The following is a 72089-nucleotide window of genomic DNA, read 5'->3' as shown; positions in this document are numbered from 1 at the left end:
CCTTTTCCTTTATTTGAACTAAGCATATCATAATCCGACTGCTCTTTTCTCAGGTAAAGCTGAGAGTGGATGGCCTCTGGGGCCCCTTCAGGTAGAAACAAGAAGAGGTAAATGACGCCAAACGGAGGGCCCTTGAAAACCTCAATTCTGTTGAATATGCTAATTATATGTGTGATTTAAAGATTAAAGCAATAAAGTTAAAACAGGAGGAGCTGATCCGGAGCTTGACGGCTGCGAACGACGAAGCTAACAGGCGGGCTGATGGCCTTGAGCAAAAACTGAAGGATGCCAAATCTGAGCTCAAGGCATTAGAAGATGCTGATCAAGAAAACACTAAACTCTGAGCAGACGTTTCCCGCCTGGGGGCTGAGCTTGTCAATCTGCGAAACAAGCAGTCGGACGAGCTAGCCCAAGAGCAAAAGCGGCTGACGGAGGAGAATGAGCGTGATAATCTAGCCCGGCTGAAGATCACTTGGAGCCTCCTCTACCTAGATATAGACTTTGAGGTCTATAAACTAAGGTATGATTACGCCACTGAGGTGTATGATGCCCAAATACTGGGTGAGGCTCCTCCGCCTCGCTTCAAAGATTGGGCTGCTGAGCAGGGATATGAAGTCTCTGATAACGAGGAGCCGGCGGCGGATGAGCAAAATGAAGGCCAAACCAGCAAAAATCAGCAGGAGCAGCAGTATCCACCTCAGCCTTAGGCGGGCCTCCCCACTTTCTGCGGCAGTATGCCAACCATTTTCTTTGCCGGCTTGTATGCCGTGTAATATTGTATCTTTACCAACCATGGGGTTGGGTTAACAATTAATTTTTTGTTTCTTCACCGGATGTGATTCCGGTTAACACTTATTCTGGCCTTTGTGCCATTATTAATATTAATGAAGTATTCCGACTCAATCGGTGTTGATATATGTTTGTGTTTGAATTTTTCAATTTGAATTTTGCATATGTTTACAATTCTTTAATATTTTGCCTAACTTAAAAAAGCACGCAGCAATTTGCAATCCGAGTGCTCTTGCCCCTGGACGGCTGTGTGGTTGGTTTTGCTTCAAATTGATTGACTGGATTGAAAACACTTGATACTAGGAGAAGTATGGAGCATTTTTAGGCCAATCAATCACAATGGTGATTGCCCCAAACCAAGTGCACAGCCGGCCATTAGAGCGGGTGCTTTGAGCTTCTAACCCAGGCGGTTATATTCCGTCTGGGGTTATCACATAGCCATTACACAAAATCTTTTGCCCTAATAGGGAGAGAGAGTGCAACTTTGGAATAAATAACCTAAGTGAGAACTTCAGCCGGTGACCGACTGATGCCTCAGGGCATCCGGTATTCGGTAACTTAATCGTTTTTCATAGATTATTCTGGTCAGAAAGCTATGAGTTGACCAATCCAGTCATTCAATTTTTGCCGTGTGTATGGGTACGTAGAACCGACGAATAGTCTGTTCTCTGCGACGATTGCACCCGGAGGGATGTCGCCGGACGCCTTTGTCCATGTTGGGACAGGCGGTTTTATAAAATAAGCAACCATCCGGTTATTTTGGCCTTTGGTCTTGTTTGAGACCGGTTGTATAGCCACTAAGCGTTTTTGTGCTCAGTTTTTAATCAGACCATTGGCCGAGCGTTATTACAACATTGATTTTACACTAAATGTTGAACTTAGTTGGTTGAACGAATAGTCCGTCTGAGTATTACCCAGGCGGACAAGAAATTATTAAATTACACTAAGTATCAAACTTAGTTAGTTAAACAAAGAGTCCGTCCTAGTATTACCCAGGCGGACAAGCAATTATAACATTAAATTACAATAAGTATCAAACTTAGTTAGTTAAACAAAGAGTCCGTCTGAGTATTACCCAGGCGGATAAGCAATAAAAAAATAGCAAAATAATTCTGCAAACAAAGTCTGAAATCTCATTAATTGACTTACTGTTTGCAAAAATTTACATTTCTCAGAAGTAGTACTTTTTTAAGTTATCTACATTCCAAGTTCTAGGCAGACGTCGGCCGTCTAGGGTTTCCAGACGGTAGGTGTCATCCCTGACTTCTTCATAAATCCGGTAGGGGCCTTCCCAATTAGGGGTTAGCTTTCCAGCCTCATTAGCCCTACCGGTTGCCTCCATTTTTCGTAACACAAAGTCGTCAACTTTCAAAGGACGCTTGTGCACTTTCTTGTTGTAGGCTCTGGTCATTATCAGACGGTATATCTCATGACGCAGGGCAGCGTTGCCCCTGCGTTCCGGGAGGGAGTCCAATTCCAGCCGCATGGCCTCCCAATTTGTCTCTTCATCATAGAGCATGACTCTGAGAGTCGGCTCGTAGTGTTCAATGGGAAAGATGGCTTCAGCACCGTATACCATAAAAAATGGGGTTTCTCCGGTTGCCCCTTTGGCAGTAGTCCGGATGGCCCATAGGACATGAATTAGCTCTTCTGCTCATAAGCCACCGGCTCTTTCAATTTTCTTTTTTATGCTGTCTGAGATAAGTTTGTTAAAGGCTTCAACTTGGCCGTTTGCTTGGGGTTGGCCGATTGACAAAACAATATGAGATACCCTGATCTCCCAACCAAGTCTTGAGATGAGGGGTTTCAAACTGAGGACCATTATCAAACACCATAGACATAAGTACCCCAAACCGGGTGATGATGTTCTTCCAGATGAAAGAGATGACATCCTTTGTCTTGATGTTCTTAACCGGCTCAGCTTCTACCCATTTGGTGAAATAATCCACAGCCACCAAAATGTAGCGCTTTTTGCCTGGAGCAGGCGTATAAGGACCCAAGATATGCATGCCCCATTTAGCAAACGGAACTGGGTTGTGGATTGCCGTCAGGTCAGTAGCCGGACGGTGAATAAGTTTGCCAAACCTCTGGCATTTGTCACATCTCTTCACCAACTCTTTAGCGTCTGCTTCAAGAGTAGGCCAAAAATAATGCTGCCTGGCTCTGACGGCTAGGGACTTGCCGCCTATATGAGAGGCACAGTTTCCAGCATGCAATTCTTCGAGAACTTCTTTCCCCTTTTCTAGGGTAACACACTTCAATAGAGGTTTAAGGAAACCCGCCTTAAAGAGCTCTCCATTTCTCAACTCGAAGTTTGCTGCTCGCTTCTTCATGACGGCTGCTTCCTGTGGTGAATCAGGGAGTATGCCGTCTACTAAATATGCCCGGATGCCATCCATCCAGGTAGAGCTTCGGTCAAGAATTCCAATGGGCTCTTCATATATGCTTCTCTTTTCAAGAACTTCCCAAAAGACCGACTGAGGCGTATCACAGCAGGCGGATGAAGCCAATTTGGACAACGCATCCGCCTGATTATTATCCGACCTGGGCACTTGATTCAAACGGAATTCCTCAAGTGCCCCAGCCTCTTCTTTGACTGCTTGAAGGTATTTGATCATAGCCGGATGAGTTGCCTCATATTTTCCCTCATACTGGCTAACGACCAACTGTGAATCAAAGTAGGCGTCAATTTTAGTTGCCCTTGCTGCCTTACACATGTGGATTCCGGCTAGCAGGGTTTCATACTCCGCCTCGTTATTTGAGGCTTGAAATTTAAACCGCAGTGCATATTCAAATATGTCCCCCAAGGAGGACTCATATATAATTTCTGCACCGCAACCGTTCTTCGTTGAGCTCCCGTCTACATACACTTTCCAAACCTGGTCAATGTTATCCGGTTGCACCAATCGTGTCATTTCAACAATGAAGTCGGCAAACGCCTGACCTTTCACTGCCTTTCTAGGTTCAAAAGTGATTTCAAGACTTTGCATTTCAATAGCCCATTTCAACATTCTGCCGGATGATTCCAAGGTAGACATTGGCCGCTTGAGGGGCTGGTCGGTGTAAATTACCACCGGATGGGCCAGAAAATACGGCTTCAATTTCTTGAAGGCCATATACAGAGCAAGGCCAAATTTTTCAACCATGGGATACCGAAGCTCGGCATTTTTTAGAACATGGCTAATGAAATAGACCGGGAGTTGAACGCCGTCTCTCTCAGCAAGGAGAACAGCACTGAGGGCATGATCTGAAACGGCTAGGTACATGTATAACACCTCTTTAGGCAGTGGACTAACAAGCCTTGGCAAAGAGTGCAAGTGTTCTTTCAGCCGTTGAAAGGCCGCCTCAACATCATCCCCCCATTCAAATCTGGTCTTCTTCCTGATTGCTTGGAAGAAGTAAAGGCATTTTTCACCTGACCGGCTGAGGAACCTCCCCAATGCCGCCAGGCAACCAGTTAGTCTTTGCGCTTCCTTGACAGTGCGGGGTGACTTCATGTCAATTACCGCATGTATCTTCTAGCTCGGGGTTAGCCTCTATCCCCCTTTGATCAATCAAGAATCCGAGAAACTTCCCAGACTCAACACCAAATACGCATTTCTTAGGATTTAACATAACCTTATGCCGCCTGAGTGTGGTGAAGGTTTCTCGGAGATCAGCAAGGTGATCCGCCTGCTGCTTGGATTTAACTATCATGTCATCTATGTACGCCTCCACATTCCTCCCAATTTGATTAATGAAGACCGTATTAATCATCCGTTGGAATGTAGCCGGCGCATTTTTCAAGCCAAACGGCATCACAGTGTAACAAAATAACCCCTGATCAGTGACGAAGGTCGTCTTCTCTTGATCTTTCTTCCACAGGGGTATCTGATGGAAGCCAGAGTAGGCATCCATGAAACTCATCAAGGCATGCTCGGCTGTCGAATCAACCAGACTGTCGATCTTAGGAAGCAGATAACTGTCTTTGGGATATGCCTTGTTGAGGTCTGTGTAATCAACACACATACGCCAGGTACCATTCGGCTTCTTCACAAGCACAACATTCGCCACCCAGTCGGGGAAATTACATGGCCGAATGAACCCAGCATCCAACAGCTTTTAAACTTCGGCAGCTGCCGCCTGACTTCTTTCCTCGCCGTGATTTCTTTTCTTTTGCCGGATGGGCTTCTTTTTAGGATCCACGGCGAGTTTGTGGACAGCAAGATCCAGGCTGACGCCAGTGCCTTTCTTTTCTTTCCGGCTGCAGGTAGGGCTGGGGCTGGGTCGGCATCCTTGACATTGTCAAGGTCTATTGGTTCCTGGCCATCTGGGGCCACAGTATCTTTGACGGCTGAGAGATAGCACTCCCGGGCCGTCTTCTAATCCCCATTCAAGGAACCAATAGAGCCGTCATCCCTCTCATACTTGATGAGCATGAGGGAAGGGATGTACAGCCTTGGCTTCGTTGAGGGTTGGCCGGCCCAGAATAATGTTGTAGGCGGTCAGCTCCTCAACGACCAAAAACTTGACGACCAGATGTCGCCTTTTCCTTTCTTACCCAGCCAAATTGGTAAATCAACCCTTCCAACTGGGTAAACCATTCCACCCCCAAAACCAACTAAGGGGTGGGTAACCGGATGCATGTTGTTGACATTGTATTTCAGCTTTTGCAGGCACCGGAGGCTGATGATGTCTGATAAGCTGCCGGTGTCAATAAGGATCCGTCCAACCAGCTGGTTGGCAACCTTACATTCAATGACGATCGGGTCGTCATGCGGACGGCTGACGCTGCCCCTGTCCTTCTCAGTGATCAGGACGTCTGGGAAGGAGGAGCTAGCAGACGCCTGCTGTAACACCCTAGAAATTCCTTTCTTGAAATACTTATTCTACTCTTTTAAAAATACGATTTAGGAATAACTAAGACATTACCGCCACCGTGAAAACGGCTAAGGCAATTATCAAAGATACACAGCGGAAGACTCAAAATTTAAAACCGATTGAACAAGTCAACCCAAAGTCAACCAAACGAAAATAAAGTTTAAAACCAAACGAAGAAGTCAAATAAATTCAAATTACAACTTGGAACCATTAAAGGCCCTTATTAAAAAAAACCGTTCCCAAATCCAACATTTATGTTAGTCCACACATAATATATCATAAATAAATAAAGCATAAAACACATTGTAATCTAATGAAAACTAATAGGATTCACTCTTCACTTATGCCCCATCATGATCATGCTTCAAAACCTGAAAAGTTTATCTCTACTTGCTTCCACTACTCTCCATTAAAAATGGGTCATCATAGGGCAAGGTAAAGACATGGCCAAAAACACAAACACACACAATCAGCAAAGCTGAGTACATAAGCGTAAAGTAGCCACACTAACATGCTTTCACCTATCAACACACACTTACCTCATTGCACCTGTTCACAAATACCATTCAACACAATACAATGACTAGACCCTAATTAATTCATTTTGCATTGATTACGCATCGAACGGGTTTCCACCTATTAACCTCCCCCAAATAAATTTGAGGTTAACTAGCACGGGAGCTAACCGTGCCAGCGACAAACCACACAAAGGTGGCGGAATTCCTACACATAATAAATAATAAAAAGGAATATACAGCGTCCTGTACTCCATTGGAAGTTATGGTTAAATATAAAACCCCATAACCCCCCCCCCCCATTGTTCATACTCAAGGTATATACGTTCCAAGAGTTTTGGTGCGTTATTTACATATTATTAGACTTGGTGATGACTCTCAAAGCATAATAAATCAATCAACAATAATTACTCAATCACACAAACATACCAATTTAATTCTTGAATAATTAGTGGCCACATATAATTTAATGTTGAACCCTTTTTAATTCTACCTCAGTGTCAGACACCTTAAACGCATAATGCGCCAAAAATCCTATCCCTCGATGTTAAAAACACCTTAAGTGCACAAAGGCACCAACATACAATTTATTCCTTGTGTACCTAGACACTTATATAGCTCCTTCCTCATGCTTAAAGCATTAATAAAAATTATTTGATCCATAATAAAATTCCTTTTCAATATTCCAAACATAATTAAACATGTAGTTTAATTAATCATGCCTTCTAACATGCCATAAATAAAAATGTGGTTCAAACACAACATGCAAAAAGTACAATTTTTCAATCCATAAACCATCACAAATAATTCATGCTTGACCATTCATTCACAAACACCATAAACTCACAATTGCATATATAAACCTTAGCATGATTCTACTTATAATTAATTACAACCAAGCCTAGCATGATTCTACATCACCAAATTATGCTAAGTACGCGTACGTACCTTGAGTGCGTTATTAAAACTGCCACGACTAGTAGAAATCGCTTACTTCAAAGTCTCCTACACATTAAATCCATAATAGAGTATTAATATCCACTCTAAACAAATTTCCAGCAATATATACTATTTTAAAACCCTTCATAAATTAATTAGAATAAGCTGAAATTATATTTAAAACACCATAAATTAAGTCCCAATTAATAGGTAATTAAAATTTCTTCAAGAAACCTAATATCAAGTGTTCTACATAAAATTCCAGCACTTTATTATACTTAAAACTTGCTGTAATTTGGTTTTAAAACACTTTAAAAAAAAGGCCTACCTTATAATACATCATAATCATTCAATAAATCATGAAACAAGAACCTAGGGTTTCAAAAATTGGGGCTTTTTAATTAAAAACCAAATCTGAAAATTAATTCACACAAATACAATAACCAAACATCAAAATTAAACCTCCAAACTCATAATTTATAATTAGACTAAATCATAAATTAGTTTTAGGCAATAAAGATTTGATTTTTAAACAAGAAAACCCTTTTTCGAAAAGAGGCTACCGACAGCAGGGAGCCGGCGCCACCTGTCGGTGGTCGCCACTGCTGCCGGCTAGTGCTGGTGGCCGGTGGTGGTGGTGGCTGCCGGTGGTGGTGTGCACGCAAGGGGGAAAGGGAAGGAGAGAGAAAGAAGAAAAAAGAGAGAGAAAAATAAAGAGAAAAGGGAGAGAAGTTTACCTTGGGTTTTCTCCACTCTGGGCAACGTTGAATTGCCTCATAAGAGGGATATTTATACCCCTTCTCTATCTCCCCTTTTACCCTAACTTTCCTCCTTTAGTTTTTCCTAATCCCTTCCCTACCAAAACTTGTTAAAAAATCATAATTTCCTAAAATAAAACCCCAACTTATATTAATTAATTAATTAAATGACTTTTCCTTTTGTAAAATATTCCAAATTTACATGGGATAAATAATTAAAACATCATAATTAAAATGCTAAAGTTATTTAAATACCCTTATAAAATATATATATTAAATAAAATACGTATAAAATGTATATACATTAAATAAAATACGTATAAAAATACGAGGTATTACAGTCTACCCCCCTTAAAACAAGTTTCGTCCCGAAACTTGGGGAAACGAAACTCAAAACTTTTCCTTTTTGTGTATATTATTGTTGTACTTTTTGTCATTTATCACTCCTTTGTGTCTCTTTGGGAGCACTAATACCTAAAACACTTGATAGAATTTGTGCAAAAAGCACCAGAAGTATGTAAAACATAGGGAAAAAGCGCGAAATTCTATCGCATTCCACCCCCCTTAAAGAAAACGAGTTATGCCCCCGTAACTCAACATACCTGAAACAGTTCTGGGTATTTCTTTTTCATTTCATCTTCTGCCTCCCAAGTGGCTTCCTCATATTCTTGGTTAGACCAAAGTACCTTTACAATGTTCACGTTCTTATTGCGTGTACTACGCACTTTACTGTCGAGAATCTTGACAGGTCTCTCTTCATAAGTTAAGTTTTGATCTAACTCAATGGTTTCGGGTTGTAGCACATGGGATTTATCAGGGATGTACGTTATTAGTTGAGACACATGAAATACATCATGTACTTTACTAAGCTCCATAGGTAATGTTAACCTATAAGCTACCTTGCCTATTCTTTGTAGTATTTCATATGGACCAATGTATTTTGGACTGAGCTTTCCTTTCTTTCCAAATCTCATCACCCCCTTCATTGGTGACACCTTTAACAACACCTTATCACCAATTTCGAACTCTTCTTCCCTTCGCTTCGAGTCTGCATAGCTCTTTTGGCGATCTTGAGCTGCTTGAATTTTAGCTTGAATTTCCCTTACTTGTTTAACTGTGTCTTCAATCATTTGAGGCCCTAGGATCATAGTCTCACTAATGTCATTCCAACAAATTGGACTTCTACATTTTCTCCCATACAAAGCCTCAAATGGTGCCATTCCTATGCTTGCGTGGTAACTATTATTATAGGAAAATTCAATTAAATCCCTAACCTCCCTGGAAGTCTATTACACAAGCTCTCAACATGTCCTCCAAGGTTTGAATAGTTCTTTCAGTTTGCCCATCTGTGGCAGGGTGAAACGCTGTACTCATCTAAAGTATTGTTCCAAAATTTTCTTATACACTTTTCCAGAATTTTGATAGAAATCTGGAATCCCTGTCAGATACAATATCTTTTGGAACTCCATGTAACCTCACCACATGTTTGATGTAAGCTTTCGCCAGTTGCTCCATCTTCCAAGTTTCTTTCATTGGTATAAACACTGCTGATTTCGTAAGTCTATCCACCACTACCCAAATGGTATCATTTCCACTCCTTGACTTAGGTAAGCAAGTCACGAAATCCATTGAAATGCAATTTCACTTCCATCTTGGAATTTCTAGTGAATGTACCGTTCCCTGAGGCCTTCTGTGCTCTATCTTCACCTTTTGACATGTTAAACACTTTGCCACAAACTCAGCAACCTCATTTTTCATTCTTGGCCACCAAAACATCTTCTTCAAATCCTTATATAGTTTGTCTCCTCCCGGGTGTACAGAGTAAGGTGTATTGTGGCCTTCTTCCATCAACTTCCTCTTCACCTCCTCACATTTCTGTGGTACGCACCATCTATTTTTGTACCTCAAACTCCCATCTTCGTGGATTTTGAAATCTGTAGTCTTTCCCTGCTTAATTTTCTCGCGAATCCTATCTAACTTTACATCCCCCTCTTGGTTGACTCGAATCTCGTCAAAGATAGTTGGTTGGATGCTTAGATTTGCAAGAATACCCGTTGGTACTCCCCATTCTACGAACTCCAGATTCAATTTCATCATTTCTCTATATAGTTCATTAGCCACTACCAACGAGTTGATTCCATGACTAGTCTTACGACTTAGAGCGTCCGCAACCACATTCGCTTTCCCTTCGTGGTATTGTATGTCTAAATCATAATCTGTCGTATACTCTAACCATCTTCGCTGACGGGAGTTTAAGTCCTTTTGGGTGAAAATGTATTTTAAGCTTTTGTGGTCCGTGTAAATTCTACATTTCACCCCATACAAATAATGGCGCCAAATTTTTAGCGCAAAAATGATTGCAGCTAATTCCAGATCATGAGTGGGATAGTTTACTTCATGCTTCTTTAACTGTCTCGATGCATATGCAATCACCTTCCCATTTTGCATAAGCACGCATCCTAATCCATTCTTTGATGCATTACTGTACACATCATATAGTCCACTATCATCCGGGAGTGTAAGTACTGGTGCTGTGATTAGTTTCTGTTTCAAGATTTGGAACGCTTCTTCACATTTATCGTCCCACTCAAACTTTTTGTCCTTCTTCATCAAGGTGGTCATGGGTTTAGCAATTTTGGAAAAATCTTTAACAAAACGTCTATAATACCCTGTTAAGCCTAAGAAACTTCTCACGTCAGATATTGTCTTGGGTGTCGGCCAACCCTTAACTACTTCTATTTTGGTTGGATCTACCTACACTCCGTCTTTGGACACGTAATGTCCCAAGAAGGCTACCTTTTCCAACCAAAACTCACACTTAGAGAATTTTGCGTAGAGATGGTTTTCTCTTAGTGTTTGCAAAATTGCCCTTAGGTGTTCTGCGTGCTCTTCCTTACTCTTCGAGTACACCAGTATGTCATCTATGAACACAACTACAAACTTATCCATAAATTGATGAAACACTCTATTCATCAAATCCATAAAGATTGTTGGGGCATTGGTCAATCCAAAAGGCATAACTGTAAATTCGTAATGCCCATATCTTGTCCTAAATGCAGTTTTTGGAATGTCCTCGTCGGCAATCCTTAGTTGGTGATACCCAGATCTCAAGTCGATCTTTGAAAACACAGTGGCACCCTTCAGCTGGTCAAACAGGTCATCTATTCTTGGCAAGGGATACTTATTCTTTATGGTTACTTTATTTAGTTCCCTGTAGTCAATGCACAACCTCACACTTCCATCCTTCTTTTTCACAAACAGAACAGGTGCTCCCCAAGGAGAAGCACTTGGTCTAATGTACCCTTTGTCCAACAGATCTTGTAAATGCTCCTTTAATTCACTCATTTCTGCAGGTGTCATTCGATATGGTGCCTTGGATATTGGGGTTGTTCCGGGAACTAAATCTATGGTAAAGTCGATTGCCCACTTAGGTGGCATTCCAGGGATCTCTTCCGGAAACACTTCCAGAAATTCGTTGACCACTTCTATATATTTTGGATTTTCCACTTGTTCATGGTTCATATCCCTAACGCTGCAGAAATATACTGGATGTCCCTTCTTCATGTACTTTGCTAATTTCAGCACTGATATTACCCTTGGGCACTTGGTTTTACCATTCATCCAGTAAGTCACTGATTCATTTCCACTTGTGACCATCTTCACTTTCTGTGATCTACAACTAATCTCAGCATTATACTTACTCAGCCAGTCCATCCCCAAGATAAGGTCAAAGTCGCTCAGCCCGAACTCAATGAGTTCAGACGGAAATATCTTTCCCTCTATTTCTAAAGGCACATTTCTAAAAGTTTTGGTAAAATTTACTACCCCACCTAACGGAATGGTTATTGGTAAATCTACTACCCCTATTGTCTTTAAACAGTCTTTAAGTTTTGCAACAACAGCCTTAGAAATAAAAGAAAAAGTTGCACCAGAATCAAACAATACTTTAACAGGGATAGAGTTAATAGAAAAAGTACCAGTGATAACATCCTTCGTGGCATCCGCCTCATGCTTACTCAGAACATTCAGTTTCCCTGTAGTTCCGTTCTTCTGCTGGTTATTCCCACTGGTAGTGGTACTGTTCCTTGCCCCATTTTGTTGTACTCCCTTGTTTCCAGCAAAGTTGTTGTTGTTTCGTTGGAAATTCCTCTGGTTTCCCCCTGAATTATTACTGTTTTGCCTGTTCCCATTGCTATTCTTGGAGAAACACTCATATTCTCTATGCCCGAGCTTATTACAGAAACGACAAGTGACCGCATTGCCCTCACAATCCTTTCCAGGGTGGTTATTCTTGCACCTTTTGCAAAAATAAACTTTTCCATTCTTGTTGTTTCCCTGGTTATTGTTTCTAGCCCCTCCATTGTTGTTACGGTTCCCTTGACGGTTATTACCATGGAAGTTGTTATTGTTGTGGAAGTTATTGTTATGGTGATACTTCTGTTTCTTAAAACCATTCTGGTTTCCCTGTTGGTTTCCAGAAACTTGTCCCACTTCCTTCCTCTTCTCTCTTCCTTCTATTTCAGCTAACTCTTTCTTCTTCTTTTCCTCCAGAGCATAAAGGTGTGCGGCCCTTCCATATACTTCATCCAGGGTCTCCAATACCTACCCGCACAGCTTTAACTACAAATCAGTAGTTAACCCACTCTCAAACTTCCTAGCTTTTGCTTTCTCCATAGAGACAGATCCTTCAACAAAACGGGATAACTCAATAAACTTGGTGTAGTATTCCGTAACTGTCATCTTGTCCATCCTAAGGTTTGAAAATTCCTCAGCCTTCTGCTTCTGCAAAAAGCTAGGATAAAACTTGTCTCTCACTTTTTCTTGGAATTTGGTCCAGTTGAACCCATGTAATGCTCTAATGGTAGCCTCGTTTTGTTGCCACCAAAGGTCAGCTTCACCCCTCAGATAGTAGGTAGCACAACTCACTTTTGAGTTTTTAGGGCATCCCACAGCTCCAAACAGTTTCTCAAATTCCCTTAACCAGTTTTCCAACACAACAGGGTCAGGCTCGCCCTGATAGGTTGGTGGCTTGCTTTGCGCCACCTTTTTAAAGAGCTCCCCTTGAGCATCCCCATTACCAGTTGAATTCCTTGCCAACTGTTGGGCAACTGCTGCCAATTGCCTCACTACTTCATTCAAATCGTTTCCACTACTACCTGAACTTCTTCACCCTGCCATTTTGTTTCTCCTGAATATAGGACAAGGATAACTATTAGAAATGGCTAGGTTTAGCTCTCAAGACGTACACTAGTCTATTACCTAACGACTTTTAAACATTTACAGTAGAATTTGAAGCTAACAATTTGGGATAGCAGTTGCTAAAAATTCCCTTAATGTAGCTTTATCAATTAATATTGATTGCTAACCAACCATGCATTTAATAAAGCATCACAAAAAAAAATATAAAAAAAATAATTCCCATAGACGTTCGCAGCTTATAATTGTTTGTTGGAGATAAATTGCTTGGAATGGTGATCACTGGAATAATGGTGTGAAATGGAAGATTTGTAAAACAAAAGAATTTATTAATAAAAATTTATCAAAGAAATAAATAAGGTTTTATTAATTAAAATAGACTGAAGATATTAAAATAAAAAGTGTGTTCCAAGAATTGATGTGGTCATGCCACTTATTAGCTAAAACTGAAATAATAAATAAATTTTAAAATAAAGAATATGAATTCGTGGCGAGGAAAGTCATAAGATCTAATCCTTTCGAACGGTGTCCCTTTTGTCGGTGGATTTCTTGTAGCTTGAAGGATCGAAGTTAGAATCATTTTACTCTTCCATTGGTTCAGGTGACTCAGGTTCAGGTTCTACTTGTACAAACTCCCCTTCTTCTTCCTCGTCTGATGAAACATCTATAATTATTGGAGTTGGAGGTGGATTTGGATCAGAAATGTCCATAAGTGAACTATTACCCTCTTGTTGTTCTCCATTCTCTGCTTGATTACCCCCTGACGAAGAAGAAGAAGAAGAAGCAGAATTTTCTGGCTGTTGATTAGGAGGAGGATTGTTCCCTACTGGGTTATCATAGTAGTAGTCAGGTTAGGGAAGGTTTAAGCGCTGACAATAAGCTTTCTCCACCCTTACGAGATATTTAGTTAAGAAAATATAGTCTGGATACCACTGGCCATACTAGTCTCTGTATTTATGGTAATTTGGGACGTCTCCTGGAAGATAAAAATCAGAAAATCTTTGTTTGACAGCAAAGTAAGGGGGCTCCTCTGGAAGACAATGGACAATCATTGCCGAAATACGATCAGGGGTGTCATAAACTTTCCGTAGGACATTGCTCATGTAGGAACAAAAGTATCTGATCTTTTCTACAAAGTCATAGGGGTGTTCATTATTTTTCTTTACAAGAGATCCCATTTGGGTAAATTTGCTAGGAAAGATTGGCATCCTGTAGAGAAAAAGGCTTAGAAAAGATTTCCCTTCCCCAAAGAAATAAAATAAAATAAAATAAATAATACAAAGTTCAATGTTCAATCATACAATCTTTAGGGTTCACAAAGAATAATACATATTTTCATGCCTTCATCAACAAACACGTAGTCAAATCACATGCTTGATACTCAAAATAAAATTATGCATATAGGGAGAATTTTAAATCTTAGCCTATATGCCCTTTCTTTCTCCTACCCAAGCTCACCAACATGTTAATAAAAGCTTTTAACACATAATAATTACCTTAATCCTTGCTTCCTGCAATACATAAAAATAAAGTATACATATTTCCCCCAAAAAAAAAAATCAAAATTTCGGCCCAAAAAAAATATTTTAAAAAAAAAATCGGACCATAAATAAATAAATAATTTTTTAAAAAAAATTCGGCCCTTATAAAAAAAATATAAATACATATATGTATATATAAAAAAAAAAAAAAATTAGAACAATCATCGTTAAATAATTAAATTAACACTTGGCCAAGTTTAAATCAAGTAAGAAAATGTTTTCCGGTTAGTGGTAATTTAAAATCTCAGCCTAAGCTCCCAGATACCACTTTGTAACACCCTAGAAATTCCTTTCTTGAAATACTCATTATACTCTTTTAAAAATACGATTTTGGAATAACTAAGACATTACCGTCACCGTGAAAACGGCTAAGGCAATTATCAAAGAAACACAGCGGAAGACTCAAAATTTAAAACCGATTAAACAAGTCAACCAAACGAAAATAAAGTTTAAAACCAAACGAACAAGTCAAATAAATTCAAATTACAACTTGGAACCATTAAAGGCCCTTATTAAAAAAAAAAAAACCGTTCCCAAATCCAACATTTATGTTAGTCCACACATAATATATCATAAATAAATAAAGCATAAAACACATTGTAATCTAATGAAAACTAATAGGATTCACTCTTCACTCATGCCCCATCATGATCATGCTTCAAAACCTGAAAAGTTTATCTCTACTTGTTTCCACTACTCTCCATTAAAAATGGGTCATCATAGGGCCAAGGTAAAGACATGGCCAAAAACACAAACACACACAATCAGCAAAGCTGAGTACATAAGCGTAAAGTAGCCACACTAACATGCTTTCACCTATCAACACACACTTACCTCATTGCACCTGTTCACAAATACCATTCAACACAATACAATGACTAGACCCTAATTAATTCATTTTGCATTGATTACGCATCGAACGGGTTTCCACCTATTAACCTCCCCCAAATAAATTTGAGGTTAACTGGCACGGGAGCTAACCGTGCCAGCGACAAACCACACAAAGGTGGCGGAATTCCTGCGCATAATAAATAATAAAAAGGAATATACAGCGTCCTGTACTCCATTGGAAGTTATGGTTAAATATAAAACCCCATAACCCCCCCCCCCATTGTTCATACTCAAGGTATATACGTTCCAAGAGTTTTGGTGTGTAATCTCCTTCACTTTACGTTATTTACATATTATTAGACTTGGTGATGACTCTCAAAGCATAATAAATCAATCAACAATAATTACTCAATCACACAAACATACCAATTTAATTCTTGAATAATTAGTGACCACATATTATTTAAAGTTGAACCCTTTTTAATTCTACCTCAGTGTCAAAGACACCTTAAACGCATAATGCGCCAAAAATCCTATCCCTCGATGTTAAAAACACCTTAAGTGCACAAAGGCACCAACATACAATTTATTCCTTGTGTACCTAGACACTTATATAGCTCCTTCCTCATGCTTAAAGCATCAATAAAAATTATTTGATCCATAATAAAATTCCGTTTCAATATTCCAAACATAATTAAACATGTAGTTTAATTAATCATGCCTTCTAACATGCCATAAATAAAAATGTGGTTCAAACACAACATGCCAAAAGTACAATTTTTCAATCCATAAACCATCACAAATAATTCATGCTTCACCATTCATTCACAAACACCATAAACTCACAATTCCATACATAAACCTTAGCATGATTCTACTTATAATTAATTACAACCAAAGCCTAGCATGATTCTACATCACCAAATTATGCTAAGTACGCGTACGTACCTTGAGTACGTTATTAAAACTGCCACGACTAGTAGAAATCGCTTACTTCAAAGTCTCCTACACATTAAATCCATAATAGAGTATTAATATCCACTCTAAACAAATTTCCAGCAATATATACTATTTTAAAACCCTTCATAAATTAATTAGAATAAGCTGAAATTATATTTAAAACACCATAAATTAAGTCCCAATTAATGGGTAATTAAAATTTCTTCAAGAAACCTAATATCAAGTGTTCTACATAAAATTCCAGCACTTTATTATACTTAAAACTTGCTGTAATTTGGTTTTAAAACACTTAAAAAAAAGGCCTACCCTATAATACATCATAATCTTTCAATAAATCATGAAACAAGAACCTAGGGTTTCAAAAATTGGGGCTTTTTAATTAAAAACCAAATCTGAAAATTAATTCACACAAATACAATAACCAAACATCAAAATTAAACCTCCAAACTCATAATTTATAATTAGACTAAATCATAGATTAGTTTTAGGCAATAAAGATTTGATTTTTAAACAAGAAGACCCTTTTTTTTCGAAAAGAGGCTGCCGACAGCAGGGGGTCGGCGCCACCTGCCGGTGGTCGCCGCTGCTGCCGGCTGGTGCTGGTGGTCGGCGGCCCACCGGTGGTGGTGGTGGCTGCCAGTGGTGGTGTGCACGCAAGGGGGAAAGGGAAGGAGAGAGAAAGAAGAAAAAAAAGAGAGAAAAATAAAGAGAAAAGTTTACCTTGGGTTTTCTCCACTCCGGGGCAACGTTGAATTGCCTCATAAGAGGGATATTTATACCCCTTCTCTATCTCCCCTTTTACCCTAACTTTTCTCCTTTAGTTTTTCCTAATCCCTTCCCTACTAAAACTTGTTAAAAAAATCATAATTTCCTAAAATAAAACCCCAACTTCTATTAATTAATTAATTAAACGACTTTTCCTTTTGTAAAATATTCCAAATTTACATAGGATAAATAATTAAAACATCATAATTAAAATGCTAGAGTTATTTAAATACCCTTATAAAATATATATATTAAATAAAATACGTATAAAATGTATATACATTAAATAAAATATGTATAAAAATACGGGGTATTACACCTGCTCATCATCATCTTTGTCCATCTTTCGAAGATGGCTCTTGGTGCCCCGGATGGTAAGGCCACCGCATGAGAACCCGCATGCTATTGTGTAGACCGGCTCCTTGTCAGTGTCCGAACTACTAGCAGGCTGGGGTGTCTTGGACGACTGCCCCGGATTCTTCTTATTAGTCCCCTTGGACTTAGAAATGTAGGACTTTAACATCCCCTTGTCAGCCAGACGGTCCAACGCCCGTTGAAGGCTGAAGCAGTCGTTGGTGTCATGGCCAACTTCCTCATGGTATTGGTAGAATTTGTTTTTGTTCCTTGATTGAATGGAACTTTTCATTAGATTCGGCTTCTCTAGGAGCCGGTCCTTAATTTCCATGAGGATGGAGTTGCAGTCCTTATTAAACTCGTACTTAGGAACGTACGGTTTAAATTCTTTCTTCTTCTTCTGAGACGGCTGATCAGAATCACTAACCGTCCAGACTTCTTTTCTTTTCTTGCTCTCTTCTTTCTTCTTGGCCGGCTGACAGGCCGGCTGTCTTTCTGTTTGTCGGACTTCTTGGAGTCCGACTGATTACTAGGCGAGCAGAGGTCGGTTGCTTGAATATAGCTTTCCGCCTCCCTCAGGGCCGCCTATAAAGTGAAAGCCCTTTTCTGACTAGGTCGAAATTAAAAGTCGACCCGTCTCTCAGACCCTTGAAAAAGTCTGTAAAAGCTACCTTATCAGACAGTCCTTGGAAATGAATTCTAATCAGATTGAACCGCCTGACATAGGAGCGCAACCCTTCTCTCTCCCCCTGCTTAATGGTGCTCAAGTCAAGACTTGTTTTCTTAGCAGGGATGTTCATTGAGAAGTTGGAAGCAAATAGGAAGGCAAGCTTCCTGAAACTATTAATGTACACGGCTGGCAAGTTGCCAAACCATTGTTGGGCAATGCCCTTCAACGTAGCCGGGAAGCATCGACACCAAGTGGAATCATCCAACCCTTGTAATTACATGAGGTTGGTGTATGCCATGAGGTGATCTTCCGGGTTGGTGGTACCATCATAGGTACCTACCAACACATTTTTAACCTTGGCCGACTGTACCGCCTCAGTTATCCCCCGGGTGAACGCAGAAGGTTGTTCACCCAGGCGGAGCAGACGGAGCTGCCAATCCAGTGGCTGGACATTGTTGTATACCGCCTGACCTCCGATGAAGGTCGGCTGCATGTAGTAAGGTGGATACTGGCCGTAGACCTGAGAAGGTACATATGGCGCAGTCCCGATCATCTGAGGGCCAGAATGGACGGTATTACCGCCTGTCTGACTCTCATGCAAGGAAAGTGCATTCCCTGCAGAAGTGTTGTTGAAGCTGTCTGGAAAATTCGACGTAGAAGCCGACTCAGACAACTGTTGATTTCTCTTCCGGGTGATGATCTCCCGGGCATCAAGAGTTAATTTTTTGCTTCCCACCGGCTGTTGAGTCCGGCGGGTGTTGCTGGTATTTGTCTTAGGAAGAAGAATTTTGGACCAGTCAATGGTACCGGCTGCCTTCTCCTTTGGATGAGGAGTTGGGTGCCGATCTCTGACTGACTTCCCCTTCTCCAGAGGAGTCTTCTTGGCCGACTGGCCCCTACTTGGGCCAGCCCGGCTCTTAGTGATCAGATCTTTGATTTCACCCTTGAAACTTGTCATGAACCTCATAAGTTCGTCTCGGGTGACAGGAGCTGATCCAGCTGCCGTGTGGGTTTCCCCTTCCGGCTGCCCAGGGGGTCGATTTGTACCCGCCTGGGTGGCACCCTGCTCCAGAGTGTCTCTGTGCCGGATGCACTTAGTTATTAGAGAGCCATCATCGGCTGTATAGGTTTCAACCTGAAGATCTTCATCCTCCTGGTCTGTAAAAACTTCCGGGTCATCGCCCAGATGCTTAGGGGGTGGTACAGACTCTTGAACCATCTTCGAGGTACTCTCCCCACAGACGACGCCAAATGTTTTGGGTGATTTTGTCCCTTGGGAGAGTTACGTCACGAAGTCTGGTCCGGCTGAGTTGTACCTGCAAAACAACGGAGACTCCGGGTGGTTGGAGCTCCGCCTCCGAAGATCAAGTTAGTAACTTGAAAGGGAATAAAGAGTACGGAAATTTAGGTGGGGATCTGCTTGGATTCCAAGCTCAGGTCTTTCTCTGATGAGAGAGAATGTAGGTGTAATTAATGATTGAATATGTCCCCAAAGTGGGGAAATATCTCCCTATTTATAGGGTCATTGGAGAATGTGCCCCTATCTAGGTCACTTGACCTAGATTTTAGTGTGATGCGCCGTTTTACGGCGCTTTTTGGGATTTGAGCCCTTGAAGGCCGCCATTTCAGAGATGTATCCAAGGGGGCCATGTGTCAAGAGGATATTAAGCCACGTGGGCCATCCTGAACTCGACACGTGGCCTCCTCTCATTGGTCCACGTGTCTAGGGTATTTTTACCCTAAACAATACTCTTCATGGATGAATTGTTCTTCGTTCAATTCATCTTCCATGAGCTGCTGCTGTTAAATAAACTCATCCATAAGTTCATCTATGAACTCTGCCATGAGTCCCTTTCCTTTTTTATTTTTTCCGGATTGTTTTTTGGTGATGAAGTGGCGGCTGCTGGTTTTTGGATGGTCTTCAACGGAGCCTATTCCTGTAATTAATGAAGCTGCATCTACTAACACAACTTTAGGAATTAGGATTTTACTAATCTAGCTTTAGATGGACGTAATTTGCTAGGGCTGCCTATATTTTGGGAATGCTAAACTAATTTCTTATGTAATCGTACTTGAATTTATCCTCCCCCTCCCCCTCCCCAATTCCCTTTAAACTAATCTTTTGAAAATGGGGAATTGGAAGGGATGCCCTGCTTTTATATAGGGCATTTTGTTTGAATTGAATTACTAAATTTGAATTTTGGGGAAATTTGGGAAAAAGTTTGAAATTTTGGGACGTAAACAAAGTGGGAACAAAAATTTCCCACTAGTTTCTTACACTGGCAGGAAATAAGGGTGGGAATTTCCCACTAAATTCACAAAAGTACACTAGGTCCTAAAAGTCAAAATGGGACCACAACAATTCCCTCCAATTTTACTCTCCTAATTACATACCCTTACTTTTTCTAGTTCACCCCTTAAAAGTTTTGCCTCGGCCTCCGCAATCACCCTCAAAGTTGCTTGTAAAATGAACTGGAGAAAGTATTTTAAAATAACTAATATAAAGTTGGTAGGAGGGAAAGTCAATTTGTGGTATAAAATATTAAAATAATACTCTCTCCATCCCTTAGTGGCAGCTGCTATATTTGGTTATCCCGTCGCGTCATTCGCTTTCATGCGTGTGAAAGTAAGGTCTCCCCTTCTTCGTCCATAGTATCTCCTCGGAACGAGCCCTTTCCTAATAGTCCCCTACAGTCAATTTTAAGTCTCATAATTATAATCCTTTTTCAAGTACCATTAATATTAATTTTTCACCAAAATTCTCTGTAATTTGCTACAGTATTTGTGCAAATTTCAATTTCCCATATAAATTTTGTTTTTCTATTACTTTATTTCTCTATTTTTTGCATACCCAATGTAAATTTATCTACCAATGTACTTTTAATACTTATTTATGTTTATTAATTCCCGTAAAAATTGTCCATAAGGGACTATTAAAGAACGGAGGGAAAACTTCATTTGTCTCCAAACAGAAGAACTTGTTTTGCCGTTACTAAATTTTTCATCCCTAAATTTGAAAGTTGAGTCTTAAAACCTTATCAGAAACGAATAATGATGCATCCAAAGCCAGTAAACAATTTGAAGCCAAGTCACTAGCCCCAAAGGGACAATATGCCTTTTTTCTCTTCGTTAAGATGGCACTTTACAGATTTCAAAACTCAACTATGAGACCTTTGTGAAAAGGTTAAAGATGTATCACTTACTTCCAAAGCCAGGAGACCCAAAAACCTACTTCAATGGCAAACTCTGCCAGGAAATGACCAACAGTTATCGAACCACAGTTTTTGTATAGGCTTTCGAATTCGATGTATAATTTGTCGCAACAGCTTCAATGCTGCTCTTACAAGTCGGTATTCCTTGAAAATGAGGGCAATGGCACTGCTTCTTGTGGTCGAAGGATCACAAGAACAACAAACATTCCAAACATAGGGAGGATCACAAGCCACTTCAATAGTTTGTAGTAATACATGTGAAATGTAAGCGTGAATTCATCCGAAAAATAGAGACCATGGGAGTCCACCATTTCAATAATTACTGTACCGGTCGTCCTTACACTGACTGTTGGCAACTTCATACGATATTTTCCTGGCTTATCATACATCTGGTTTTGTTTTATGCTCCTCTCTCCTTGAAAATTACCAGGAACAAGTAAGGTAACCTACATTAGTAGAGCATCATCAGGTACAGAAAACATTTATACAGGATCAAGTATACCAAAAACATAAAAATACAAATAAAAAAAGAAGCAAACTTACCGTTACATTATATGGTGCTTGTGTACCAGATGGATGTCTATAAGCATCAACAATTTCAAACTCGACCCAAAAGTTCTTCCCTTCTTCATCGCGGAAATTTCTATGTGAAGGCAAGACATAAATCCCCTCCCGGTTGAATCGACTAGCAACATTGTTCCTTCCTTGGTAAGCTGATCTCCATGACTATAACAGCAAACTAAATTAGAATATGTTTAATAAAAAGCTTAAGGTACTAATTGTTAGAGTTCCAGCAATGTAAAATTCCCAGTAGCTTCAAATGTGTGTCTCAATATCTTCTCACCTTCAGCACATGATGCGGAGATGGAGTAGAGAAGCAAAATACATTTCCATTCATAGTTGTTACAATAAGATCAAGATCATCACCACCATCAACATTATCAGCCAAAACCATGCTGTACCTGTCATGAAACCAGTTGATGCCCTTGACGATTTAGAATATAATTATTAAATAGCAAAGATTTAGGAAACATGAAACAAGCAGTTCATATAAATCTTACGAAGTTTCGCCAATATCAACAACATCTGCACAAGATGTTGGTCCATCAATGAGATATAAATAACCGTCAAATGAAGTTGTGACAATGGTGAGTCCCTTCTTTTTCTCTCCCCGTTTGCTCATATCAACAAGAAGAGCCTGATTCATAATTCTTCCATTTGCTCTATAAGGATATGGACGAACATGTTTCCCATCTTTGCCACTAAGTACATATATATTTCCAGATATAGTCGGAACCACAATATCTGTATGGCCATCCCCATCCACATCACCGATAACAGGACCCTGGTTTAGAAAAGTGTCAAGACATGAGGTTTTGAATAACTCGTTCAAATCGATACCTTCAAGAACCTACAAAGCCCAACATAAACCAAGTTTGGTAATTGCACCAGTCTTGTGCAATTAAACTGATACTGGTCATAAGATCTGGTCTTTAACCTCTTACCAGCAACCTTTAAAAATTGCCACCACAAAAAGATCAAGATCATCTCATAGACAATTCAATTCATCATCTATACCTCATTCCCCTCTGATAGTTAGCCACACCCCCGCCCCACTCAACCCACCCAAAACACAAAAAGTGGAAACAATAGAATATGTAGACCATGCTACATTTTTTAAAAAAATTCTAACACGGATACTTTTTGCATTATTTCTTATAATAAAAGCACATATCATTATAATACTATAATAAAAGCACTAATCTTATTATAGAAACACATTGGTTCCTTATTATAATAACATAAAGAACATAAAATACAACACAATAAAAGCAGATACGCAATTATTTACTAAATTGCATGTAGATATTCATACAATCAGGTAATTAATTTAAGAGGAATAGTCTTGCTTACATAATATTTTTATCAATTTCAAACAAGGTAATGAAAAAAAAAAAAAAAAAAAAAAAAACAATAGTAAACTTCATCCACTTCAAAATAACTAGCATTGTTGAGTTTTTGCAATTACTCATATTGAGTTTTATATATATTAAGATGTAAAACAAACATTATCATGTAAGATGTTGCTACATTAATTTTAATGTACTTCATTCTTTTTAAATGCAACATTAGATATACACTAGAACTAAAGCTACTTTAATCTTGTTTTGGGATTTATACATTAGGATACACAATTAAAACATAGTCAGTCATTTGAGATCTTGTTGAATTCGTCTCGATATATAATTTCAAAATATAAACTTTATATAGTTTTTACTATAACTAAAGATTCATGTAAAAAAAGTGCGTTGACAAGTGTGAAAACCCTAACGTTGCAATTTAAAAAGCGGAGGAAGTATATTCTAATGATAGTAAAGTTTGTGTAAAAAAAAAATTGATAATAAAGTTGATATAATATTTATTAATCCTTGAAAACATATGTATTGATTGAAATGTGTAACCGCATTTATTTTTTAGCCCTTAAATTTTCCTTATCCCATAGTTATGTATCATTATTAATTGCAAATCAATAAATCTACTCTTAGAATTCACTTTTCTTAATTCCTGTGAAAATTTCAAAACAAGCACTAGGCAAAGGGAAAAATATATAATTACCAAGTGTTTTCTTTCATTGAGTCGATAATAGCCATATAATGTCATGAGTCATAGTTTTAGTGGCAAATCCACTTCCCTTGTTTTATGTGGTCCGTGCATTATGGCATTCTACATCTTGTACTCACTCCATCCCCAAATATAAGTCTCATTAAACTTTTGCATAAAAATCAAATATTGCTAAGGATCTAGGGTACATGTGTTATACATCTTAAAAGCACATGTTCTAAAGATATAAGCTACATATCATAAAGAGATACGTACAAACCCATCTTATTTGAAAAAAAATTAGTATATATTTTTTTTTTCTTTGTTTTATACAACAATTAAAGGTATGTGTTATTATTTTATAAGGTACATGTCCAAAACCTAAAAAGTAAATGTCATTAAATTATAAGGTACATCAAGAAAAATATAAAATCTACAAAATTGGTTTTTTTTTTTTTTTTTTTTTTTTTTTTTGTATAAAAAAAAAAATTTAAGTACTAGTAAAAAGTATATAAGGTACATAAAAGGATAAAAGGTAAGTATCATTGAGCTACAAGATAAATTGCATAAAAAATGAGGACAAATAATAATATATTTTTCAAAAAGGAACATTTTAAAAACAAAAAATTAGGTCAAAATAAAAACAAAGTACTTCATCCGTTCTTTTTTACTTGACCCGCTTTGACTTTTACACTATTCACCACCCCCTTCTTTGACCGTCTTTTATGAATATTATATAAGGAAAAAATATATTCATGTGGGATCTTTTTAAATTCATCTCAATGAATGCTATCATAATATATAACTTTTATTATTTTCACTTATGGAGAATTAAAGTTATTGATTATTAAAGTTTTGCATTGGCAAACGTGATAAAGGAAAAAGGTGAGAGAAAGTAGTAAATAATTTTTCTTATTTATCAAATAATAAAGTGCTAGTAAAAAATTAAGGTACTACAAAAGATAAAAGGTACGTATCATTAAGCTACAAGATACATAACATTAAAAATATAACAAATACTACCTCCGTTTCATAAATTCTGCAACATACTAGAATTCACGTTTCCCAAGAAAAAATTTGATAAATATAGATTAACAAAAGGGTAGATTATTTAGGGTTAATAAAAAAAGTGGGATACTTTGATTAAGCCACCCACCAACAACCAAAACCTCTGCCCCCACTATACACCCATCACACTGCCCACCCTAGCACCACCAACACCCACATTCTCCACCGATAACATCACCATCGACACATCCGACCACCCTACCACCGCCAACACCCATATACTCCAGCAGCGCGACCACCGCAGGGTCACCTTCGACACATTCGACCACCCTCTCACCACCACAAGATCCGAACCATGCCAAAAACCCACCATACCCAACTCACAAAAGCCCATCGTGTAACCACCTTCTCACGCCCCACCACAAGATCCGAAACCACCAAAAAACCACCACGTCCTCACGCACCACCACCAAGATCCGAAACCCCCACGCACCATAACCACCAAAAACCCCACCCCACCTAAGTCGTAGCCACCAAAAACCCCACCCCACCTAAGTCGCAACCACCAAAAACCCCACCCCATCTAACTACCTTGATCCAAAACCCCATCACCATTTTCGCATAGATCTGAATTTCAAGGGGGACCGGCGACTTTGATAAGGGAAGCAAGTCCGAAACCCCATCACAATTTTCGCTTAGATCTGAATTTCAAGGAGGACCGACCACTCTGATAAAGGAAGCAAGAAGCCGGCGACTTTGATCGGGGGGAGAAAGTGTCGGTGACTGTCATGAGTAAGAGGCGGCGAGTGTCACGAGTAAGGGGCAGTGACTGTCACGAGTAAGAGGTGGCGCTGGATCTGAGTGGTGATGGTGGAGTGTGTTGCTGGTGGTTGAGACTTTTGAGTGGGATGAGAGAGAAAAGTGTGTTGCTGGTGGTTGAGAGGGAGGAGAGAGAAAAGTTGGTGATGTTGGTGATGGATGTGGGCTATGAGGGAGGAGAGAGAATATGGGTTAGGGTTTAATTATGAATAAATTAATTTAGGTTAATAAGTTAATAGGTGGTTTATTGAAGTTAAGTAAGGGTACGTTGGTAAATTCATACAAAAAAATTTACTATATTAGGAAAGTTTTTTTTGTTGCACATAATGTGTAATTTCCGTTTTTGAAAATTGTTGCAAATTTTATGAAACGGAGGTAGTATAATAAAATAAAATTAATATTTTTAAAAATAATTAAAATTTTGATGCACTACTTTATCTTTATGACATATGTATAAAGTTAAAAGGAAACTATATTGTAGTAATAAAGTTAAAATGAGAATATTATGTAGGGAAGAGATTTTTGGATAAAAATGAATTTTAATTTGGGGGCAAAGAGAGTATATCCAATCAAAGATTAAATCTAAAATGTTTCTTTAAAAGATGGAGAACCTAAAGATAATACTACATAAAAGCCTCTCAATTCCGAAACAACCACCTATTTTGGCTTTTTGATGTCTCTCACTCATCAATAACTGATCATTTGCCAATTAAAGTTAAATTGAGGCCTACCTGAGGTATTAGACTTTTGACATGTGTTTCCCATACTTCCTTTCCTTGAGCATTCCAAGCAGCAACATTTCCATGTACATCAGAAGTCACTAATTCGATTTTTCCATCGTCATTAATATCTCCTGCCACCACAGCTCCTTGAATTTCGGCCATTTCAAGAGGGAAATTGTCTCTTACCTTACCTGGATAGAATAGCAGAAAAAATAAAAAATGAACAAAAATGGCACATAGACAAGCAATTCAAACAAAAAGCTTTACAGCCAGTAACTCTCTATTTCAGAACTAAGAATCAATAATCTAGCCATGTGTGCTTTTACGTATATATGATAAACAAATTATTACTCCACTTAGAAGCAAACCCTCACTGGAACATCAAAAGGGGAGCAACTTCTCTTGTGATTATTATTAATAAATACTAGTCAATCATTTGGAAAAGTCTAACTTTAAGCATTTTGTGCAAATTGCATATCCAAAGCATCATGAATCAATCATACTACCATTGTTCGTGATTGTTTAAAATTTTGTTTTAGTTAAAACTTAAAAGAAAATTTGTAATAGATTCATGCTCACAATCGCAATTTATCAAAGAAATGCATAGACTTAAGAAGAAAGATTGAGTCTTTGAAGCCAAAAGATTTCTTACAACAGTAGCTTTAGGTTACCACTTTCCATGATTCAAAAATAAAAATAAAAAAGGAAAAACTGTCCGGAATAATCGTCTTTTGGGAAAGCACGCCCTCCCTAGGGTTTGCTGACCTAGGATTTAGGGCACGCCGCAAAACGGCGCCTCAAGGTTTGGGCCCTTTAAGGCCGCCATTTCAGAGATGATATCTGAGTGACACGTGTCACTGATCCTAAAAAGCCATTTGGGCGTCTCTTAGGGTGACACGTGTCGCCCTCCTAATGGTCCACTTTGGATCATCAAACATCCCAAATCAAGGGGATATCTGCCTACCACGTGTCACCATCTTGGAAGGTCCGGGGTGGCGTTTCTTCTAGCAACACGTGGCAGGCTTTGATTGGGCCACTTGGCCGGGTATAAAAATACCCAAATCACTTTAGGCTACCACTCTCCAGATAGTGACTTGAGTCACAATTCTCCAAGGAAATATTCCCTCCGTTTTAAAATAATCTTCCACTTTCCATTTAGTGTGTTTCAAAATGATCTTCCCACTTTCGATTTTAGTTCCTCACTTAACCTTATTGTTTTCCCATATTTACCTCATTTTATTGGTCCAGATCCAAAAAAATGGACCCAGCGTACTTTATTCCAAAATAACAAGTGGTCTAAATGTACTTTATTCCAAAAAAAGATGGTCTATTGTCTAAATGTAATTTATTTCATAATTCTTCCCTTACCTTAATTTACACAAAAGATTACGTGTGAGAAGATCATTTTGAAGCGGAGAAGTATCTCATAATCTGCCAACCTCCTTTCTCATCTCTCTTTATTTATATACAACAATTCAATCCTTATGATAACTTTACATTAGCTTTTGTCTTATGTGCACAGGTTGCAACTCTCTCTATTTATAAAAAATCTAATAATTATTAACATAATAATACTAGACTACCCATAACGCCCTTCTCTAGAGTTGTCAAAGAGCTTATGTGACCAATGTTGACTTGGATGCCTATTCAAAGGAACATGTCATACAAACTGTTTCATTGCTAGTGATGGGTTTGGTTGAAAAAAAAAATAATATAAATAAGGAAAAATTGTCATCTTTGCCTCATCCACCCAAATTAATCCCAACTTTGGATTATAATATTATTAATCCAAACTTAATTCCCCATCCGCGTATAATCCTCGGATGAACCTCCTTTTCCTTTTCTCTCTCTCTCCTCCCTTACTATCGTCGTTGGTGACGGCGAAGCCTTGAGGACGACGGTTGCTGGATTTTGTAGATTGTTAGCGGTGATGGCGAAGCCTCAAGGAATTGCCGCTGCTTATAATATTAGGGTAAGTGTTTGGGATTTGGGGGTTGGGATTTTGGGGATTTTTCTTATTCATCCGGCAGATGTGGGGGAGGAAGAAGGGGAAGCGGCGGGTTAAGGTTTAGGGAGGGGTTGGGGGATCACGACGGTCGGTGAAGGAACGGTTAGGATCACAGGGTGCTACAGGGGAAGCATAGTTCGAAAATGCGGTTTCGGTCGCGATCACAGAAACAATCGCGTGATTCGTAACGGAATTGATGCGTTGATCGCGGAACGCGTCGCTGTTTCATACGAATTTATTTTATGGTTATTAAAAATAAGATTATAATGATTTTTCTCGTAATATTTGAAAAAAATTATATTTCTTAAATACTATACCTCTTTTAACTATTCTGTAAGAGCCCTTGGTATTACTAAATATTAATGGAACAACACTTTTATGCATTTTAAATTAAAAATCCCTCTGGTAGTAAATTAGTAAGGGGATAAAGGGTGATGGGTCACGTGAGAAAGGAAATAAAAAAAAGAGGTAGAGAGGGAGTGGAAGCCACATGTTATTTTGTGACAACTGGTGGGGTCAGATTTCAAAGTAAAAGTTACCCCCTCCCCTTCCTGACTCCACTCCCAACCACATAATATTTTTTAAAAAAGATTCTTTTAAGCTAGCTGCAAACAATCGACTTTCATGGAGAAGTCGAAAGCTCGCCAGAAAAGTACCAAAAATCTTGCAAAATTTCTGAAAAAACCGCTGATTCGGGCGTTATCTCGGCCGATTCATGATTGTATCGGGCGATTCGGTCAGATAATGCGTTGTAATTCAAGGAACCACGCCAAAACGCTAAAACTCGGTTCGGTAAAATTGAAAGTCGTTACGATTCGCCCGATACGAGTTGATGCAGCCGCATTTTAATTCCATGAGGGGAAGGGGGAGGTGGTTGTGTGGTGGGGGTTAAGGTGGTTTTGGTTAAGGGGAAAGGGGAGGTGGTTGTGCAGTGGGGGTGAACGTGGTTTTGGACTTTTTGGTTTTGGGTTTTTTTTTTTTTGGTTCCAATCACATGCTGACATGTGTATATAAAACTTTTTTAAAAAAAAAAATACCTACATTATGAGCGGAAGGAGTATAAAGTTCGGATTAAAAAAAATAATCCAAAGTTCGGGATGAATTAAGGAGGATGAGGCAAAATTGGGATTAATCATGGCAATTTTTCCTATAAATAAATAATATTACCTCCGTTTCATATTACTCGCAACACTTTCCTAAAATGGCTGGTTCACATTATTTGCAACAAATATTTTTCTTTCTATATTTAGTAAGTTTTTGGCTATGAAATGACAACTTTACCCTTACTTTTTTAAAAAAACATCTTTGATTAAATTATAAATCTAATCTTATTACATTAATCCCTAAGGTTAATTAATTTTACCTTACCACCACATCCATCCTAATTCATTCCCCTCCTCCATCTACATTCAACATCTTCCTTCATAAGTTTTCTTTCTCTTCCTTCATAATACACGACCTTCAATGGAAACCACCACCATCACCACCGCCACTACCACCGACCATCACCACCACCAAGATCGCCGCCTCATTTTCTCTCTTCCTTGGCTTTATGTTTCCCCATTGGCAATAAAACCTAAATTCAAAGGTTTTATTGTCAAATTTAACCATCAAAACTCTAGATCTTGAGTTTTGAAGAGTTTTGATGGTTAAATTTAACCAATTCAAGCTTTAATTGATGATAGAGAAAGGTTTTTGGGTTCGTCGAAGGTTTGTTCGTGGTTGCTAGGTTCGTGGGTGAGTCGCGGGTTTGATTGAGGGTTCGGTTTTGGTTTCGATTGTGGGTTTAGTTTCAGTTTCAGTATCGGTTTATGGGTTTGATTTTGGTTTTGGGTTCGATTGCTAGTTCTGGGTTTGATTGGGGTTTTAGGGAATCGTGGGTTGGATTGGGATTTTGGTTTCGATTGCTGCAAGGTACGGTGGTTTTGGGGTCTTGATTGGAGGGTTCGTGGGCTGTGTTGGACGCGTCGGTGTTGGGTGGTAGTGCTGGGTGGTTGTGTTGGGTGGCGGTGCTAGGTTCGGTGATGGGTGGTCGGTGCTATGGAGTGTTCGTAGGTGGTGTTGGGTGCGTCGGTGGTGTTGGGTTCGGTGCTGAGTGTTTTTGGTGATATACTGGGTGGGTGGTGGTGGTGGTTGGTTTCTGTTGCTGCTTGGTGGTGTGGGTGGGGGGTATTTAATTTAATTAAAGTTGAATTTTTTTATTTTTTTTTGGTTAGATTAATAGTTAAACATATACCCTATATTTTTCCAAAATCATGCTTTCAATATTTTGCCTCGGCCTCTGCAAACATGTACTTTGTTGCGAGTAATGTGAAGCGGAGGTATAATAATTTTTTCAATGATAGTCACAAATGGGAGGCCATTGCCCATTGGAAGAGCAATTAAGACATGTACAGAAAATTGGGATATTCATGATAAGCTCGTATTATCAAGGTTGACAATGCTAGCTTGTGTACACTTAAAAAAAAAATGGTTTAAAGAAATGGATGTGATAGTGATGGACAATATATTCACATTACATGTATCGCCTATCTTATCGCATAGGAAGGCAATAGAGAATATAAGGTATGCATTGATAGAGTTAGAAATATAGTGAAATAGATTAAGAATTCTCTTGAAAAAGGGTAATATAGATGGCAAAGCTTCTTCCTCCTCGGTGAAATTCAACCTACACAATGTTAGATATGACTTTGAAATTCTAGCGTATTTTTAGTGGTATATCTCTTTCTAATGGAGGGGATTTGAAAAAGCATGAAACGACTCCTAAATCTTGTAAGGATTGAGGAAAAAAAAAAAAAAAAGCAGAGAGGTTAGTTTTGTTTTTTAAAAGGGTTTTATCAACTAAATTGTAGGCCTTGTTCACTTAATGAAACAACAAATATAGGTTAATTTAAGTTTACATCTATTCATGACATAAATATTAAATATTCCGAATTTGGATATTTATGCTACGGCTATTGCAATAAAAAAATAAGTTTGCTAAACACTAGGAGAATGTGCAGAAAATGAATTTGTTAATTTAGAACATCATTATTCTTGATGTGTGGCGGGCATTGTAGATAAATTAAGGGAAAATCGTCTGCGTTGGTTTGGACATGTAAGACGGAGACCCGAGGGTGCACCGGTGCGAAGAGTGGAAGAGTGGGACCATGGAGGGATTAAACGAGAAAGAGGGAGACCAAAGATGACTTGGTTGGAAGGAGTGAGGAAGGATATGAAGTGCATGGATTTACGTGAGGATGAAGTTTTGGATCGTAAGGGATGGAGGAGAAAGATTTATGTTGATGACTACACGGAATAATCAAATTTGGTTCATGTTAGCCGACCCCACTTTTGGGATTAAGGCTTTGATTGATTGATTGATTGATTATTCTTGATCTTCACTCAAAAAGTTAAATTGTTGAATCGACACTAGAAGATATGTATAGGGAAAGAAAAGGGTGAGCTTTCCAATGACGTGAAAGAGTTCACTTATATTGATGAATAGAGCTTATTTTTTTAACTGGTTAATTTAGAACTATGTATTCTTCTTATATCGACATCTAAAGACCAAATTAATAAAGACCATGATGATGATTATATTAGAAAGGGTGGCGACTATATGAAAAATCTAATGGATAAAGCTTAAAGATTAAAAGAGACAAGATGGTATGTGAGGAGTGAGCTTGATAAGAATCAAAATGAATAATTAAGGGCAAAGGAAGAAGATATACTCCCTAATAATTGACATGTTTGATTTATTTTTTAAATTTTTTGGAAAAATTGATAAAAATAATCCCGACTTTGAGTCGTTCGCTCAAAATAATCCCAACTTTGGAGTATTTTTAAATAATCCAAACTTTGGTAGTCATTCGCTTAAAATGGTCATAACCGTCACCTAACTTGTTATAACAGGTTAAGGTGACATGTGTCATCACATAATTGGTTGGGAAAAGATATTAAAAAAAAAAAAAAAAAAAAAAAAAAAAAAAAAACTTTAAAAATTTCTTTTAAAAATAAAGAAACCTAATGCCACTCAAGACCACCCTCTCCACCACCGGCCACACCCTTTCCCAAAACCTCCATCCCACCTGAGCCCACAAACACAAAAACGCGCATCAACCACGAAACCACCTTGTAGCAGCCCCGCAACAATCTATTGTTGCCCAACCTTTAGCACCCCTGCAGCCACCCAAATCGCCACCACAAGAAGCTTGTCGCACCCAATGTATAAAAAAGCTCAAGGCGCGCTGAAGCGAGAAAGGTCATGCAGTGCCTAGGAGCACCCTACTGTACAAGCAGTTAAGAAAAATTGGCAGAAATTTCTCCAAGTGCGCCTTGCCTTGTGTGCTTTTGGTGCGCTTAGGCTGCGCTTTACCAAAAACGCCTCGTCAGACCAAGTTAAGCGCTTACCCCATTTCACCTTGCGCTCAGCGCGCGACACTAGCCGCACCTGCTTTAGCACAACCACCCAATCACACTAATCGTCCCCACAAGCAGCACGACAAGAATATCATTGAGTTGAGATCGAGAAATTCTCGGTGGTGATCTAGACGACGACGACTCATCTGAAGGATAATGACCATGAATATTAATTCAGAAATTACTGTAAAATTGGGGGAAAATTGTTAGGGTTGATAAAAAAAGGTGAGGAATTGGCATGAAGAATTGGGGGAGGGCGTCGACGGCGTCGAAGCAGGGAGGGGTTGGGCGCCGGCGAGAGGACCTGGCTGGGCCTAGGGGCTGCGGGAACAGTGGTGGTAGCCGCGGTGTTGGGTGTGGGATTTTTATTTTTTCTGTTTTGTTTTTAACTTTTTTTCAACATATAACAGGCTAACAGCTGTCACTGAAACCTAAAAATAATAAATAATAAATAAAACCTTTTTATCAGGTTACCCGTCACCGGGACCATTTTGAGCGGCTGACCCTTATAGTTCAGATTATTAAAAAATAATAAAAATTTTGGATTATTCCTAGCGAACCGACAAAAGTTGGGATTATTTTTAACAATCTTTCCTGTTTTTTTTTTTTTATATATATATATATATTAACTTTGACCATAACTTTATTAGTAATGTAATAAAAACAAATTTCATCATGAAATATTTTCTTAAAAAGGCATGTATGCCAAGTTTAACCATGTCATTCTGAGATAAGAGGGAGTAAATGATTTGTTTTGGTGGAGTTGTAATGGACATTGTTATTCAATTTTCACACAAATGGCAGTGATATTCTTGCCATCACACTGTCCACCAGTGCATTGGTGTTCATTTTTAGTATGGGAGGTCATCATCTTAATTCATTTCATTTTTAGTGCAAGTCCTAGTTAAAAGTGTTAATCAAACTAGGGGAAGATTTTCTATGTGAACTCAAATCTAGGGATGTTAATTTATTTATGTGTATTGAGATATATGGAATTTAAAATTTTGTGATAAAACTTATGAGGGCAGGTAAAATTCTTAAATCTCCTAAATAGAGTGTATCTACTTTGGTTCATTAGATAAAATTATTTCATTCAATCTATTAGACTAATAAACATCCAGGTTTCATGAGAGACTGTTTGACCTTCATAAACATAACAGATACCAACTAATTAACTTATAAGGCGTGAAAGGATCAATATTAATGGCGCTGACAATGTATAAAAAAGCAGGAGGCGCACTAAAGGGAGATGGGTTCTACTGCGCCTAGGTGCGCCTAACAGTGCGAAGTGAGGCGCACTACATGGGCAGTTAAAAATTTTTGGCTGAAATGCGCCTCAAGTGCGCCTTGGGTGCGCCTTGGGCGCTTTTTGTGCGCCTAACCCAAAACGCCTCGCCCATACAAAAAGAAGCGCTCACCCTGATCGCGCCTCAGGCGCGCCTTTTCAAACACTGGACGCTGACTATTCCAGGGATATTGTATTTGCCTAAAATTTTATATATTAGAATACAATTCAATTTTTTGATGAGTTGTCATTTATTTTTTCCTTTTCTTTTTGGTACTTTTAATTTATCTCTCTATCTCTTCAATTATTCCCACCTACCTTTTCTTTCTCTATCTCTTGCTAACCCCACATGCACATATGTGCTTCTAATCAGTAGTTTTAAGGAATCAACAACTTTCTTAATTCCCGTATAAAATCCAAAGATGCATTGTATTATGAGACGGAGGGAGTAGTAGTTTAGCATATTAGCTACTTCAATTCTTGTTGTAATTCCAAGGTTCAATTAAGACTCTTGTTATAGTACACAAATACTCCCTCTTTCCTTTTCTCCCGTTTGCAAGGAGATTAAGGTGCATGAAAAGTGGAGAGAGAAAAACTAAGTGGGCGAGAAGCTCAATTTAAGATTAAATTGTAGAACTGAATTTAGTCAACTTACCAAACAACAAATCAAGTACGAAAATAAGAAGTTGCAAAATAATGTCTTAAAACAACCAAGTAGTTAATACACACTTTAAGTTCTAACAAACTAGCTAAACCAACAATAATTTTCTAATGATAATTAATTAATAAATCACCTCACAATCAGATCTTTAATGTCAATATGCATTTAATAACTATAGATACATGGATATGCTAATGGATCTCCAAAAAAAAAAAAAAAAAAAAATGCACAGAAAAACAATTTTTTTGAAGAATTGCCATCTCATCGACTTAACCAAAATTAATCACAAGATTCCTACTATATCCTCCAAAAGGAGAGTGCTTAATTTAAGAATATGCAAATTTGATCCAAAATTCCATAACAAACAGATACGGATTACGCATATCCCTTTTTTTTTTTTAAGTTATAAGTTTTTCTTCTATATGTGAAAACACAAAAAACCATACAAAGGTAAAGTAAAACGAAGATCTTACCTTCATGGTCAAGCACATAGAATAATCCAAAGGATGTTCCAATGAGGATGTCTAGATTCCCATCATTATCCAGATCGACCACAGTAGGTAAAGAATATATGTAAGCACGGAATTTAGTTGAATCTGTGCTCAGATCCAAATTTGCAGTCCACTTAACTTGTTTTGTGTCAAGGTTGAAGACAACGATGCCCCCAGCCACATATTTTCCAATATCGATACCACCCAAATCTTTTGAATTATCCGGTTTGTCATAATAACTGTCAACTTAGCCAGAGCAAAGAGCACTAATATAAGCAGCTGATACACATATCATGTGAATAAACAAAGAAACTCACGTGTACAGACAAGTTACTGGAACTCGCTTATCCTGAGAAACTTCAAGATGCATGAGAACATTTCAATTGATAAAAAATGCAACTGACTAAAAAAGTGCATCAGCCATTGCATTGAAACAGAAACTGAAATATTCTTGTACCATATAAATGCTGCTTAAAACCAGAAACTAACTCTTAAACAGAAGCTAAAGCAAAGCCAAATTTAAACATTGAAAAAAAAACAGAGAGGAAAAATTCAGAAGAATTATCTCGCCTTTTGCATGCCCTTCCCACCTCCTCCTCTCCCTCCCACCTCGTCCTTTTGCAAATCTTCTCAAAATGGTCCGAACTTCAAAAAATGGGGAATAATCCCAGCTGTTAGAGCTATCATCTTAAAAGGTCCTTAACTTGATTGTAACCAATATAGTAGGGAACATGACAAGTGTTCCATTCTAATTGGTCTAGCATTTTTTTAAATTTTGATTTTAATTAAACACACCTCCTCCTCCTCGCCCCCCCCCCCCCCCCCAATCTCGTCCTTTTGCAAGTCTTCTCAAAATGGACTGAACTTTCAAAAATCAGGTAATAATTCCAACTATTCGGGTTATCTTCTTAAAAGGTCTTTAACTTGATTGCAACCAAAATAGCAGGGAACATGACACGTGTTTCATTCTAATTGGTCTAGCTTTTAATTTTGATTTTAATGAAAATTAAAATAACATCCCATCCCTCCCACCTCCTCCTCCTCCCTCTTCAAAAACACCAACTCCTCATCATCACCACTGAAGCGTCCACTTGATCTCATCGTACGTCATCAAAGCCTCCACCATAAATCTCGAAACCACCACCAAACCACCAACCTTAAAACCACCATCCATCCTCTCTACCCTTATCGAAACCACCACCGAACCTCACCAACCTCGGTGAAACTACCATCCACTTTCTCTATTCCCTCCCAAACCACCACCTAGCCCTTTCAATCTCAATCTCACTGAAGCCACCAAACACATTCTCCACTCCCATCGAACCTACCAAAACTAACATGGAATTCAAAACCAACACCAATCACTCAACAAAAATCGCCTATGGTGGTCGGATTTCGCTAGTGGTTCCTGATACCACCACATTCAAATTCAACCACAAGGATGTTCGATTTTGGGCTGTGTTGGGGTGGTTGAGTGAAGGTTAAGTTGAGGTTTTGTGGTTGGTGGGTGTTGCGTGGTGGTTGGGGTTGGAGTTCAGGTTGCTAATGGTGGGCAAGGGACAACGTTCTTGTTAAAATATTAGGGTGAGGTTTCGTGGCTAGTTGTGCTCATGTGCAATGACTCAAGGAGGGCCACCTTTCATCCACACATCCACAACTACAATGCAACGGACAACGCACTAATTCAGACAAATTCAAACAACAAGAAGAGAGAAATGGCAAAAGACGGTTGATTGGATTGATATAGCCGAAAGGCTTTGAAGAGTTCTCTACTACAAACTATGGCTAACTAACTATTACAAACTTTTCTGAATGAATGTTTTCCTCCTACAGACTTCCTATTTAACTTGTTACACTTCACATGTGACTTAGCCTTAATTGCTATATGAAATATTTTTGTCTTCATGCCATAAGCTGCCAATAGAGCTGTTGAAAAGTACTTTAGTTGTCCCCTGCTTGTTGATGTTGTTGCTGGCTGTCTCTGTTGTACGTATGTAGGATGGGTGATCTGTTGTGAACGCCCCTGTGCTGTTGTCTTCTGTTGTACGTATGTAGGATGGGTGATCTGTGTGGGTGCGTTACATTCCCCCCCCCCCCCCCCCCAAAGCACTACCTTGTCCTCAAGGTGGAAGTCGAGAAACCGCTCCAAGGATGCCAACTCCCACGTAGCTTCAAATTCTGGCAGCCCACGCCACTTCACCAAAACTTCTTGCACAATCGATTTTCCTTGCACCAACCGACTGTCTAGCACCACCACCAATTCCAATTCAGGAGTGATCTGGTCCGGTTTGTAGGAGCACTTGGCAAACTCCCAATTACCCTCTTAAGTTGCGAGACATGAAAAACAGAGTGAATGCAACATTGAGCCGGTAGCGCTTATTTGTAAGCTACCTTCCCCACGCGTTGAGTGATCTCAAAAGGTCCATAATACCGAGCTGCAAGTTTCTCAAAAGGTCGCCTTGCTAGCGAGCGTTGTTGATATGGCTGAAGTTTGAGAAAGACATATTCGCCCACTTCAAACTCTTCCTCTCTCCTTTTTCCATCCGCATATTTTTTCATGATGTTCTGTGCTCGGATTAAATTCAGTTTCAGCTCATCAACCATCAAGTCCCTTTCTTGCAACATCTCATCCAACGACTCGACCTGTGTACTTCCCGATCCCACCTTGATTAGCTTAGGTGGATCTCTACCATATAACACACAAAAAGGAAATAATTGAGTAGAAGAGTGGATTGCGGTGTTGTAGGAGAACTCAGCCAATGCAACCACTTAGCCCAAGATCCCCAACAAAACAACGAAGGTAAGTTTTAAGCCCTTTATTCACCACTTCCGTGTGTCGGTCTGTGGGTGATAAGATGTGCTCCTCTTCAAACGGTACCCCGTAGACGAAACAATTCTTTCCAAAAAGAACTCAAAAACACCCTATCCCTGTCTGAATGATACTTCCTGGAAACCCGTGTAATCGCACCACCTCCCTTACAAAAGCATCGGCTACAGTCAGGGCCGAAAAAGGATGCCGGAGCCCAATGAAGTGCGCATACTTGGACCGCCGATCCACTACCACCAAAATCGATCAACCCCTTTCGAACGTGGGAGCCCCTGAATAAAATCCATAGTTATGTCCTCCCACGCCTCAGTAAGAATCGGCAATGGTTGTAGCAACCCCCCGGACTCCGTTAAGAGTGCTTACTTCGTTGGCAAGTGTCGCACGCTCTCACATAAGCAGCCACATCTCCGCCACATCTCGCCTCATACCCGTGCTGCCCTCAAATATGTCTTCGTTTCCCCCCAGGATTTCCAACCACCGAGTCGTGGTAAGCTCCCAATAGGGTTGACTTGATACTCGAATTTCTGGGTATCACACTTGCCCCTTATACATCAAACGGTCACCTTCTATGGTGAATCCCACGGCTCCCCTTCCTTCCTCGACGGCTTCTCGAATCGAATGTAATTCCGCATCTCCTTCAATCTCTTTTTCCAGAAATTCCCAATTAACACCTTGTGTGGTGACTAAGGCTGTTAATTCCAATTCATCCTCCCCTCTTCTCGATAAAGCATCGGCTACCCGATTGGCCGTACCGGGTTTGTATTGCAATTCAAATCCGAAGCCGATCAACTTTCGGATCCACTTTTGATACTCCATGGCTACCTCATGTTTTGTTGGTCACTCCTCACCACAAACCGACGCCCCAACAAGTAGTGGCGCCACTTTTGCACCGCTAGACAAACCGCCATCGGCTCTTTCTCGTACGCTGATTTTGCTCGGCCTCCCGGACCTTGCTAAAGAAAGCAATCGGTCGACTATCTTGCATCTAACACTGCCCCGAGCCCATATCCCGAGGCGTCGGTCTCCACCACGAAATCCTTGTGAAAATCGAGCAAGGCTAATACAGGGGCTTCCGCCATTGCCGATTTCAGCTTCTCAAAAGCCTTCATGGCTTCCCAAGTCCACTTGAAATTGTCTTTCTTTAATTGATCTGTTAGGGGATAGGCTATGTGGGCAAATTGGGCTATAAACTTCCTATAGTACCCTGTGAGGCCCAAAAAGCCCCTAAGCTCTCTTAAGGTTTTTGGAATGGGCCAATTGATCATGGACCTCACTTTCTCTTGATCCACTGCTACCCCATTCTAAGAAATGATATGGCCTAGATAAGCCACTTCCTTTTTGCCAAACTCACATTTCTTCTTGTTTACAAATAGAATATGCTCCTTCAACGTGGCCAAGACTAAGTGCAAATGCTTGACATGTTCTTCTTTGCTAGGACTATAAACAAGAATGTCAACAAAAAAAAACAAGAACAAATTTTCATAAGTATGGTCGGAATATCTCGTTCATGAGTGATTGAAAAGTTGCCGGTGCATTAGTGAACCCAAAAGGCATGACCAAGAACTCATAGTGACTTTCATGGGTCCGAAATGCCGTCTTGTGAGTGTCTTCGGGTTTCACCAAAATTTAATGGTAACCGGCCTTGAGATCTAGTTTAGAGAACACTTGTGCTCCATGTAATTCATCAAGTAGTTCGTCTATGACCGGAATGGGATATTTTTCCGGTACGATTTCCTTGTTGAGGGCCCTATAGTCCACATAAAACCGCCACGACCCATCTTTCTTCTTGACTAGAAGAACCGGGCTTGAAAAAGGGCTTGTTGACGGTTTAATGATTCCGGCCGCCATCATCTCACCAATTAGCTTCTCCATCTCATCCTTTTGAAATTGCAGATAACGATAGGGCCTAACACTAACCGGGTTACTTCCTTCCTTAAGGACGATTGCATGCTCTTGTCCCCTACTAAGAGGTAGCCCTTTGGGACTATCAAACACGGCCGAGAACTCCTCGATTTCATTCTTCAAAATTTCCGTTATATCTCCTCCTTGATCCTCCTCAATTCCTTCCATTCGGCTAAACTCCACAAGAATGCCCCCCTTTTCTTTGCGCAATGTCTTAATCATTGCCTTTAAGGTGATTCCGGTTCGAGCCAATGACAGAACATCCTTAATTCGTGCCTTCCTTCCATCCACCGTAAAACACATCTCTTGTGTCTTCCAATTTGTGAGCACCTCTCCAAGTTTTTCAAGCCATTGAACTCCAAAAATTACATCGGCATTTCCTAGTTGTAGGGGATGGAAGTCCTCTACCACTTTAACCCGTCCATCCAATTTTATTCGCACCCCTATACACGAGCCTTGACCCTTCACGTTCTCTCCATTGCCTAAGGACACTCCGAAAGAACCGCTTCCTACCACCGATATGCCGAAATGTTCAACCATGGACAAGAATATGAAGTTATGAGTTGCTCCCAAATCGATCAACACTACCACCTCTTCTCCATTGATCTTCCCGGTCAACTTCATGGTCTTGGGATTAGTTATCCTGACAATGAGTTCATTGAAATCGCTACTGGAATTTCCTCGGCTTCTTTTGTTGGTGGAGCTTCCAAAGCCGCAAACTCATGCTCCTCCTCTTCGCTCACCTCCTCCTCCACCAACACACTAAATTCCTTTGCCCCGGAACACATGGTTGAAGTCCCACTTCCCATCACATTTGAAACACAGTCCTCTTGCCTTCTTATCTTGTATCTCGCGCTCCGTCAACCTCCTAACTCCACCATTGAAGCGTGAGTAGCTTGTGATCCACTTGAGTTTTGGGCCCCTTTGCTTCATTGAGCACTAGGATAGAAAACTCATGATTGGGCCGGCCCACTTCCCCCTAAAGAGTATTGGCAGGACTCTTATTAAAGTAGGAATATGGGCTGGGTTTGGTGAAAGCCCCACTCGACTTCTTAAGTCCGTGGATCCTATTCCTTTCCTCAATACGGGTCGCAAGATCCATGGCTTGCTCAAGAGTAAACGGATTCAACATCCTCAACTCCGCCCTTATATCCTCCTTCAAGCCATTCACAAACTGCCCTTTCATCAGAGTTTCAGGTCGAAGAGCGGGGCAGCCTTCTCGATGAACTCCCTTTGGTACTCCGCCACCGTCGAAGTGTGCTCGATGGCTAGCCATTGCTCGTTAAGTGAGCCATGTGGGTCGAAACTGGTGTGGGTCGAAATTGGGTGAGTAGTCGGTGCTTCAAATCCTCCCACCCACGCAACAGACAACGCCGCCGGTTCTCCCATTGGTAACACCTCAAGTCGTCCCCCTCCATTGAAACCATTGCCGCCTGAAGTTGCTCCGGCTCGGACAATTGATAGAACTGGGAGTACTGTTCTACCCTCATCAACCATCCGACGGGGTTCGTCCACTGTACGGTCCGCCCCCATAATCCAAGCCAATGTTCCCTCTGAGATGGAACAAAGGGGGGTTCCCTATTATGTCCGCCACCATTTTCCAACCCTAGTGGTCTCCTAGGGATCCCACCGGTGCCGGATGCTTCCGCCTCATCCTCCAACGGAACCGGTTGCCTCTATTGTCACGTATGGACTCAATTGCCCCACGCATTTCCTCGAAGAATTTGTCCTGCTCGTGCCTCACCAAGGCGACTTGTTGGGTATGGTCATCCCGGAAACGGTTGATCCGCCCCTTAAGCCATGTGCCTCGGTGGTGTTCTGCTGCTTGGAAAATTGCTCCGTCAAGGACTTTTAGAGAGCCTCCATGCTTTCTATGATGGTTTTGGTCAAGATAGCCTGAATGGAGTTTTCTCCTTCACCCACATTCGAGACCATGTCCAACACATGTTCTTCAAGGGCTTCAATTCGCTGAGTGTTAGTTCCCGATGCCGGACCCATACCTGCTCTGATACCACTTGCAACGGACAATGCACTAACTCAGACAAATTCAAACAACAAGAAGAGAGAAATGGCAGAAGACGGTTGATTGGATTGATAAAGCCGAAAGGCTTCAAAGAGTTCTCTACTACAAACTATGGCTAACTAACTATTACAAACTTTTTTGAATGAATGTTTTCCTCCTACAGACTTCCTATTTAACTTGTTACACTTTACATGTGACTTAGCCTTAATTGTTATCTGAAATATTTTTGTCTTCATGCCATAAGCTCCAATAGAGCTGTTTTAGTTGTCCCCGATGTTGTTGGTGGCTCTCTGGTGGGTTGTGAACGCCCTTGTGCTGCTGTCTTCTGCTGTTCCTATGTAGGATGGGTGGTATGTGTGGGTGCGTTACATACAACAGGCACAAGGCAAAGCACAACGCACTATAAAAACATATGACAACACCCTAAAGCTGCAGCAGTTGCCAGCTGTTATTTTGGCCCATGAAATAAAGACAAGTAGAAGTAATTGTTGTAAAGTTGAAACTAAAGCTCTGTATTTGTGTACTGTTGATAGTTAGGCCTTTATACAGAAGGGGACTGGCAAAGAAACAATCATTCAGAAATTACCATTTAGGCATTTAGAGAGTAATGGCCTAAAGCCATTAATTTTGTAACTTGGAACATTTTTAATTTATCAATCAATCTCTTGTCTTTCCAGAAACTAGAGTTTGTTTTTGTTTTGTTAATGACGAGGAAGGGTCGGTGTTGTTGATTGTGCTGTTGTTAGGTAAGGGTTGGCATTTGGCGATTAATGGTGGAAGTGTTGGTAGATGGTAATTTTATTAGTTGAAGGTTGGTGTTGGGTGGTGGTGTTGCAGAGGGTTGGCTGGTTTCAGGGTGGATTGGGTTGGTGGGGCAGTGGTGTAGGGGCATAGGTTGCTGAAGTGAAGAGAGAGAATATAAAGATGAGTAATAAAAGTATTAATAAAAAAATTACCAATAGTTAACAAATAAATGAACACATTAAATAGCCTCCTCTCTCTCTCCTAAACCCTACCTCTATCGTTAATTTTGTAGGAGCTTCCATCTGATTTTACGGATGGAAAGCCCCAATCTTTGTTTCCTTTACGTTTTTTTGTTTCTTAGGTTATAATAATGTCTCCCTTGAAAGAAAGGGCTTATCTCCTTCGAAAGACAAGGTTTTATTTGCGCTTAATATGGTCTGTAGTTGCACGGGGCTACGATTGATTTTTACTTGGATTCGAGTTAAGAAATCAGCACAAGAATTTTCTCTCACAATCAAAGCGACGACGAATCCACTCAAAAAGTTGTTTGAGACAACGAATGAGAATGTGCCAAATTGTTCTATCTATGTATTTGGATTTTTAGCCCTTTCCCATTTAATTCTTCTTTGATTTTGTGAAATCTGTTTTCATAATCGTTAATTGTCAATTGTAGATGTCGTATAGTTTTCATTAATGAAGTATAATGTCCTTTAGGACTTTTTTTCCAAAAAAAGAATAAAAAAATAATAAGAAGAAATAAAAAAAATATATATTTACCAATAGTTAGGTTGTAGGTCAATTGGACCATTTTAAGAAGATAGCTTCAAAAGGTATTCCCAGATTTTTGCAAGTTCAGACTATTTTGAGAAAACTTGCAAAAGGTAGGATTATACTTGTTAATTTTTCGAAAAAATAAAAAACAAAAACAAAGTTTAATTAAAAAATTAAAAAATGATGTGTTCGACCGTAAATGAACCCTGGCTTATTCCATATCCAACTCAATCAAAGTTTCACATGTGCAACGTTTGCATGATCCATGGAGTTTGCACTTGTGCAAATTTCTTCTTTCACCCACCTAGTTTTGCGATAAAATTGTCCTAATATTGCCCTTAAGGCCTAAATTCTAGTGAGGGTGAGAAACCATAAAGATGGGTTTAGCTTGGATTGTTGACAACATTAAAATTACCTTATCAATAGTTATGTAATACTCCTTTTGCTCCTTTTTGTTTATGTTATAAAAGGAAATGTAAAGTATAAAGGGGCACATCCAAAATAGAATACATAAACAAAAAGGAGCAAAAGGAGTATTACATAACATATGATAAGGTAATTTTTACACCCTTTTTTATATCTCTATCCATGGATGACAAAAATTTGATCCCTTGATTTGATGATTTTAAGACCACTTTACTCGAATAGCAAGATAATGTCAGCCTTAGGCGATTGGTATCCCTAGAATTTTATTATTTGGTAGTGTCACAAGAAAAGGAGTATCAATAAATTAGTAGATGTTACACAGTCACAGCCTTCACTAAAAAACTTGCCTTTTTATTACATTTGGAATATAGTGTAAATTAACAAAAGGCATTGTTAATGTATGCCAAAACCAGAAGAGCTATGTCCTTAACTTTCAATCAAAAAGTTTATGCCCACCCATTTTTTCTTTACGACAGACATCCCAAGGGAAAATCTCTTTTATTATTCGTTCAGTTTCACTAACAAAAGTTATCATAGGTTTTTTTAAAAATAAATTGTGAAGAGAGACAATTATGAGCTGTTACAGCTCACTAATGACAATACCAACAGCAAAAATTAATAAACTTTTACCATTTTACTCTCATGTTCAGAACAATTACAATTCAATAACTCTGCCGTCTGCTATCAACAGACAGCAAATAGAAGGAAGAGATTAACAAGAACTCATTTCCTGTCAAGGTTATGATTATTTATAAACTGTATTGTCTCCAATTCAAGTATTTTTAGCCAATAAAGGGGCTTATAGTCTTATACACACATGCCAACCTTTATATTGAGTTGATAACAATATGCAAATGGACAGAAACATACAAAAACCAACCACTAATCATGCCAAACATAAGACTGAATTGATAGCAATATGCAGATGGACAGACACATACAACAACCAAGCACAACAGTTTAACTGCTCACACATATATGTTAAAGCTAAGGTAAAAACAGTATTCTTTATAGTACTTACTCACGATCAAAGAAATACGACACAGCCACCACCATTTCTAATATCCCGTCATTATCAATATCAGCAATGACCTGAGGTGAATTAATTGTTGAGACATCTGATTATGATAAATTACCTAAAAAATATATAGTGATTGTACTTACTGGAGTAGAGAGAATATGAGAGTCAATATCGACATAGTCTTCCACGGTCTCATGTTGTGATTCAATCCAATCTTCATCCCCCCACATGTTATCATCCACATAATCATCATAGTCATAGCTATATTCATCTGCCAGTTCATCACTACCACGAAATAATTCAAAAGAGGAATCTGCTTCTGCTTCTAGGGCATCGTCATTCTCCACTGTTGCAGTTTGAACATTTTCACTGCCGCCATCTGCTCCTTTAAAAGCAGTATCTTCCAGCAGTCGTCTCCTAGAGTTTTGCCTGTTCTCTGTCTTCATATTATCCCCCAACTCATTAGGTGACAAAGAACTGATTGCTCCATTTTCCAAAAGTGCAGTACCATTTGACCCTGCATTTTCAGAAGAATCATTCACTGTGTTCAAACGCTTTATTGTTTCTTGGCTCTCATTCAACTTGCCCTCATTCAAAGATGATGTACTCAATACATCCAAACTTGATCCAGAATCAAGGGATACATTGATGGTCTTTGGAACATCAACATCTGAATTTCCTTCATTATCATTTTTCCCATCTCTATGAGGCATAGATTCATTAATCATTACAGGACGCCCACCAGTTGATGAAATATCAGATACATTAGATCCCATCTTGGTTTTGTTTGGTTCTGCAATTGTGACCATAGATGTGTCAGTTTCAAATGTAAGGGGAAAAAGATACAAGAAAAAAATCTATGATACCCCTTGTTGAGGTACTGTATATTCATAAATAAATATATAGATCTAATAGAACATTACTAATGTCATTACATCATGTCACCAAATTTCTGTACTGTAACCAGACAGTTAAAGACTCACCATATAGCACCACAAAGAAAATAATCATAATAGTGATAAGAAATCAGTCATAACAGCATGTGCTACCGTGTTACTAAACAAGTTGAGTGAAATTATCGACCATTTAGTGATAAAGTTTTATAGGGAAACAAAATTTCTGTATAACCATACATTAAACTTCATATCATATTGATCAAGAAAATTCTAGCATGAGACAAAAATGCCACTCAATTTCCTGAAGAAAATCACCTCGAAATGGTTAAATGATCACAAAAAGTATGTTACAACCCGTCTTACCATACAGCCATCTCAGAAAATTATTAAGCTATCAAGAATTTAAAAAATGACCAACACTGCAGTGGTTTATAGAGTAACATATACAAGTATATGTAGATCCATAACACAAGCACCAGCAGAAAGTTTAGAATGGATGGTAAGTGAGAGGCTTGGTGATAAAAACGAAAAAAAAAAAGAGCATCAATAATATATCCTGGTGAAGTTAAAGTAACTCACGCGACACTAAGTTCATTTCAGCAGCCTCCTGGATAAGCTGCTGATCATCAACATCAGGATGGGAGCGATCAACGGGATCTGGATTTAATCCCTCATACCAATTTTTAGGAACTCTTCTGCGAGGTACAATCAATTTATCCGACATCAGGTAGCCTGAAGCTCTGTAGAAAACAAACCCAAATGAGATAAAAGAATATTGCATCCTTAGATCTCCACCATAGAAAGATAACTTGTTAGAATGATGATAAAACTCACCTGAAAAAGAGCACTTCACCATTGTATGTAGCTAAGGCTATTTCTCTAATCCCATCTTTATCAATATCATAAAGAAGAGGGCTGGCATGAACAGTTGACTGATGGTAAGCAGGCCACCCTGACAAGTTAATCCAAGTAAGTAGGGTGCGTATCAGAGTAATCAGAAAGGAATACCAGATGTTTTAAACAGCAAAAACAAAATCAAAATAACTAAATAAATAAAAGGAAGATAAATAATTAAATAAATAAATATAGCTTTAAGACAACTGTATAACTATGAAAACTGTACAGTTATAATATTGAAAAGAGGATTGCAATAAGTGAAACACAAACCTGGCATTTTATCCCCATCAGATCCTTCTAACACTTCTAGGTAATGAACAAATGAAGGAACCACAATATCTAACTTCCCATCACTGCATAAGCAAATTAGAGAGAATTAGTCAAATTTATTTGTTAAAGAAACCATCCTGACGATAAAAGAGACCCATAAGTTCTAGTTGGGTCTCTAAATAGATTAGCCAAATCATACTAATTAGAAACCACATCCCCCATGAGTGATTAACCAAATTTTTTTCCTGAAATTTACTGTCAGTTATCTATATTTATTCCTCTAAAAAGTGATTGGACATTATCTATACTAAATTCAGATTTTAGCTGTCCTTGGACTCCATTAAGGCCTTTATCTTTCCACCTAAATTAGTATGTATTTAAAGTTTAAACTTACTAACGTTAAACCAGATTGAATCTACCTAACCTTATCAAGTATTAAACTTTATCGGAAATTCGAAATTATTAGTCTTGAACTGATATTGCTTAAGTTGAATTCAGCACTAAAAGTTGAATCAATAAATCCTGAACTGCTCTGAATCAAATTTCTGTAAGCTTAGATACCCTACTACACCTTAAACTTGTTTCATAAAGTGGGAAAAAATAAATAAAGAAATAAAAAATAAAAAAAAAGGCCTAGTTTTAACATCGGCCCCGTTTGGTTGGGTGTAAAATGTTTTCATGGATATGATTTTTCCATGTTTTCCTATTTTCTTTGTGAAGGGTTGGAAAACGATTTTTCCAATTTGAAAATACATCTTTTATGGTGGAAACATTTTCCTTTACATAGCAAGAGAGACCAAATTTTCGCCCTCTTCTTTTTACTTTTCTATTATCCACACTCACCTTTCTACTCCTATTTCTAATTTCTCTATAACTTTTCTTATAAGAAACCAAACAAAGTAAAACTAATTTGCAATTGTGGTTTTCCCTTTTTCATTGAAAATGTTTTACAACACATCAAATGGGCCCTACCAACAAAATCTATTTTCGAGCATAATTCGTAAAAATACATTTAATAGAACCAAATAAGGTTCAATTTAGGGTAAACCTAGCATTCTACCTCAATATATGGATCCAAACTTTTAGTGCATAATACTAGAAAAAACAATTGCAGCTAACAATATAAAAAGAAATCATAAGATATAATTAACCTGTTTATATCTGCAATCAATGGAGCTGCATATATACTAGAACTCACTTCTGCTTGCCAGCGCAATTCCAAATTCCGGGGGCATTGTGTATTCAATAACTCATCTTCATCCCTAAAAATATAATATAAATAAATGTTAAATTCAGCCATTTTCACAACACATTCAAATTAATAAGCAGATAATCGATCAACAATTCTTTAGCTTACAGGTTTGGGTAACCGGCTGAATCATCAGTGGCTTGTCTTTCCCTGAACTTGTTTTTTGATTCTTGTTGCGCAGTGACATTACTCGAACTTATTATAGCGAACAAAATCAAGAAATTCAGCAAGCAGAATATCGCTGAGAATTTCATCCCGTTTTTGTTCAACTCTCCCTCACTATTTCCTTGTGATCTCTTTGAATGTAGACTTTGAGAGAAGGAAAAAAAAAAATTAAAGAAAAGCGGATATTTTGAAGGCGTTCCCAAAAGAGAAAGTATTGCCCACTTCTACGCAGGGAAAATGAAGGTCCATACCTACTTAGAAAAAAAAATTCGTTAAAAGTGTTCACATTTATTAAACTGAACTGATTGGACATGAAATGAATATTTACGACAGAGGAAAATTAGAAGTTCAACTGAACTGATTGGAGGTAAACTGAACTGATCTGAAATTAAGTAAATGTGAACGGGCCCTAAAGTGATGGGAAAACGTCATTTGCTATTTTAATACTGTTATTTTCTGTTTGAGCTTGTTATAATAAATTTAATATTGTTATATGTTTCTTCAATATTGTTTTCGATGTGTCATTTTGCTCTTTTCAGTAGTATTTATATATTAAAAGGCTAAGTGTTTGTATTAGAAGTAAAATGTAATATTTATATATTGTTATCGCGTAAGGGAAATATATTATTAATGAAGACAATAATCTAAAATCCTTTAAAAAAAAATAGGAAGTGCTACTGTAGCTTATCTACAGTGCTCTGCCCAAACTGCCCCTTGCCACGAAATTACATTGTTGTGTGACCTGTTGGCCTAATGTCTACCCATGTCCTTTCTTTCTCTTGCTTTTCCTCACTACCTTTCATTTTTTCCCTATTTTATTTTCTCTTTAGCTCTGAATTCCCGTCATCTCAGTTTCACTCTCCTCCTCCTCGTCCTCCTCTCCATCAATTTTCCAGGGTTTACCCATTTCATTAACTTACTGAAAATAAAATCGGAAAAGCATCAACATCTCCAGATCTTCTTCTTCATCCCAACTCGTGTTTGCGTAAATTTTCTTTCTCCTCTCATCTTCCATAACACATAGTAGGCTTGCGACTACTTAAAGAGCCTCTTCGACAACGTAGTGTCGGAGGCTGCTGTTGATTTGTATGGGGGGCATAGAAGAAGTCATTCAGAGGAAAATGTTTCAATTGATGCGAAATTTGATGACGAATTAATAGGAAAAGCTAAAAAAAAAACCCTAAAATTTGGCGTCAGGAAGAAGCTCTTTACTTCCAAAATAGGTACTAATTATCTCTCTTCCTCTTTATTTCTTTCTTTACATTAATTAACAGGTACTCATTCTCTAATTGTCTATTGTTTTATTCAAATTCAGGCACAAGCAAGATAAAATAAACCCCAAAAAGAAAGACCTTGAATCCACTATTCTTCCTAGAAATGTGTAAGGTTCCTAAATTCTTCAATTTATTTAAGCAGTTATAATTATTGGGTATAAATGAATTTCATGTTAATTTGCTTGTTTTTATGGGTGTGAATGAGGCCTAATGTGTCATTTGCCTTATTTACCGTTTGGGACGCTTTATCAGGTTATAGTTGATACCAATTTCATCAATTTTTCTATCCAGAACAAAGTGAGAACCTCAATTCATGGTTTTATTAGTTTTTCCTATATTTATTCAGCTGGAATTTTGCTCTACTCTTGGGTTGATTCCAAATATATCCTTGTTAGTAATTGACAGGGTAAAGTCGTATCCCCTAATAAAAAGTAATTACCTAAGTCCTCTAACTAAAGTAGATAGGGAAGTAGGGTCGAACTCCACGGGGAAACAAGTCTTTCTACTCCTAATTAATTATTATAATCTAAATTATCAAAGTAACCAATTTTGTTGTAAATAAATTCTATACTACGAAGAATAAGGTCGAAAGAAATAAAGTAGGGGAAAATCAAATATTAAAAGACCTAGGGCATAGGTTCACTAATAAACAATATTCCAGGGCAAATCATAATAAGCAATCGTCAAGCATTGATTAATCAGATTATAAAGGGCTTTCGCTACGTATTATAATCACAGAGTTAATTTACCGGTATTAAATCTCATATGTCGAATCTCGACTTAACCATTTATAAATTAATCCGCCTATTGAAACTAAGCCTAAACATCAATTCTCATCTGTCGAATCTCGAATTAATATTGCTAAACTCATATAATTAAATCTGGCCAAACCTAATTGCATAGCATTAAATCAATCAATAGGAAATTAACCAAGCATTGATAATCAACAATCACAAAATTACCCCTTCATATCATTTATTAGATCCCCATAAACCCTAGAAATAAAACTACTCAAGCATCATCACAACTAAACTAATCAAATAAATAAAGCAAAGCATAATCAAAGAAGTAAATAAAATAGCTGAAATTAAAAGAGAAGAAATTGTTACCAAAAGAAATCTGGATTAATGAAAGTAATCAAGAACAAAAGTTGAGAGAGAATATAAGAGAGAGAAATATCTTAAGTAGAGAGAGAAAATCTAAAGAAGAAGGTAATCCAAAATTACGTACATAATTCATACTTAAACATTCCTCAAAACAAAAATTAAAACTAATCTAATCAGCTCTGAGAAAAACACGCGCCCGATCGGGCCCGCCTTTTTGCCTTGCCCGCTGCTGGTGTGCCGCGCCCGATCGAGCTCTTACGCTCACCCGATCGGGCGTGCCTCTTCCTTGAGGGTCCTTATGCGCGCAGCCGCCCGATCGGGCGTATGCTTGCCCCGCCTTTTTGCCTTGCCCGCTGCTAGTGTGCCGCGCCCGATCGAGCTTACGCTCACCCGATCGGGCGCGCCTCTTCCTTGAGGGTCCTTATGCGCGCAGCCGCCCGATCGGGCCCGGTCTTCTTCTTCGAGGCTTGGATTTCGATTGGGCTCAATTCCTCGGCCCAATCTAAGTTTCCTCATCGGGTCTTGATTAATCGATCCAATAGCCCCGGTATCTCATATCGAGCCCTTAATCATCGGCTATCACCGATCCTGGGCTTCAAGAGTGGTCGTGTCCTTCTAGCTTCCGTAGTTGATCCATAAAAACTCGGGAAAATACTCCAAAAGTGCAATTTCCTGTAAAATACAACTAAAACTACGAAAACACTAGAAAACACAAATTAGTAATAAAAGTGGCTCTAAGGAGCCAAAAACACTACTAATTATGACAGCGGGACGGGGGTAAAACGCTATATAAATTGGACATATCAAACTCCCCCAAGCCAAACTTTTGCTTGTCCCTAAGCAAAGAGCTCATCAACGAACATATAAAACATGCCTCATCCCAATAAACAAAATCAAGCACAAACAATTCAAGATAAATCTAATGAACATGCTTCAATGTCAACCAATCTCATACATCTAATTATCATTCATCCCCAACAATTGTCAAGTAAAGTAAACCACATGAGCATATAGAATTCAAGACTAGTGCTCACGCACTCAACTCTCATTTATGTGGCGAGTAAAAGATGTACTCGATCGCTCTCCAACCAACCCCTTTTATTTGTGAACAATGCCCACCCATCTCACACTCTTGTGTGTTTAAAACAATGAACGCTCAACCTACTAGTCGACTCGAAATATGTCAAATCATAACTTGCATTGATAAACAACACTTTCACATTCACACATCTCTATGCACAAAGGTTGGAAGGTCTTTAAAGCTTGTAATGTAAGGCTAGGGTAAAGGGTAGGATAAATTTGGGAATATGTGAGAGAAAAGCTATGCATTAAGGGAGCCAAATCCTAATAAACCCATGATCAAAATAAATGATGATAATTCATCTCCATCAACATAACTAACTCCAACAAGAATCCACCAAATACAACTCCAAACAATATAAACAATCCCAACACTTACAATTTTCACTCATAAAAATATGATAATGTAGAACTTGAGTGAAATACAAACTTTGAACTCATTCTTTTTCTTCTTTTTTTTTCAAACTTGAACTCTTTTTTTTTTTTTTTTTTTCTTGAACAACCTTCAAATAGAACATTTGAACATATGAAATAACTTTTTTTCTTTGCTCTTTTTTTTTTTTTTCTTTTTAACTCATATTGGAAATTTCAACTTTGTAACACAACATATCAATATTTTCCATTCATAAAATCAAAGAACAATCACTCTTCTTTTATTCCCACATTGTGCAAATAATGTGCACACCACAACTTCCTCACCTCACCAACTAATAGCTCCCCCAAGCCAAGCTTGGGACTAGTAACCAATGGGGCTCATATAGGCTTGTAATGTGGCTAAATAAACAATAAAAGGGCACAAGCAACAACATGAGTAACAAGAAGGGAACAAATGTATCTAATATCGTCTGAAGGCTTCCTAAGAGAACAAATGCCTTCGTCCTCCTCAATGTGCATAATATCAAGCTATATAAACATTACTAATAGTTGCAAACCAATACTCAAATTCATTGACATACCAGGAACTATCACACATTCCTAACCAAATCAACTAGGCAAGCACTATATTCACAAATAGTTGGCAAAATTGACGCATGTTTAGGAATCCAAACAATTAAACTTCAAATCATGATCAACAAATTCACAAAGCTCATTATCATATACCAAGAATCAAAACAATATTTTCTAAGTATGGGACATAGGGAAGCATGAATTATAATTCATTGGAACGTATTTTTGGATTTTTTTATTTTTCAAATTTTTTTTTGTATTTTTTTTCATAAGGGAAAGCAATAAAAACTACACTAAGAAAGCAATAAATAGAGAAGAGAGAAAGAAAGTTACCATATATACAAGAAATCTTCCCCCAAGCCAAATCAAGCAATGCCCTCATTGACTTGGGAGGGTAGCTAGGAGAAGCTACTCCTCATCGTCATTCATCCTCTCATATCCTCCTCCATAGCTTGAGCCGGCACCACCCTGGCTCGGTCCAGCACCACCATAACCCGAACCACCTGCAAAGTAGTTAGGGTTCACATTCCCCCCCATACCCCCAAAAGGAGCGTCACCCCCATATCCATGGACTGAAGAGTAGTCCACATAAGTACCATATGCACCGGGGTGAGAATACCCTCCTTGGGGGTATTAGAACCAATCGGGAACTAATTCCTCGGGGGGAATAGCCCCTCGGCGTGCATAATCATCGTACATGGGGTATAGACCCCTCCCGAGGTTCCTCTCTATGTGTCCTACCCGACCATCCAAGGTGCTTAACCTAGAATCTAGGTTTTGCATCATACCCTCAACTCTCCCTTGCCTCATCTCGATACGGTCCAATTGGCTCCTAAAAGACGAAAAGTCATGAGGGGCATTGGGGTCGACGTTATAGTCGACCGAGGAAGTGGGTACGCCATAGGTGAAGGGTGGAGGTGGTGGGTAGTGTGGTGAATGGTGATGGGGGGAATGGTCTTGGGGAGATTGGTGGGGTTGTGGTGAAGGGTGAGGTGGTTAAACCTCACCTTGACCGTTAATCTCAAATGTATAAGAAGGCTTCTCCTTCTCAAATTTGGTCAAGGCGGGGTTGGGTAAGGTGAAGGATTGGTCCCTCCTACCCAATTGTCGCTGGACTATCCACCAAATGTCACCCCCACGGGTTGCACCCAATTTAGACTCCCTAAATAGGCTAGGTCCATGAGGTTTGAGCCTACAACTTTCCTATGTCAATCCGGGTTCCAACCTAGGTGTTTTTTGGCAATATGGGTCACTAACCCCCCAAAATAAATAGGTGCCCTAGACCTACTCGCTTCGGCCGCATTGGCCGCCCTTTGGAAGTGATTGGCTATCCTATGGGGTATGTTCAATTTTTCAGCGTTAGGAATTACATAGGATGCCAATAGTTCCAATTCATCCCTCCTCACATTTGCCGGTTCATGCCTCCCAAAAATAGTGAGGCCGGCAAATCTTTGCCAAAATTTTGGGATAGGGTGTTGAATCCACGTCCCTTTGGCATGTTGGAGGTTAGCCAAATCCTCCCCAGTTAGCCTCTTATAGACCACGACAGTGTGGTCTTGAGAGGGTTCAATTGGTTTATCCGATTTCAAATCAAACAACTTTCCAAATTCTTTAAGAGTTAGTCTCACATCGTTGTTCAATAATCGGAATTGTACATGAGTGATTAATGCATTCATTTTAATAACATTAAAACTTGAGATAAATTCTAATGTTAAATAGTCATACGTATCATGGCACATTAGAAAGAAACCACTCATACCTATACCTTTAAACAATTTTTCCACATATTTATCTAGACCTAATCTAGCTAGTGTGGGATGATGAACAAAACGGGTTGAGATTACCTGTCGATCAATGAGATTTATCATCCTATCCCGTTGCTCCTCCGAGGTGATAACAACCTCCTCCCATCTCGGTACTTGAAGCTCCGAGTTGACCGTGGGTTGTTCTTCCCTTGAACTTTCACTCCTTTGTGTCCTTGAACGCTTTGAAGCCATTGTATGTGGAAAATTGGGTATTTGGAGCTTTCTCTCTCTAAGGGTTTGAAGGAAGTATGAGAGAAAGTGGGAGAAAATGGGTGGAGAATGTAGAGGAAGGTGTGAGGATTAAGAATATGTAAGAAGTTTGAGGTTTTGATGGGTGAATTTGAGGAGATCTTGGATTGAAGGTGGAGTTTAAGGTTTGAAAATGGAGGTTTTAGAGAGAGAAAGTGTGAAGGAGAAAGAGAAAGTAAGGAAGAAAAAGAAAAGAGAAAGGGAGAAGGGGGTTTAAAACCCCGGATTAAAAAGGCGCGCCCGATCGGGCGAGCCTCGCCCGATCGGGCGAAGGTGGTTCAGGAGGATTTGTAAAGTGCGCGCCCGATCGGGCGACCTCCGCCCGATCGGGCGCGAACTCGAACTTGGAAATCGCCCTTTGCTCGCCCGATCGGGCGAGCTTCGCTCGATATTTCTTTTTGTGGCACTCGATTTCTCCAAAATTCCGCCCGATCGGGCGAAATTTCCCTTGATTTCTTCGCCTATTTATTTTTTTTTCTTCTCTTGAAACCTCCGTACTTTGTGATCTAAAACCTGTACAAAACACTCATAAAAGGTAAAATTCACTCTCCTCACCTCTCGAAGAAAAAATAAAAATAAAAATAAAAAAAAGAATTAGTCTAGAAAGCAAGAAATACAGGTTGCCTCCCGCAAAGCGCTGATTTATCTAGGTCCCGCACGACCTTCTTACCACAGTGAAACTCAGAGTGAATCGGAATCGCTTAGGTGAAGTAATTCAACTGCACCAATTGTAGCCCCCTCATGATATAGCTTGAGTCTTTGGCCATTAACCTTAAACTCGTTACCATGTTCGTCAAAAACCTCCACAGAACCAAATTTATTGGCCCTTTTTACAATAAAAGGACCCAACCACCTTGACCTTAACTTTCCTGGGAAAAGTTTAAGTCGAGAGTTGAATAGTAACACTTTATCACCCTCCTTGAATTCTCTCGGAAGGATCATCTTGTCGTGCCACTTCTTCGTCTTCTCTTTGTAGACTCGAGCACTATCATAGGCCGTCAACCTAAACTCTTCAAGTTGATTAAGTTGAAGTAGCCTCTTTTCTCCCGCTAGTTTGGCATTTAAATTGAGATCCTTAATAGCCCAATATGCCTTATATTCCAATTCGACCGGGAGATGACATGCTTTGCCGTACACGAGTCTATACGGAGTAGTACCTATAGGGGTCTTGAATGCGATTCTGTACGCCCAAAGGGTGTCGTCCAACTTGTCGCTCCAATCTTTCCTTGACCTTGCCACCACCTTCTCTAGAATGGCCTTGATCTCACGGTTAGAAACCTCAACTTGGCCACTAGTTTGGGGGTGGTAGGCTAAACCTGTCCTATGGTAGACACCATACTTTTTGAGGAGGGTGTCTAACTTCCGTTCATGAAAGTGAGATCCTCTGTCACTTATTATTGCTCTAGGTACGCCAAATCTTGGAAAGATGGTCTTCTTGAAAAGTCTTTGGACCACCTTGGCATCATTGGTAGGAGTGGCGATGGCCTCAACCCACTTGGATACATAGTCGACGGCGACAAGAATATAACGGTTCCCTTTTGAAGAAGGGAACGGTCCCATGTAGTCAACACCCCAAACGTAAAAATTTTCAACTTCTAGAATTCCGGTTTAGGGCATCTCATGCCTCCGCGAGATGTTGCCAGTCCTCTGGCAAGAGTCACAAGCCTGCACAAAAATGTTAGCATCCTTAAACATCGTAGGCCAATAGAATCCCGACTCATTAATCTTAGCCACCGTTTTAGTGGGGCCATGATGTCCTCCATATGGTGAGGTGTGGCAACTAGTAAGCACACCGTGGACTTCCCATTTGGGAACACACCTGCGAAACAATCCATCTGCACACTCACGAAACAAAAAAGGATCATCCCAAAAATAATGTTTAACATCAAAAAGGAATTTCTTTTTTTGTTGGTAGGACAGGTCAGGAGGTAGAGTACCACCCACTAAATAATTAGCAAAATTCGCATACCATGGGTGTTGCTCTACAACAGCATAAAGGTTGTCATCAGGGAAAGAATCATCTATAGGTAGAGAATCCTTACCCTCATCATACCTGATACGTGACAAGTGGTCTGCCACTACGTTCTCTGCTCCCTTTTTATCTTTTATTTCTATGTTGAAGTCTTGGAGCAAGAGAACCCATCGGAGTAGCCTTGGTTTTAATTCCACCTTAGTTATCAAGTACTTTAATGCTGCATGGTCAGTAAAAACAATGACTTTAGAACCAACAAGATATGATCTAAATTTTTCTAAAGCGTAAATAACAGCAAGAAACTCCTTTTCCGTAGTGGCATAGTTGACTTGAGATTCATCCAAAGTTTTGCTTGCATAATAAATATCATGCAAAACCTTGTCCTTTCTCTGTCCAAGCACGGCTCCTAGCGCAAAGTCACTTGCATCACACATGATCTCGAAAGGAAGATTCCAATCGGGAGCACATATGATGGGTGCCGATATCAAAGCCTGCTTAATCCTGTTGAAAGCCTCAAGACACTCGTCTGTAAAAATAAAAGGAGCATCCTTGAGCAAAAGCCGAGTCAGTGGTTTAGCAATTTTAGAAAAATCTTTGATAAAACGGCGATAGAACCCCGCATGACCCAAGAAACTTCTAACTCCCTTAACATTAACTGGGGGAGGTAATTGCTCAATCACTGATATCTTAGCTTTGTCTACTTGTATGCCCTTATCAGATACAATGTGACCTAGAACTACTCCCTCTGTCACCATAAAGTGACATTTTTCCCAATTAAGAACTAAATTGCACTCTTCACATCATTTCAAAATTTTAGCGAGATTAATTAAACATGAATCAAATGAAGAACCATACACGCTAAAATCATCCATAAAGACTTCCATAATGGACTCTATGAAATCAGAAAAAATGCTCATCATACAACGTTGAAAGATAGCGGGTGCATTACATAAACCAAAAGGCATTCTACGATATGCAAAAGTGCCATAAGGGCATGTAAAAGTTGTCTTTTCCTGATCTTCAGGGTGAATCGGAATTTGGAAAAATCCCGAATACCCATCTAAATAGCAAAAGAATTTATGGTTAGCTAGCCTCTCAAGCATTTAATCTATAAAGGGAAGAGGGAAGTGGTCCTTTTTAGTGGCGATATTTAATCTACGATAATCAATGCACATACGCCACCCTGTTACAGTTCTAGTGGGAATTAATTCATTTTTTTCATTGGTTATCACAGTCATCCCACCCTTTTTTGGCACTACCTGCACAGGACTTACCCATTTAGAGTCAGAAATAGGATAGATAATACCTGCATCAAGTAATTTCATAACCTCCTTCTAGACTACTTCCTGCATGTTGGGATTTAATCTTCGTTGGGGTTGAATGCAGGGCTTATAGTTGTCCTCTAGATGTATCCTGTGCATACAAAAATCAGGGCTAATACCCTTGAGATCATCAATATTGTACCCAATAGCCTTATTATGGGTTTTGAGAACCCCTAGAAGTTGAGAAGTTTGTAGGTCAGTGAGTGCAGTACTGATGATCACGGGTATAGTTCCTGTTCATCAAGAAAAATATATTTTAAATGAGAAGGGAGAGGTTTTAGCTCAGGTTTCTTGACCTTTGCAGGTTTTGATTCCTGAACTAAATTTACTACCTTCATTGTTTCCTTGGGGCTTAACTCTTTTAAGGAAAGAGCCTTTTCAATATCTTGTACCTCATTACCCCAAACGCTTGCATTGTCTTTAGATAAATTCCCGCAAAGAACTTCCTCTAGGGGATCCCTCGCAAGAACCTGTGGCAAGCTATCATCACAAATACCATTCATTATATCAATTACATTAATATAACAACAATTTTCCTCTAGCATAGGCCCTTTCAAAACCTTCCCTAAATTAAAAGTAACATTGTCGTCACCTACAGAAAGGGTTAGTTTACCATTTTTAACATCAATAATTGCTCCTATAGTATGGAGAAAAAGCCTACCTAATATAATGGGTATTTGCGTATCCTCTGCCATGTCTAACACAACAAAATCGACAGGAATAAAAAATTTACCAACTCTGACAGGGACGTCCTCTAAAATACCTAAAGGGTATTTTACCGAACGATCTGCCATTTGCAAAGTTATATTAGTAACTTTTAATTCTCCCATATTAAGTTTAGCACAGACAGACGATGGCATGACACTGACACTAGCACCCAAATCACACAAAGCTTTATCAATAAAAACATTCCCTATATGACAAGGGATAGAAAAACTACCGGGATCCTTTAATTTAGGAGGGGATTTGTTTTGCAATAAAGCGCTACACTCCTCTGTGAAGGCTACAGTTTCTACTTCATTAAAGGCCCTTTTTCTAGTCAGAATGTCTTTCATAAATTTAGCATAAGCAGTAACTGAAGGGGATTATAGGTACTACGCAGCGGAAATAATCATGAATCATATTCATCTAGCACCTACCAAGGATCTCATGCATAACACATAAAGAGTAAGAATTATACCTTTGAAGCGTGATTCCACTAGCAATCGAGCAAGAACAAGGGAGACAAAGAACCTCAAACGTGATTCCTCTACTTGGTCCACAGGCACAGGTTAAGACCTCCACTAATGCTAGTTAGTCGCGATCGAACTCTTCAATCGACCTTCTACGGAGAGGTGTGAGCAACGAACTAGTCACGAACCACCACGAACCACCGCGAACACCACCAGGGGTGGTCGGCCGCAAGTCCAAGGGGGGAGAGGGGTGTCGTGAGTGAGAGAGAGAGAGATAAGGGAATTGAGATTTTGGTTGCCTTGATTCACAACTCACTGTAAGTTGATTGTGACTCTTATGTTTGCAATCCTAGGCACAGATCTTATTTATAGATCATATCCATAAATAAGAGTCCATGACCAAACCCAATTCCTAATCCCAATCAAACTACACTAGCCCAATCCTATTCATGATTAGTTAAATACTCATAAGGCCCAATAATGGGCCTCTTACTTGCTTAACCCAATACCTTTGTGTGTGACCTCATAGGATCCATTCTAGCGGGCTTTGGGCTATTTTACTAGCCCAAAGATCATCTCTCATAGTCTAGCAACAGATGATGACGCCCCAAGAGAACGAACTTATTATCTCCATAATAGTGATCCTTGATATATCTAGTAATTGCACTTATCGAAGACATAACTCCTTCAATCTCCCACTTGTCTGAGACAAGTGCGCAATATTCAAATTCCTTAAGTCAATGTGTGCCGATTTGATAATATGATTGCATCTCATGTCGTGATCATATTAGTCCACAAATCTTTTCTTGAAAACTAAGTGAGAATTACAAAACAAATGATTACTATGTAATCCATTTGAGCACGGCCATGCATTTTCTGAATTCTCCCTCTTCAAGGGGCCAAGACACATTCCTAATTAAATAGGTAGACTCAATCCAATCTTGTGGCAACCAAAGCTCCCACTCAATTTCAGAAATAACCGGGAAACACCCTTTATAATCTCCAGTTACGGGCAGACGTTTGAGTGTACCACAGCCATAACATCCATTGAGTGAAATCAATGTTCCACTCATGTCAAAGGAATCCACTAATATATCTGGAAGCTCTATACTTGAACTTCAAAGTAGGTCTATAGTTCGATCATGCATCATTCATGCATATCCATGTGATTGACCGAGCTTCACTACGCTCCTATAGCCCATGAAACTGCGCTATCCAATCAATCTTACATGCTAGTCCACTATTAGAAATCATTTATGTCCAATTTAATGATTCTGAACTAGGAACTTAAATAATATATGAATTTAGTTCACCTGTGGGGTTTCATTCACCAGGTCATCAACCCAATAAGCCCATCAATTCATAATTATTTTGGACATTTTATTTAATCTTGAAACCACGATTAAATAAGATTGAAACTTTATTTCAATTGATAAACATAATTCTGCAAATGAATGTATTACACATGTAACTTGTTTTTCCCCAAAAACAAATACAACTTCTAATTACATCATTTGCCTCAATCCAATTTCATTAGCATGTTTCTCACGCTTTGGAAATGGAAGGGGTTTACTAAGTAGAGTTCATGAGACATTCTCATAAACATGAATTTTGCAATTTCTAAATCTTATAATCATTTTCATCTCCATACACTAAGAATTTTCCTTCGCCCTTTCACAAGGAACTTAGAAATTTCTAAATTGTATTCCAACGTAACATTGGATTTCAATTGAAATCTATCATCACTTGTTCTTAAAAATATGTGAATCAAATGGACGAGTATAGTCCATGACATTCATGATGCATCCTTTGCAAACTGCATAAGGATCATCACTCAAGACCTTAATTTCATCAACCTTTCTCAAAGTATTGAATCATAAGCAATGTGCCATGTTACATGGGATTGAAACTCCTTTCAATATAACGTTGAACTTTATAAGAATCTTATTGTAGACACCCATTTGTGTCTCCCCAAAACCAAACCCAGTGATGAGTGCCTTTCACGTCGAATCATAATCGAATGAAACGAAGTGTGGAAAGGTCTAGTGTTGCGGAAAGTTTTATTTCTTTTCTCTTCTCCCTGTTTTTGAAAACTTTATTTTAAGAAAACAGCCAATCCAGTTTGGTTGGTCCATGATATGGGTCCAATAGTGGTGTAGTTGGATAGGGCTTGCAAAGACCTTTCCAACGATATATTATAAGCCCAATTCCGATGAATATTGAGGAAGTTATGGCCAATTTACTAAACTGGGCCTGGTTTGAGCTTTAAGTACGGCCCAATGATCTAGGGGAGGGCCTAATATAATTTATCATTCCTAATGTAATTAGGAATGGTTTTAGTCTTCTAGAACATTCTAGAAGGTTCTTATCATTCTTAATTCAATTAGGACTCTTCAGAGTTTTAATAAGATCAAATAGCATTTTCGATTGGAATTATATTATTTTATCTTCCAGTACAGGAAATTTATCAGATTTTCGAAAACGCGTGGAAAATCAGTTTGGCGTCCAACCCCAGGCCTTGGCGCCTGGAACCAGGATTGGCGCCAGGCGCTAGCCATTGATCCTGGCGCCAACTAGCCAGCGCTGGCGCCAAAGTGTTTTTGCGATCTCCAGACTCTGTTTTGTTAAATTATCTTTTTTGGATGATTTTCTCTATAAATATCGTATCAAAAACTCCGTTTTCATTCACCAAGAATCACCAGCTATCTTCATCATTCATCAACAAGCATCCTCGATCACCAACTCTCATCAAGATTTTCTTGATTATTCTCTCTCTTTTCTAAACTTTGTTTTCACATACAAAATTCCGCATTCACAAGATCTAGAAACACCTTGCCATATTCGAAGTTGCCTTCGTCCTAGACGTGAAAGGTTTTAATTTCAGAGGGTTTGGTCCCAAATCTCTCTTTCAATTATTTAATTTAATTGTTTGATTATTATTTTCCTTGAAGTTACTAACGTGTGTATTTTGTAATTAGAAAGAGGTACGAGGCATCCAAGTAAGTACTTTATTGGTTTAATTGATTTTATGATGTAGACATCATGTTTAGATTGTTATTATGATTCCTAGTATCATGTCTAGGGTATTTTTAATATTAAATATGATTGTTATGATGCCTTTTATTCTCTTCCTAATATTAATCCATGTTAGTATCATGTTAGGGCTAAAGCTTTGATTTTTATTGCTTAGTGACATGCTAGGGTTTGTTATTAATCTTGTTAGTATCATGCCTAGGATCTTGCTATGCTTTAACATGATTATAATTATAATTTATGATTATCATTATTTTTATGGTGATTGTGATTATTTTATTATTGTTATTAATGATGATGATTATTTATTATGTTGCTTGATGCATATTATTTTATTCTTTATTGCTTGGTCACCTTTTATTGCATGTTAAAGGGAATTGGTATCTGCAATCACGCTTAATAAGATAATTAATAATCTTGTTAGGGTTAATCGTGATTATAATTCAAGTGATCGCCAATAATAGTTTATTTGTGCATTAAATTCAACCAACATAGATAAACAGGTTTAGGGTTAATCCTATTGATTGCATGTTAGTCAGAAAGCGCACATGAATACGAGCAGAATAAAGTAGAGGCCTATTATTAGGGCAGGTTCAATCTCTTTTAGGTTGGATTTGTACCTTCATCCCCGAACCCTTATTTGGTTCATGACCTTATGGAGTTGACGATCTCTTGGATCGTTAAGGGGTGTAACCTTCACCTCGTGATGGTTTACAAGTTCCTTAAAAACTTGTTGGCGACTCTTTTGCTCTATCTTCTTCCCTTTTGGACGCCACCGTACTTTAGTGTATGATCACAGTGGGGTTCAAGCTAGTGGGATTTTAAAGGCTTGAAATTATTCCCTACAGTTTTTGGCGACTTCACTGGGGAGGATTTCTATTTTAATTCCTGAATTTGTTTCGGCAATGATTTAGAATGAGTGGATGAGACTCGAAAAGTTCTAAGTATTTCATGTGCGTAATTTTGATTAACATTGTGTCATATGCATAAAAAGGTTCTCATTGGAAAGACCATCCGTAATGAGTCAAAAACATAAGGATTTTACAAGTAGGAAATTTGAGAAATGTCTTTCACAACTAGGACTAAAATAACACCGCGCGAAACTGGATGATTTTATTGAGCACAAAAAGCTGCTGAGGCATGTGGGAAGTAGCGTCAGGGGCCAGAGCTTGGCGCCAACTTTTTAGCCGTAACGCCAGACGCCAGTATTGGCGCCAGGCGCTACAGTTAAAAGTTGGCGCCAGTCTTTGTTTGCTGGCGCCAATTTCCCCCAATACCGAGCCAGAAATATGCGTTCTAATTTCGACCGGTTTTTCGTATTGTTTGCTCGATCCTACTTCCTGATTGAATTTTTTCTCACTTGTCTGAAACCCATATGTGTTCTACATATGGACATAACCCTCTGGGAATTCATGCTCTATCTACCCGATTGAACGCTCCTGGCAACAAAGGGTACATCTGAGAGGTTGAATTCACCAAACCATGGAAGCGAGTTTTTTCTAAAAACTCGCGGTGTTCTATCCACACGCGTTAACCCTTCACGGTTAGGCTTCTACGCGGTGCATCTGGACAATTAACCATGGACCCTATTTGACTAAACCATATCCCGAACTTTAGAGAACTAGAGCCATGGTTAGGTTGCGAACTCATTGCATCATATTGTGCCTACTTGACTAATTGTGCATTATTTGTTGTGCATATGTATTCTATGCTCCTCTTAACCGTTTGTTGATTTGTGTTGAGGTTAACATTAATGACTTAAAGAACTTTGCCTAATTAATTAATTAATTAATTTGAGTCAATAAAGTTTCTTTTTAATCGAAATGGACCTAGTACGACTTTAGACATACCCCAGTTGACTAATAATACCGAAAACAGTCCCAGACCAAAGCTCCAATATTGGTGCCAAAATCTGAGCTGTAGCGCCACTGTATGGTGTGTAGCGCCAGACATTTACTAAAAAGTCTGGCGCCAATCACCATATTGTGACGCCAGTTCTGTCGCTTGGACGACAGTTCGGATTATTTGTCGAGTCATCACCTAACGTCTATTTAGTCAGTTTTCCGTTTAACTCGATTAACTTTGCTTAATTAAAATGTTCGAGTCTAGGCATTAAGTCCCATGGTCTTACACAAGAGTCCAAACATGTCACTTACACTCAATACACACACCAATACACATGTCTTGACCATGATTAAGGGAGTCTTGTGTGCGCGCGTTTTTTCGTCATTTTTTTAAGGGGGTAAGTCGGATATTAATCCTCCAATAAACAATAATACTTAAGTTCCCTAAACACATGTACATTATTGCTCCCTAAAAATACGCATACTTTTTTTAAAAATAAATAAAAACCATAAAGTCAAGATGATTCGAGTCAAGTAATTAAAACGCAAATTGGCTTAATTTACAGCGCGTGGTCAAGAAAGGAAGGACGATTAATCAAAGATAACCTCTTCGTACAAGTCCAACTTTTCGACAAACCTATAGCCTGCAAGAGGAAAGCAAGAGTCATAATGGCAACTCAAGAAGAAGTCAATGATCTCAAGAACCAACTGGCTACTGTAACTGAGACACTGAAGCTTCTCGCACTTAAGATCGAGGATCCCGTGAAGCAACAACAAATGGACCTCATGCAAGAGAGCCTAAGCAAGTTGTCCAGCGACTACAAGTTTCAAGAACTCACATCCCAAGGGGTCTCGGTGGATAAAGATCTTCTTCCGCAGAAGTTCAGTGGCAACAACATCCCAAAATTTAGGGCAATCGACAACCCCTACTTCCACCTAAGAGCATTTGAAGCAATAATGAGCATCAAGGGTATCGATAAGAAAGTCTTCCCTTCTCTGTTCTCGCTATCTCTCGAGACCGTTTGCCAACAATGGTTCTTTTCTCTTGAAAAAGAAAAGACCTCTACCTGGGAATCCATAGCAAACGCTTTCGTTGATAGGTACAAGTGCAACATTCAAGTCGAAACTGACCATAGAGAACTTGAAATCCTCAAACAAAAGGAGAATGAAGGCTTCACTGCTTTCTTTAACAAGTGGAGAGAAACCTCAGCTAAAATGATTGAGGTACCAAGTGAAAAAGAGTCTGTGAGACTGTTCATTAAAAACCTTCAAGAAAAATATTCAAAACATCTTAAATATCAGAATAACCTTCATACCTTTAAGGCTGTTTATGATATTGGGATTAATATTGAAGATGACTTGGCTAAATCTAAAGCTGCCAACAATAGCTCCAACAGTGGCTGGAAAGGAAAGAAGAGCGACAATCCTTCTTCTTCCAAAACCGCCCACTCAAATAATGTTAGCACCTTTAATCTAGGAGAAGTCCTCTCTATGAACAACCAAGGACAAAAGAAACCATTTAGGAGGAATTTCACTCCTATTGGCATGAGTTATGACACCGCGTTTGATCGATTAAATGCAAAAGGTCTTATAACTCCCATTGGCCAATTGGAGATCCACCAGTTGAGAAGAGGTCGCCTAATTGGAACCCCAATGCACATTGCAAATATCATCAAGGTATGGGCCATTCTACTGAAAGCTGTTGGAAGCTCAAGGAAGCTATTCAAGACCTAATTGACAGTAACAAGTTGCCGTTGCCCCCTGCCAGTAAAAAGCCAAGCATTGACAATGCACCTCTAGCTCATACTTTGGCTATTTCCGATGAAGAAAGCGAAGTTGACCCTTCATCTCTCATTAAGCCTGTCAAAGCAACCAATGTCGAAGAAGAAGAAGAAGAGATCTTTTTCGATGTCGAAGATAACCTTCCAGAACCAGCAAACGAGAAAGACATACGAGTGCTCACGCTGTTTATGAGGGAGACATCGCAACTGTTACGTGAAACTCTTAAAATTATGAATGAACTTCACAAGAAATATGATGAAGAACCTAAGAAAGAATTCACACCAGTAAAAACGACTTATGAGGCAAAATATTTTCCCTTACAAGTCACCGAAAGACCCAAGAAGAGCAATAAAATTTATACTCCAATTGGGATCCCGTATGCACAAATGTTTGAAATGCTCTCCAAGAGTGGTAAGGTCAAACCTCTCGAACCGAGACCATTTGAATCATTAAAAAGGACAGATAGGTATTACTGTCAGTACCATCAGTCAGGAGGGCACACCCTAGAAAACTGCTTCAAGTTCAAGGATTTGGTGCAGAAAATGATTGATAAAAAGGAATTAGTCCAAGTTCAACAAGAAGAGGACATAACTGTCAATGGAGTATGGGACAGTGATGAAGAAGATGTCTACCTAAAAGACATAGTAGGTCCTTCACCTTCTGTATCATACACCACGGACGACATTTGGGCTGAAGAAGATTCATCAATAGACGCCCTCACAAGATCCGGGAGAATGCAACCTCCCGTTTCAACACAACCTATGCCTACTGTACAACAAGTTCCCATACCCGTCATCGAAGACAATGACGTCGTTAAACAATTCAAGAAGACAAAAGTTGAGATGAATGTATGGAAGCTTTTAGCAACATCTCGAGAACATAGGTTGGCTGTGATGAATGCTTTGGATAAAGTCGGGATAGATTCTGACACCACTCCTGAGGGACTAGCTAACTTCCTCACGAGTGATCTCTCTAGTCCAATTAATCTAATTACCTTCTCTGACAAAGATTTACCCCCGGAAGGTGACAAGCACTATAAAGCGTTAAACCTCACGGTAGTCTGCAAAAGAATGAATGTTCCCATGACTCTTGTAGACAATGGATCGGCTATTATTGTCTGTCCACTTAGGACTGCGAGGATGCTCGGCGTAAAAGATGAGGATTTAACTCCGTCCACACAAGGAATAAGAGCTTACGATAATACTCGTCGTCAAGCTCTTGGCAAAATAACCCTAAATGTGACGGCAGGAGCAATAGAACATGCTACTACTTTTCAAGTGGTAGACATCAAAGCCTCATTCAATCTGTTGTTAGGACGCCCTTGACTCCATGATCTAAAGGCCGTCCCTTCATCTCTCCATCAACAAGTGAAAGCCATAGTTGGAGGAATCCCCATCACTATTAACGCTTCGCCGATGAGGATCAAATCAATAGAAAATCCAATCATCAACGTGGAGCACGACGAAGATGATGAAGACCTATGGGGCTTTAATGAAGAAGTATCCTTAATCCAAGAGGATGAAAGGACATCTCTTTTCCACGACCCCCATTCCAACAGGATTATCAACACTATGCTGAAGAAACAAGGACACTTCCCTGGGATGACCTTAGGAAAGAAGAAGGGGATAGCAAAATCGATAGAGTCACATGGCCTCCCTAAACTAGATACTTTCGGACTTGGTTTTGAACCGACTCGGAAAGATCTCAAGCGAGCCCAGGACAAATTGAAAGCACGTAAGGACGCTCGCATTCAAAAGAAAGCAATTCCAATGGATCAGTACCCTCTTACGCTTAATGGTCAGTTTATAAAAGAAGGAGAGGACTATCCATGCCATGAATTTCCCGAACCATTTGTTGTAAATGGCATACGACAACCAGGATTCGAGATTTTCTTGGATTGCTATTTCACTGATGAAATCCCAACTCCCGTCCATAAGGAGAAAGCACCCCCATGCTTTGACTTTAACGTCATGGGATTACTGTTTGGGCGAGAAAAGAATGAACTAGTTTATGAAGAAGATAACTCCTCACTCATTCAAACGGTCCTACAAAGCGAAAACTTCGACCCCTCAAAGCTAATTACTCCAGCTGAAGGATCACTGCAAGGGTGGCGCAAGACTATCAAGGTGACTACTCCGAGTGGAAGAAAGATATCAATCACGACAGGACAAGGGCCAATGTTTGAAGAATCGTCAGAGTCTGAGTCAGAGTCTTTCCCTTTAGAATCTTCTAAGTCTTTAGCTATAATACCTCCCCTTCCTATTTCTTCTCCTAGGATAGTTAGTGATCCAGTCCCTGAGGACATATCACTCTTTGATGTAATGATCTCAGAGTATAATAATATCACTCATTCTCCTTACTTCTCGTGTTCTTCCCTAACCCAAGATGACGAACATTGCTTAGCTAACGATGAAAAAGATAAAGAAATTATTAGAGCAATGGAAACACTTGAAAAGAAAACACCAGTAATTGAAGAGACTGAAACAATTGACATCTCAAATGATTCAACTCATAAAAGAGAAGTTAAAATCGGACTAACATTAAATAAACAAGAAAGAATCGATTTAATTAACTTGCTTAAAGAGTTTATCGATGTATTTGCTTGGTCATATGAAGATATGCCAGGCATTAACAGAGAAATAGCTCAACACACTATACCATTAATACCAGGAATGAAACCTGTAAAACAAAAGTTGCGTCGAATGAAACCCGACGTAGCACTTAAAATAAAAGAAGAAGTTCAAAAACAAATAACTGCAGGTTTCATCAAGGTATCCAAATACCCCAAATGGGTCACCAACGTCGTCCCAGTTCCAAAGAAAGACGGAAGGGTAAGGATGTGTGTCGACTATCGAGATCTAAATAAGGCAAGTCCAAAGGACGACTTCCCTTTGCCACACATCGATATTCTGGTAGACAACACGGCAAATCACGCGCTTCTCTCATTCATGGACGGATACGCGGGGTACAATCAGATTCTCATGGCGGAAGAAGACATGGAGAAAACGACCTTTATCACACCATGGGGCACTTACTGTTACACGGTAATGCCATTTGGGTTGAAAAACGCAGGTGCTACTTACCAACGTGCGGCAACTGCCTTACTCCATGACATGATGCACAAAGAAGTTGAAGTATATGTCGACGACATGATTGTGAAATCAAAGGACCGTCCAGGCCATCAAGTAGCCTTAAGGAAATTTTTCGAAAGGCTAAGAAAATACAATATGAGGTTGAATCCATCAAAATGTGCTTTTGGAGTCACCTCAGGCAAGCTCTTGGGATACGTCATAAGCTCTAGAGGAATAGAGATAGATCCAACCAAGATTAAAGCGATCATGTCGATGCCACCGCCCAAGACCGAGAAATAGATTCGAGGATTCATTGGCCGGTTGCAATACATAAGTAGGTTCATATCAAAACTGACAACGATATGTGAACCAGTCTTTAAAAAGCTCAAGAAGAATGTACCAGTAATATGGGATGATGAGTGTCAAAAAGCCTTTCACCGGATCAAAGCCTATCTCGCAAATCCTCCCGTATTAGCGCCAGCACTTCCCGGAATACCTCTTAGGTTATATCTGACGGTTACCAAAGAGACAATGTGAGCCATGCTAGCACAAGAGGTAGAAAACAAAGAGAATGCAATCTATTACTTAAGTAAGAAGATGGTCGAATACGAAACACGCTATACACCACTCGAGAAATTGTGCCTTGCTTTGGTGTGGGCCACAACTAAGTTGAGACATTACATGTTGGTGCATACCGTTTTCGTGGTATCTCGATTGGATCCACTCAAATACTTGTTCGAGAAATCAACACTCAATGGACGTATTTCTAGATGGATAGTCAACTTAGCCCAGTTCGATGTGCGGTTTATGCCACAAAAAGCTATTAAAGGATCTGTGGTGTCAGACTTTCTGGCAGACTTTCCAATAGAAGACTCGACATCAATACAGGACAATGAATTTCCAGACGAAGATTTGATGGTCACCGAAGATGATACTTGGACCTTGTATTTCGATGGAGCCTCAAACCAAAAGGGATGTGGTGTCGGAGTGCTACTAGTATCACCTAAAGAAGAACACGTCCCAATCTCAATAAAGCTTGATTTCGACGTTACCAACAATGCTGCTGAATATGAAGCATGTGTGGTAGGCCTTGAAACAACTCTGGCATTGGGAGTAAAGAAGTTAATGATATTCGGAGACTCTTCTTTAATTATCAATCAAATATCTAAAAGGTGGAAAGTAAGGAGCGAAAGCCTAGCCCCTTACCAAACTTATCTGGAAACTCTTACTGATCAGTTAGAGAAGGTAGAATACACATATCTACCTAGAGAAGAAAACCAATTTGCTGATGCCTTGGCAAGATTAGCCTCAATGGTTAGGATTCCCACGGATATCGAGCAAATGCCTCTAACTATCGAAAAAAGGCACAAACCAGCATATATACATGCTATAGAAGACGACGACCCAGTCTAAGACGAAGAAGAAGAACAAGAAGAAGAACCATGGTACACAGACATTCTCAACTATGTCACCAATGGAGAATACCCTCCTCATGCTGACAAAAGAGCAAAACGAGCCTTGAGACTTTTGGCTTCTCATTATGTACTCATAGACAGCGAGCTACATAAAAGGGTACCTAAAGGTCGAGCTCTCCTATGCGTAGGAAAGGTGGATGCACAAAGAATAATGAGAATGGTCCACGAAGGAATCTGTGGAACTCATGTAAATGGCAAAATGTTAGTCCAGAAAATAATGTGAGAAGGGTATTATTGGACTACCATGAATAGGGACTGCCATCAATATGTGAAAAGATGCCCTAAGTGTCAAATTTATGCCAATTTACAACACGTTCCTCCATCTTTGCTCTACACCTACACATCACCATGGCCATTCTCTACATGGGGAATTGACATAATCGGCAAGATCACCCCCCCAGGAACAGGAGGCCACGAATTTATTCTAGTAGCAATTGATTACTTTACGAAGTGGGTTGAAGCGCAATCATATGCTAAACTTACTGCAAAACATGTAGCACTCTTTATCGAGAGAAATATCATTTGTCGATATGGAGTCCCACATGAAATGATAAGTGACAATGGAACTCACTTTCAAGGCGAATGTGAAGAATTGCTACATAAATATGGTATCCAACATCATCATTCGTCCCCTTATAGACCTCAAACAAACGGAGCAGTCGAGGCAGCTAATAAGAATTTAAAGACTATCATCGAGAAAATGACAGAAAATTATAAGGATTGTCCTGACAAGCTTCACTTTGCATTATGGGGTTATCGCACGTCAATCCGTACGTCAACAGGAAATACACCATTTTCTTTGGTATATGGAATGGACGCCGTACAACCTGTCGAACTAGAAATACCATCTCTACGTATTGCGCTAGAGAGTAAACTCGATGAAGTCGAATGGACCAGGGCACGATATGAAGAATTGATCCTACTCGACGAAAAACGACTAGAAGCTCTACATCACACTCAGTGCTATCAAACTCGTATGGCTAGACATTTTAATAAGATGGTCAAGGCAAGAAATATCAAAGTAGGAGATTTGGTATTAAAAGCGTTAAGGAAAAATGTTTTAGATCCAAGGGGAAAGTTTAGACCTAATTGGTCTGGCCCCTACATTGTCAAAACAATCCTGTCAGGTGGTGCAGCAAAACTAACTGACATGGATGGCAATGAATTCTCAAACATGACCAATCTTGACCAACTTAAAAAATACTACCCATAATTACTTGAGTAGGACACTCAAGAGAGCTACGTTCGGCCTGATTCCTTAGGAAAGGATACGTAGGCAACCCATTACGGGTGCGGCCACTTTATTTTTCGACATCTCCACGTTCCAGAATCAACAAAAGGTAAATAAAAGTCGGAAAATTATTGGCGTCGCAGAACAG

At 39.2% G+C, this 72089-nt stretch overlaps 1 protein-coding gene across 1 annotated transcript; it reads right to left on the bottom strand.

Moving 5' to 3' along the window:
- Positions 1–21213: 21213 nt before the first annotated feature.
- Positions 21214–48805, bottom strand: LOC145598532 (protein DEFECTIVE IN EXINE FORMATION 1-like). Its single transcript, XM_081654907.1, has 13 exons — positions 48521–48805; positions 48315–48425; positions 47164–47246; positions 46831–46948; positions 46576–46736; positions 45244–45893; positions 45101–45171; positions 35369–35625; positions 26550–26731; positions 22452–22735; positions 22235–22352; positions 21934–22116; positions 21214–21836 (listed from the first exon to the last, which is right to left on the bottom strand). The coding sequence occupies exons 1-13, from the start codon at positions 48664–48666 to the stop codon at positions 21519–21521; spliced, it is 2682 nt and encodes an 893-aa protein (XP_081511033.1). The 5' UTR covers positions 48667–48805; the 3' UTR covers positions 21214–21518.
- Between the last annotated feature and the right edge of the window lie 23284 nt (positions 48806–72089).

This window comes from Chenopodium album, chromosome 2 (assembly GCF_948465745.1).
Source record: "Chenopodium album chromosome 2, dcCheAlbu1.1, whole genome shotgun sequence".
Lineage (NCBI taxonomy): Eukaryota > Viridiplantae > Streptophyta > Magnoliopsida > Caryophyllales > Amaranthaceae > Chenopodium > Chenopodium album.
This window is presented reverse-complemented; position numbering and strand designations above follow the sequence as displayed.

Bases quoted from the DNA above. Each gene is read 5' to 3' on its own strand.
- LOC145598532 (XM_081654907.1), bottom strand. From the start codon at position 48,666: ATGAAATTCTCAGCGATATTCTGCTTGCTGAATTTCTTGATTTTGTTC. The intron at 45,172-45,243 runs GTAAGTACAATC...AATTCACCTCAG, and splicing joins CTCATATTCTCTCTACTCCA to GTCATTGCTGATATTGATAA. The intron at 35,626-45,100 runs GTAAGTACTATA...CTAAGTTGACAG, and splicing joins TCGTATTTCTTTGATCGTGA to TTATTATGACAAACCGGATA.